General features: G+C 39.3%; 1 protein-coding gene across 1 annotated transcript; it reads right to left on the bottom strand.

Moving 5' to 3' along the window:
• Window positions 1–24560: 24560 nt before the first annotated feature.
• On the bottom strand, window positions 24561–54379 carry kcnj5 (potassium inwardly rectifying channel subfamily J member 5). The gene is made up of 4 exons (XM_084717216.1): window positions 53970–54379; window positions 41652–41734; window positions 37700–38573; window positions 24561–26117 (listed from the first exon to the last, which is right to left on the bottom strand). The coding sequence occupies exons 2-4, from the start codon at window positions 41712–41714 to the stop codon at window positions 25732–25734; spliced, it is 1323 nt and encodes a 440-aa protein (XP_084573342.1). The 5' UTR covers window positions 41715–41734; window positions 53970–54379; the 3' UTR covers window positions 24561–25731.
• Window positions 54380–68532: the final 14153 nt, after the last annotated feature.

Below are 68532 nucleotides of genomic sequence, written 5' to 3'. Positions count from 1 at the left end.
AGCAGGACACAATACAAAAGATTTGTTTGATCATTTGCCAGCACTACACAGCAGCAGATACTGTCTCAGAACTCCAAATTAAACCAAAGCGTGTCCACAGAACCCAAAGGGTTAGTTGGAAAAGGGTATTTTAATAGAAACTGGCTCCCCTGCAGTCTTTGCATGTAAGGAACAACCAAGCTCTATGCAAGAACCCATTTGTGTGGTGTATACTGTATGTTTATTATGTAAAATCTCTATATTATCCGCTGTGGAACTGACAGAGTGATGCTAAAATTACTTGAAGAAAATTTAATATAAGCCTGTAACCTCTTCCAAAATAACAATGCTGTAATGTGGTTGTATTGCACAGATTCTCCTTTAAAAAGTACTGCAAAACCTTCTCCTCACCAGCTCTGTATTTTATATGGGTATCATGGGTAGTCATTAGTACTGTAATAGTAATCCAGTACCAGTTACAGATATTGGCTCATTAAGGGAACACTGCCTACAGTAATGACCATATTGGCAAATGTTATCCACATCAAGTAAGTCTTCCTTCCTTTTTCTCTGCCATTGATTTCATACTATAGTCCTTCGCTTGTTCCCCTGGCAGCTGCAGACAGTCTGTGTTACAGCACGGTCCTTTTTCACAGCATTCTAGCAACCTTGCCAGACTCAATGCTGTAAACAAATAGGCTATGTAGAGTCAAGAGGATCAGTGATGTATTTTCCTAGACTGTTCTCCGGCAGGTAGACCTGACCAAGCTTTACTTGAGCGTGAGAAATGGTTACTGCAGAAGGTGAACACGAATTTCAATTTTACACTTGGGTACAACTAAATATTGCAGATGAGGAACCAAACAAGTTCATTTGAAGTTTTTTGATGAAAAGCATTTTCAGAGTCCATTATCTTAAGACAGCATGTTTGAATCTTATGCTTTTGCAGTAAATAACAACAGAGGACATTATTTATTTAGTGTGGTGCATAATATTCAGACTAAATTCTCAGTGCTGAATACATTTACAGTTATGTTAGACAGCCAAAACATTTCAAAATAAAGTTTTGTAGTTCATTCTGGGGACATCAAATGCATTTTCTCTTTACTGGCCTGTTCATTCATCTGTTACCTGCAGATACCTTTCATTTTTATATAGGCACAGTATTAGGGTCGGGTACCAAACTTTACTTTTATAGTACTGGTACTTTTATCAGTAACAAGCAAATTAAGAAGAATGAAAGTCACAGTCAGGACAAAAATGATCCAAAAGCTGGCACAAGTGTCATTAAACTTTTCAATACCCAACACAATGAGAAATGCAAAGTGTGCCATGTCTAACTAAACAGAAAATACAGTATATCTAAACACTGAAGAGCGGAGTGTGCTTGATAGTCTGGAAGTAAAGTCCACTGCAGCAGCTGCAGCTAACGTTAGCATGTCTGCAGCCAGCGTCTTCGCACTCCATGGACAAAACTTTAAGTGAGACACTGACAACTTCATCAACATCTTCAGGTGTTTAATTAGCTAGTTGAATAAACTGTTGTTGAAGATAACGCTTTTTTTTTTACTGTCTTGGTTAGCTTAGCATTTTCACTAGCGTTAGCTGACACTACAGCCACAATTCCTCACCGACATGCTATTTAGTACACTACAACAGTGCGTGAGATTTCCGAAACTAATATTGTTAATTTTATACTATAAAGGGGGAAATATTAGAGCATGAGCAACAGCAATAATGAGAAGGATGTCACAGGTGCTTAGTCCAAGACAAAACAACAGTGCTGATTGCCTAAAGGGCAGATTGAGGGGACTGAAGGTGTAAGGACAGATTTGTGAAGGGTGAGGGAGGTTGGGAGCGACTTTATTTTCAGGTGAAGTTTAAAATGCCCTAAAAATAGGGATGTATATACAATTTATAGAATATCACAAAATAAAAAAAAAGTCTCAGTACCATGCCAAACTGTGACTGTTTATACCGTGATAGTCTATTTCATATTTTTTATTTCATTGTACACTACTGCAAAGCTTTTGTTTTATAACTAAACATACATCATTCAATCATTCATTGTTTGTTTTGCACATGGTTGGGTCATGGCTAGCTACTTTTATTTCCTTTTATTAAAGAAGGAAGGCAGAAGCACTTTAAATTTAAAGGAGGAACTATTTTTATACAAAAAAAAAAAATGCTGTAGACATCAGATTCATTATTGACTATATTTCAAGCTGTCCTTTTTCGTTGTTTTTTTTTAAATTTTGTGATAATTTTGTGAGGTTTTTTTTGTGGTATTATGGTACCATGAGCTTTTGGTATTGTTACATCCCTACAAAATAACTAACCAAATGTGCAAAATAAATAACCATGTTGAAATTGATTGGATTGTTTACAGCAGAAATAGCATATTTGTTATTACAGAGGAAGTAAAATACTGAATAAAGGTTCCAGTTGAATTCCAGGTACCTGATCTGTTCAGATGTAAATGGTCCCCAACCCTGCACAGTATACATTCAGACCAAGCCAGCTGCAACTGGTGGGAAGAATTGGCACTGGCGCACATTTTCAGTTGTTCCCTATTTGGGCTGAATATAGGCTACCATCTGTCTGCATGTGATTGACTGCTGTCAGGGACAGAAAGAACTACAGAGGGAGGCTGACTGTGGACGTAATAGGAAAGACTTAAATTGAGAAGGGTATGAAAATTGAGAAAATATATGTTGACCATCAGCATATGAGGTGAATGGGATTTGGATGGAGTGGAGGGTGGAATCAGGGTTATTAGACAGGCTGCCTGCAGCGACGCAGGGCCAAAGGAGCCTCTTAACCTCAGCACAGCTCACTATATCAAAACACTGGCTAATAAAAACTCAGCCGCAGGGGCATATTACATTCTGATAGCCCGACATCAAAGGGCTGCTGTCAGCTGTAGCTGGTTTATCCAATAATTAGAGTAAGAATGGGAGGACCATTAGAAAAATAGAGATAGGCTGTCATTTTCTTTGGCCAATTGACTCTGTTAGAGCGACGCTGGTGTCAAAAGAATCACTGAATTTAAAATGTGAATGAGCTGCAGCCCTTGGGCACCGGTCCAGATAATGATAATGTCATGGAGGGTTAGCCTTTTCTGTGCTTCAGTTCAACTTCAGAAAGCAATAACAGAAGTAGGTTGGCTGGATGGGAGCTAAGTAGTCAATTAAAAAGGCAGAAGCTTCTTAATGGGGATAGATATTGCCAATTTGTTTGCTACCTTATAAAACAGTTATTCTCCATTATTAAAACATTTTGACACTTTTATTCAAATTCAGCCGTCAGGCAGAGCGGAGTAAAGAGTGAGGCAGACTGTTACTCTGAGCTAAAGACATAGAAGTGGAGTGTCAGTGTCATGCTGTGCCGAGGAGTGTACTACATAAGACTGACTGTGACTGTCAGTGCAGACTTTATATAGTACTCTCTTCAGGAACGTCTCTCCATTCTCTCCGCCCGACATTGTCTCAGAGTAGAGAATGGTATAAAGCTCACTTTACCTTGTTTACAGAAAAGTAATGTTTAGGGCTTCATGATTTATTTCTCTACCGTACATCCATTTGAGAGTAAGTAGCAAAGTCAACTGATATAGTACCTATACACCAAATGCATCCTCATCCATTGTATAAATGGTTTGTTGGAAAGGGCTTAAAACTAATATGAAACCTTTAACCCTGAGGCAGCAGAGTTCTGCTTGAGACTCTCCATGTGGTATCTAGGCTGAAGCTGAGGCAGCTAACTGCACTATACTGTACCATAATAAAGGATGAAGAAACACTGTCAGATACAGACAGTCTGTAGCAAAAAAGAACAAACCATGGAGATGTTTTCTGATGATGGCACATTTACATTGGCTATAATGACGATTTTATATCTGAAAAGCAGCTTAAAGGCAGTTTTCAGTAAAAGTAAAACATCTAAAGCGATAGTCTGAATTATTTGAAGTGGGGTTGTAAGAGCAACTTATCAATAGTCACTGTATTACTTACAGTAGATGCTGGTCGGCATGTCTGCAGTTAGGAAAAGCAGAAAGAGAGAGCAATACTTGACTTATCTAACAGTGGTTTCCCATCAAAAAAGGCTGTCTGATGTCAGAGTAAAGCTGTGAAATTATTCATAATATAACATAAATAGAAACTGATGATGACCTTTTCAGGTGCACCTTTTTTAAGTGGCTAAAATATGATTTGTTGTTGACCCTGTCCACAGCAGTACATTATTTAGCTTCTGTGCAGGCACCCCTCCCTGCCTGTCCAAACTGGGGATATAAATATATGTATATACTGACTATAGAGAAGTACTACCCCTTGAGCACAGTTTCAGGTTGATTACACCAGTTCATAATTTATCATGTTCGTGTACTGTTATGTAAATGTGGAAAATTTACAAATGTCACCTTTAAGAAAAATTGCAGCTTCAATAATATTAAATAGTGTTACCCCCAGATATAAATCTTCTTGTCCATAGAGCTGTTGCATTTTTGAAATATGGTACAATTTCTGTATTCAGCGCAACAAGCGTCTGAATAAATTGGTTGAGAAATTATATTTCCTGGGCCATGAAGCCTTCACAATGCAGATCACAGCACTGCTGTAAGTGGGAATGAATTTCAACCATTTAGAGCTGGCACACTGAGCAAAGCAGACTGCGCCGGTGGAGAGTATTACCTTTTCAACTGGAAAGAGCCGAGACAGTTACGTGATGTTTCTGACTGTGCCAGCAGGAATGTGTCTGGTCTGTTCTCTGATCAGCTCAGAACTGGATTTACTTCCTTACAGCATGAAACAGCATATAACAAAACACATACAAAAAAAAAGTTTATATCATAATATTATGTTTAAATGCAGCTAGATAGAGTTTCATGTTTATTATAAATTAAAAGCCTCATTGTGGATTATGCTTCCCCACAATCCACGATATGCCTTAATCTTGAAATCTGAATTCTTGCTGCAGACTGTGGGTGCAGTACGAACCAGTGCTGCCATAATGTATCTGCAGTCACATAGTGTCACAAGAAAGTGTCACTCAGTGTCACCAACGTCTCACTTGAGCTCCTCATGTCACATGACGTTTTTCTGATGATTCTGTCATACCACAGATGGTTGACATCCCCTTCACCCTTAACATCTACCCAGCGGGGATGTGTGCAGATTAAGAATGACATTAACAAGAGCCATCAGTCAAGAGGCATTTGTCAGATGGAGAATTCCTGTTTTGCAAATTGCAAAGTTATGTGACGCCATTGTTACTTTGTTCTGAACACCGCCTTGATGGAGCACTATAACATTTCTGCATCTCAACTTTCTCTTACTTTTTTCATATGGTATGTGGGCTCATATGAGTATGCAATGTCAGATTCAGCAAATGCTCCTCAATGAAAGATTTTCCTAGTCGAGAAGTAGTCGTTAGTTCAAGCCATTAGTCTACTAGTCGTTGCACATTTATGATATTAATTAAATTATTTAAATATATGTATATTTTTGGAGTATCAGAAAATGGTTTGAGTTCCAGGGCTGAGGAATAATGTTCAGTTAAGTAACATTATTAACACTGTGCTACATTACAGAGAACTGCAAAATAATAATGAGCCTTTAAAATATAGATTTTACAAGGAGAATGAAGTGAGCTGCCAATTAATGACAATGCTAACAGTATAACATCACTCAAGTCTAGTTGTTTGAAATGTAGGAATACTTGCAGCTACATAAAAACAAATACGTGTCGCTTTATTTACACAACAGATGATGTATATAATGAGCTTGCTCCAAACTCACTTCTCAACCTCTTTACACGTCTTTACACCTCTCCTGTCCTGAACTTGGTGTGTCTTTGTTGTCCCCAGAGTCAGAATCCTGGTTGGTGCCACTGCAAATTAGAGTCCTGACCAGGTCAGGTACCTGTGGTTAACTGCCAGGTGAGACATCGTGTAATGGGTAAAACATACCCTACACGAGGTACACGAGGGTCCCACCTTCCCCTTGTGTCAAAGTGTGTTTCAGTATTTACAACTTTGATGAGAGGATGAAGCAGAACTAAAGGGAAAATAACATATTGAGAGTGAACGGGGTGAACAGTAATCAGGTAAACTTGTGTTTCCTCCTCTCTCTCTCCTGAGCTGCAGTCTGTCTGTCTGTGTCCTGCTCACAGCCACATCAAGGGCTGCTCTGTGACTTTGTGTCTGACAGAAGTGAGAATCAAATGAAACTATTTTATCACGTTTGATAAGTGCCAATGTGCAGCAGCGTTTATAATCTGTAGCTCAGAGAAGATAACCGCATTGCGCTTGAATATGAGTTCATGTGCGCGTGCACACTTTCCCTCAGCAGCCTCTGTTGAGACCAGTCTGTCTGTCCAGACGATATGTGGACATGATGTTACTCCTCCAAGGTGGAAGTATTCAGATTCTTTACTGGTGCAAAAGTACTAATATCACACTGTAAAAATACTTCAAGTAAAAGTCCTGCAATGCATTCACTGCATTGTTTAAGGTTGAGATAATTTTAACTACTTTATAGGCCGCTGTTGGCTAGTTTAATGTACAGCAATGCATCATGGTCTATAAGACCATCAAATGTCTGTTGCATCACTGTCCTGTGGGAACCATGTATCTCTAGAAAGTCAGAAAACAGCCTTTTTCAGCTATGTGGATTAAAAAGTACAATATGCGCGTCTGGAATGTAGTGTAGAAGCATAAAGTTGGATAAAATGGAACTCGAATAAAGTATAAAATTAGCACTGTACTTGATGTAAATGTATTTAGTTACAGTCCACCACTGATTACAACTCTGAACTAATGCAAGATGGAAATTAATGGACTGACATTCACTGATAATTGATTGTTTGAAGGGCCCCTAAGCAGAATTTTGCTTAGGGCCACATGGAGGTCTGGACCAGCTCTGCATGCAGTAAAATATGTTTTTTTTTGGAGAAATCAGGATTTTATCAGGATTTTATTGTATTGTGAAAACCTACAATGCAACCTTTGACCCCACATCCTGCCAAACAATGGGATGTCACTATTTGACAGTGCAATTTGACAGTGTTGCAATCTAGCTGATAGCTAAAATAGTGTTAGTTCTGGTTCTCAGCAGGTTTTCAAAACTAGTTCCATGCAGGACTCTTAGGTAGTTAGGTAAGGTTAGGTAGGTAAGTGAGGTAAGTAATGAAATTTAGTCATTTTTTTTTCCAGTGAAAAACTTATTTTTGGATAGCAGGAGACTAATTGCACATGACTGCTATAACAGGTCTGAATTCTCTTAAATCAGTCGTACAAACCTCGTAAGAAAAAAATCGGATTGTACGAGTGGTTCATGCAGGAACCCCATTGTCTTTTCTTGGTGATTAATTTAAAAAATTCTAGTCGATCGGCCACAAGATGTTCCCAGATGCACAACAACATGATGATGGAGGAAAATATGAGGCCTTCGCTCTTTGATGAATAAATGGAATGGCTGAATAAATCTTAGTGAAAAGTAGTTCTCCATTTCTAATTTAGAAGATCTTGTCCCACAGGAGGTCTGTCTGTGTAAGAGCTGAGAATACACAGAATACGAGGAGCCATCCAATCCTAATTAAAGACCTTTTACAGCTGAGTCCTCGTATAAATACATGCACAGACACACATACACAGGCCGCCATGCACAGACTGGCACAAACACACACACACAAACACAGACAAGGCCAGGGCTGAGCGCCACGGTGGCACACATCTACAAGGGCTAAAAATGTGAAAACACCACTTTTCTGTCTCCAATTTAACATGTTTTTAAGTACTGCTGCGAATGTGGTGAACTGTTTTCTAACTCAGCAAGAAGACACCAAAAACATTTCAGCCTCATTAAATACATCACACAAATCTAATCACAGCTTTTGTGCTCCTATGCCATTTTTAAAACCTGTTTTCAGTGTGCTTTCTTAACTTAACATCCTAACTGTTCTACCTTGAGGCTACATCGACTTGTAATAGGATGATTAGTGTCTCTGCGCCTCCTCTCTCACACCGGTGGGTTGGTCGCAACAAGTGTGCAAAGCTTTATGGTAGTGAGTCACATACAAGTGTGAACAAACTGTGACGTCACCCTTTCTTGTATTACTGCTAAACAGTACACTAAAACATTTTTAACAGGAAATAGGACACAGAACAACAGAATCTTGCTTCATATTTGATAAGCACTGTCTAGTTTGACAGTTTGATCAGAGTTTTATGAGCCCTGTGTGATGCACTGCATACTCTGTTTTATATTCTTTTTTACTCTAAATAGCACAATATTTTGCTAAATTAACACCATGCTTTATTGAAGTAGCATTGAAACAAGTGACTGAGAGAGTAAACTTAGTCAGGCGTTTACTGTGGTCATAAAGAAGTGAGAAGAAGGGTTATTTGCTCATAAGGGCTTTTATTTTTTCGGATTAAGGTTGATTTTTCCGATGTCTGGTTCTGACATGTACTGTACAGATCTTACCAATCTAACTGCATATTTTTGACAGTATCACATTCAAAACATTCTACATTATGGATTTATTTTTTCATGGATTTATTTATTTATTTTTTTTTGACAACATAAAAGAGAAACGAACTGCAGAGACAACAATTTCAAAGACAATGTATGGAAGGGAATATAAAATGAGCTTTACCAGTCTATGGAGGATGTCTTTGTTTAAACTTCCAATTAAGCTACAAGCGATCCACCTCCTCTTGGAGAATGAATGAACCAAATGTACATTGCACACAGCTGGAACTGTTAACAAATCATATAATACATATCTTACCTCAAACATACGTCTAGCAGCTTTCTGGGTCAATCGACTGTCTTAAATTATTCTTCTGCATCTTCAAACTTGATGCCAGCTGTTGCTCCAGTGCTGAAATACATCCTGAAGCGGCTGCAGTACAGTCTCAGCTCCTGTACCAAGCAGTGAAACTCACCAAATTCTCCTTTTCCTCTCAACGTTGTATCCACATATGCCATTTTTGCTTCTTTTTGTTGAGTAAAAGAAGCACCAGGTCATTATCACTTAATGTTGATTCCATTATTTTTAGAAACTTAACAATTTATTGGCAAAATCATGTTGTGCTGAAATCACACGCACTGAAATTCACCTCCAAATTATTCACAATTTCATGCAATTTCTTTCTGTTGTTCTGTAAAGGCTTTTAAGAATGATACTGCTCTCTTGTCTGAATGCTAAATGTTAAGTTCCCATGAGCAGCCAGTTAGCTTAGCTAGCATAAAGATTATTAGGGTGATTCTGTCTGAATTAACATCTAACATGTAATTAACATGTTATATTTCATTAGTTTAATCCATAGTAAAGTAAATAAATGAAATATGGTAGCTGTTTCCCCGTTTCCAGTCTTAGCTAAGCTAAGCAAACTGGATGTTTACTGTAGCTTGATAATTACGTATACAAGTAGTATCAATATTCTTATCTAATTTTGAGAAAGATTCACATTCTCCAATATGTCAAAACTATTCCTTTATTGTCAGCCCTTGTATGTAATCAAAGCATTTTGCTAATATATTCCAGGTCTTTGTAGCTGATTTACTTCAGCCAGTGTTTTGCTGCATTGTGTGAGAGATTGGTTAAGATGTTCAGTGATGAGATGAGTTGAATATTAACTAAAAATCATCCACCAGCTTTAGTGTGATAACAAAAATTGTTATTCTATAGAAAAACAGTCTTTAATTCAGACTGTGCTCTGCCTCATCAGTTGTAAAAGTGTCAATCAAGAAAGTAACACATTATGGTATCCAAAGAGGCAAATGCTGATTTTACAGCCTGTCATGATTTTAGCAGCATGCTAATAAATGGCTCTTAAGTGGACTGAAGCATTCACTAAACATTATTCACCATCTCCTGAGAGCCATCATGAGATTGCTATCATGAGATTTTTGCTTGATTAGGTGGTGTAAAGAGTGGGCACAGGAGATATGAGAGATGAGGTCTCATTATGCAACAACTGTGAGAACTTGGACCCGCATTGATGGGCCCACATAGGCTGTAATCTGCTCAGCCACAAGGAAATGACCCTCGAGGATTTCTAAGGACTTTTTAACATAAATTCTATCCATCTCATTTGACGTTCTGATTACAAATTCCTCTGCACCACCTTATGATAATATTAGGAAGTAATCAAATTGTGACACCCAAGAATCAATACCAGGGATATAACTGCCTGAGGCAAAAACCCATCTCTAAAACCACAGAAATCCCCAGTCTGATGTGTCATTGTGAAGCAGTGCTTGCTGGTCAAAATGTGCATCAATATAAAGCACTGTTAAATCACAGAATAAAATAATGTGTAGCTGGGAAACAGCTTTTTCTGTCATAAAATTGAGAAACGCATTAAACTAAGATTGAGTTGTTTGGCACTCACAGCTGTCAATAAAACCCGTTGAGACCACTGTTGCACCAGTTGCTCAGTTTTCTGCATCACATGGACAAACTACATAGCTGCCATGCAGTTTGGAAACAATTAACGGCAGCCTTGAAATTTATGAAAAATGTTTCAAAAGCCTGGCTTTTTTCTCTTTTAGGTAATCCTCATTATTTCTCATGGCCTCAGTTGTCGAGAGCATTAGTTTTTCAAACAAAGCTTTCAGGCTTGCTGCATAGTGCTCGACACCTCAGCACGCAATTCGAAGGCTGTTCCTTTGACTCTCACAAGCTAAAGTTCAAAGTGTGACGTGATCAGATTTTACACATAGTCATATTTTTGAAGAATGGCTGATGGAAATGCAGATCATCTAAAGATTCTCCAGAAACAAGGAAAAGAACAAACACATAACTTGTGGTCAGCTTAGACCAGCTGGACCATAAATTTAATCAATTAATGTGATGAACCAAGATCCTACAACAGTTTCCTAGAAAACACATAACATATTCAGGCATTTATTGACATAATATGACAGAAATGGAATAAAGTATTCAAAACTATGTTTTCTTTAGTGTATAATCACCTGAAAATAATAATTGTTGTGTTTTCATTACCTTAAATGGAGCCATTTATATCTACAGAGGGCGCCAGGTTTGCACTGCCATGTTTCTACATGGGTCCAGAATGAACAAACCAAACACTTCCTACTGCCTTTCACATTTTGTATGAGTATTGCAGCCACTGTAGGTTCTCCTGCATGATTGAAAGGGGAGGGTGACTCAAGGTGTTTGCAGTCTGCAAGCTCACCACTATATGCCACTAAATCATCCACCAAAATAATACACTTTCTAGTTGTAGTGACTACAGCATTATTCAAAAGTCACAAATGACTTGAGCCATAAGATTTAACAGTTAACCAAAATCACAGTCTTTCCATAACCTTAACCAAAATGCTTTTGTTGCCTAAATCGGGAATCTGGACGTGAACCCTAGACTTTGGTGTCACAGTCTTACATGCAGGACAGCATGTTGTATAAATGTACTGTTTGATTAACTCAGAGAAATGTTGTGTATTAACATAATCCAGGCAGGAATCTGTCAACACAACATGATCGTGAAAACTTTAGTAACATCAGTGCTGCTGCTGCTATGTACAGATGAATCACCCGCACATAGTAAGCAAATCAATTTAATGAGTTGCCTTTTTTTGGAAAGAGCTGACCTCAACCTCATGAAATGTTACAAACACAAACTAGAATCCTGGGCCATTCAGAGGAAGTTTGGCTTTCTGATGTACATTGATAATAAGGGACTCTCTGGGAATTTTCCATAATAGAGGTACTCGCCATCCAGTTGCTAAAAAAAGCAATTCTCACAGAAATCTCCAAATGTCAAAGGTTTCTGATACCATAAACCTCCAGGTTGGTCTCTTTTGGAGGGATTTTTGACCATTTTTAGCAATTCTCAAGTGGTCAAAATTGTTATATTTAGTGCCAAATCTGTAATAACCCTATGAGACATAATTGAACATGGGAATGGCCATCATATATTATGTATTACGCTCTATTCACACTAAACTTTCTACACTAAAATTCGAGAAGCACTGCCCAAAACATTTTTATTTTATTACAGATTAATGATTACTGATTATCTGCTGTTTGTGGCTAAAGTATTTCTCTATGTGTCTCCAATGCTCTGTCAGTTTTAGGTAACCTACAAAATGTATAGACCCATTATTTATTCAGTTATTCAGTCTTTGCAACAGAATATTTCACAATATTGCACAACATCTTCAAGCTATTAGCCCCTGAATTGGGTGGCAGGTTTTGCGGTGTTTGCATTTAATTTTTACTCAAATTATTGAATGTTGTCCACTTGGTAGTTAAAGGTAAACTCCACCAATTTTACACATCAAATTCTGAAACAACAACGAGGAATTCTGTGCACAGTCCATCATTTGAACTCCCTTTGTTAACATACTGTTTTGTCCTCAGACCTTCACCAGACAAAACAAAAAACAAGGTTTTGACAAGAAAGAAAAGTGTCACCTCTCGTCGATATAATTAATTCTCGGTTCTTAATTCTTTTTTCTTCACAAGTTTCCTTTTTGAGACTAATCCAGATGCTTACAGAGAATTGATTTCAGAGGTTTAAAAGCTTACTACTGAAAATAACCTGTATTGATTTTAGGGATACTGTGAGCTCCTCTTAATTAGAAACAGTGAACAGCTCTTCCTTTCTTCCTTCGACTAACACCTCATCATTTCAAGTTTTCAGGGATTTTAATGATAGCTACTGGTGATTGCCCTCGCTTGTTTGCGCTCATCTCTTAGCCTAGATAGCAAGAAGCAACTCTCTGATGGAAAACTGCTCTGAAAATAAGGTTAATTATTTTTAGATGAAACATGAAAATCCTTCTGCTGTGATGCAACTTCCACAGTGAGACTTCAAATTTTCCCACCGTGAGAGGATCACATGAAAGAGCCATGACTTAGCAGTCTGATCTGGATCATGGAATTAGCATAAAATGGTACGCGAGTGTGAGTATGATTCACCGGGACAGTCAGCACTGTCCTGACAGGGGGCAAATTTCTCATGTCCATCTGACAGAGCATGGTTATGCAAGAGTTTTCCCTCTCTGGGGGCCCGCGAAGTGTCAAATTAAGATGCACTTCACTAGCTAATAAATGTGAGAACTCCCCTCACCCTTCACACCCATATCATGTGAACCCACCTTATGCAATGCAACTCCGTGAGCATTTTAACAATACAATCACAATAGAGTGAAGAAAAAAATAGAAGCTGGAAAAAAAGGGATTTGGGGTAAAGATTATGGACTTGGCAGAGCGTGCAGTGGAGGCTGTCAGATATGCCTTCCAGAAGCTAGGTGCTCATTAGCATACTTCATTCGTCTAAATATAGTCCTAATCCAATGCTGAAGGGCAAACAAACAAATCACAGCGTGTGTGGGAAGCATATTACTGATTCTTCACCCTTGAAATATTTTATCATGACAACAACATGCGTAATCTGTATAAAAATCATCAAACGCCATTCCTCTGATGCTTGACATACAGTTTATGACCCTTTTGGAAACGTTTACTATGCTGCTTGTGACAGAGCACACTGCAAATGACTGCAGGCTGCAGAGATGCCAGGGGAATCTGTTAAAAGGTCACAGGCAAAACAACTAGCTTGGCTGGAGGGAGGACATGCAGTGACAAGGAAGCACGTGTTGAAGATTCATAAAGCTTGTGGGACTTCAAGAGTCTTTGAGACTCATCGGCTTAGTTTGCATAAAGGAGCCCGAAAGACGTGGGGAGCGTCCCTCAGCGGCGCTCTCTAAGTTGCCCGTTGTGAATGCATAAGAAGCAGCAGAGATGTATGTGTAGTACTGTATATGCTTGATGTGATTATAGTATGACTCATAAAGGATGGCTGCCTTATGCATGAAGAGTTATAGTACAAAGCAGCTCACAGATGCATGTAAATGCCAGGACCCAAAGGAGACAATAGCCCTGGTTGAAAATGCTTCAATTCAGTGCAATTCAACACAGTCACATCTATAAATATTTGATATTTCTCTCAAAACCCAAACAGCCCACAGAAGCTGAAGTGAGGCAGCGTTCGTACTGTACAAGCGATGTGATTTAGCGGCATGAGTAATAACTGAGCATGTCTTTTAAGAGGCAGGGATTTTGGGTGGCGGTACACTCACTCTGTCAGCTGGTAGGGTGCTGTAACACAGACTTCAAGCAAAAGTATTAACTATGTGCTATTTTGGTGCTCGTGGAGAAAAAGAAAATTTTGTTGCATTTGTACCCATTGTCAGAGGCACAGGAGAACACTTGCACAGCAATTTCAGCTGCATGACAAGGCAAAGATTTGTAGCTTTCTGGTGACACATTACTTTCATCCTGGGTACATTCAAATTCTCTCCAAAGTGGTGTCATGATACATTTTAAATTTTCTATTGATTTAATGATGTGGGTGCAGGTTTTGCAAAACAGAGTGTGTGCTGTGTGAAACAGGTTAGTCATCCACAGGTAGGTGAGAACCGGACAGCGCTCTTTCCTGTTCTAGTATTGTTTTGGTGCGTAGGAGGGAGAGGAGTCATGAGGGTTACCTACTCAATGAGTGAGAGAGATGGATAGAAAGAGAAAGGGAGGGAGGGTGAGGAGGAGAGAAATGGAAAGATAAATATAGAGGGTACAAACTTATCTCTGCATGAGGTAATTTGGTTTCCCACAGTTGCCTTTTACAGACAATCTGCTAAGCTGCACATTGTGCTGTGAAATGAGAAATTTCATTTGGTCTACAGTGCTCACTTACATGCACATAAAACCACTTACGCTGCATTTCATGTGATTTGATCATTTCTGCAAATAAAGCCACAGTTTCTGCAACAGCAACATTATATGCTACCTTCACTGCAGGGAGTAATGAAAACACAAATAAAACTGCTATAATTTAATTTGTCTGATTTTCACGGAAAAAGGAGGCGACTTCATTGGCTCGGGTATTGATTCAGACACTGTTACTTTCTTGTGGTACTGAATCAATGATGCCTAAAGCAGTGGTTCTCAAATAGGGGTCCATGAACACCCAGGAGTTTGTGCCACTTTGCCAGGGGGTCCATGAATAGTTTTTAGATTATTCATTTAAAGTATCATGATATTAAAAAATATTTAATCTTAACAAAAGGCTCCATTCAACAAATAATACTATAATTTCTAAATTTAAATAGTTGATAGATTACGATCTAATCTAACAAATATAACTCATAACAAATAGAAAATCTTCCTCCCACCCGTCTTGAGCTGCAATGATTAATCACTGAAATGATTAGTTGTCAACTACTGAATTAATTATTTTGACTGATTAATTGGGTAATTAAGTAATTTTTCAAGAAAACAAATTCTCTGATTTTCAGCTTCTCACATGTGAATATTATCTGGTTTCTTTACTTGTTGCTGAATATCTGTGGGTTTTGGACAAAACAAGACACTTAAGGACGTCAATGTGAACTTCTTTTGGCTTCTGAAGGGGGGCATGCCAGTAAAAGTTTGGGAACCACTGGATTAATCAATAGTTTCAGCTCTGTGGCAGTCAGGCTCACATCACCCACTAATGGTGTTAACTGGCTCTCACTAATCCAAGGGATTATATTTGCTCTATTTTACTTTACGGGGAAAACAAAAAAATTGACAACCTCTGCTTTGAAACATCTAAAGGTATTTATTTGTTCTCACTGTCTGCTCTTTGTTTTGCTTTCCACTCAACATGCAGTAAAGGTTACATCTTTCCTGAATGACAGACTTTAAACTTAACTGCCCGCACGCAAAGCGGGTCATGTGGAGGCTTAAAAATCCTGTTAGAACAAAGTACTTCAGGGTAACAGAGCTTGCAGACAAAGCTAACCGATGCCTTCATTTGGAGCCATTGTGTGGAACTATTGATTTATCTCTATCATTGATGTGGGATCTCTCACATCTCACAGACTTCTCTCGCTTTCTCCTACACATTCAAAAGACTCTCAAGTGGGCTTAAATCCACCATGAGTTCAAAAGAGAGCTTCTCTTCCAGCCTCTTTTTTTTCCCTACACTTACCAGTGCAATATTTAGATAAGAGACTGAGAAAATGTTTTATGTCATAACTGGCTGTAAAATATTCCAGAAAGTGGGAAGAAGTGAAACAATGGTCTCAAGATGGTGCAGTTATATATATATATATATATATATATATATATATATATATATATATATATATATATATATATATATATATATATATATATATATATATATAAAAGAAGCGGGCTCACTTGTTCAAATACATACTTCCCTACTTTCTGCTCCTCTAAAAAAGCTCTCACAAAACATGGTCTTGAGTACAGATCCCATCAACGCTAATCGACCTAAACAAGAAAGTGGACTGCTGTTGGGATCTTGTGATTGGCATGCTTTTCTGCACCATAACAACATAAACAAATGTTAGCGATGATACATATGGTAAAGTAAGGATGCAAAACAGCAGTGAAACAACTGTGATCCCAATGTTCAGATCAATAAAATTAGGTAATTCAGTTACAATACACACATTATTTAAAATAGAGTTGTTTCATATAATATTACTTTACATTATAATACAATTACTTTTTTGTTTGGTAAGCATTTATATACATTCATCATCTCAAAGCACCTGTCCCACGCTTTTATGTCCTTATAGTGACACTGACCAAATACCATAAACCAAATCTAATCTCTTGGATAACAGAAGTTAGCAAGTGATCACATGGCTGAAATGTAAAGCTCATCTTTTCTTCTGGAGTATTTATTATGACCTTACAAAGCAGGTTAATAATTGTGTAGCTTGAACTAAAGATGAAGAGATGATAGGACAGGGGATAGCGAGAGAGGGGAAGAGAGAGGGGAAGACATGCAGCAATTGGGCCGCAGGCGGGAGTCGAACCAGCTGTTGCTGCAGAGGACTAACAGCTTCAGCACACGGGGCACATGCTCTACCAACTGAACTATGGTGGCTTAACAACAGAAATTAGAAAAAGGAAAATTTTTCATATAGGAACAAAGAAAACATTTTTAAGGATTAAAATCTTAATGACTATATGCAATTTTCTGCACCTGTTTATATGTATTATAGACACTGATGGTTAAAATTTAATTTCATAGAGGTTGATTCTTTTCAAAAATGCCTAGTTGCAGAAGCCTGACCAGCGGGGGAGTGGAGAGGGGCACAGTGCAAAGCAATCATACCTAATGTGAAAAAGCCCTATGAGACACTGAGAGGAGAATGAAAACCGGTGACTAACTACTGGCATTATGAGAAGTTATTTAACTGTTACCCTTCATTAATTTTTTTCTATGAAAATGTTAAAATTCTAAGGGAGAAGGTCCTCTAACCAATTAACTTCAGGGTGTTTTTCATCTCACTACCCCTTGCTGAAAACAAAAACAGAAAAAAAAAACCCCTAAAAAAAAGCACACAAAACCACCACCATAATCTCTTCGTTTTTTTTCCAAATCCTGAGTATGTTGTATCACAACGTCCTTTGTTTGCTGCATCGCTCTGTGCTGTGCCATGATGATGAGCCAGTTAGCTTCTAAAGTGGCTGTGGATAACAAACTCCTCTCTGCCTCTCTTGCAGAAGCTCTAAATTCAGTTCATGTTTCACTGCAGCATTAATGTAGAAGTAATGGCTAACTATGATGTTAAAAGGTCAGTGTTAATTAATCCAACCCTGTATGCTCTGTTGGCTTGTACAGTCTGAAACGAGGCCAGGGGTGACAGAATTGGCTCCCAGAGCATTAAAGAAATTAGAGCTCCAGAAGTATTTCACATGATTTGAAATTATTTAATTTCCGTTTACAGATCCTTTTCACCTGGGAGACTTATGAGCAATAATTATATGTTTTGGGAAATAAACTTATTTGGTCTCCTGCCAAGAGGTAGATGAGAGGACTGCAGTCTCATCTGGATGCTAAACATGAAGCGGAGTCAGAAAACACTCAGCCTGTTAGATAAGAGTGAGACACAAATATTTTCTTTATCCTGTTTGAATTGCACCATGAATTACACATAAGATGTAATGATGTAAAATAATATTACAAGTAAAGAAAGTCACAGTTGTTGACATTAAAGTGTTGACATTATTTTCTCTCTTCACAAGCTAATGTTAGCCAGTAACACTATGACTCCTGTTTGTACTGTGATTCAGTCACATGAGCAACGGGTCTTGCTCATTCTTTTGCTTCCCAGCTGATAAAAGGACCAGGAGTCACTTGAAAAAAGAACTTCACTGAGATAACGTTACAAGGAAGAGCAATGTTGGTGTTGGTGATGTGTACTGGGCAAGACGAGAAACAAAGTTCACAAGGCCATTTCATCTAAAAGTAAACTGAACTTGCTGGTCTTGTAAAATTATGTTTTACATTGATAAACATGTGTAATTCATAGAACACTTCAAAAATAACTTTTAAAAAGTCTCTTGCCATTGACTACCGTTCATATTTTGTCTGAAATAAGGTCCCGTGGGGCGTCCCATCAAAGGTGGGACGTCACTTCTCTATTTCTTTCACATCTTTTCATGTAATCTCTTTATTTTTTGGCAACAGTATCAATAAGAGTAACTGTAATTGTGCATGCAAAAATGAGGACTACACTACAAATTTACTTAATCTAATTGATTTTTTTTAAATATACAGTCTATAGTGGAGGTGAATTGCATCCCCCTGTCCCCTCCTCCTGAGACTCTGGGAAGCTCAGGCAGGCTGCAGGAGCTCTGCAGGTCTGTAGGACACGGACAACATTGTGAACTTACAATAACAAGTGATGATGAGTCCTCCACAGTAAGCTGATCAACTGTCAAGCCTGTTATCCTGAAAATAAAAGCCCACTGCTCTGAGAATAAGCCTCTCTGGAGTTTGAATTCAGTTACTGCCTGTCAGGCTCCGTTAACATATTGCTCAATTCAAGCATTGCAAACATCTGCTCCTTCTAAAAGATAATTCATGATTTGTTAAGACTCATAAACAGACACTAACTCATGCTGCAAATATTCACCATGAATTCAAACTCTATTTAAAATGAAACAGGCAAACAAAAACATTTTTCCAGCCCAGAAAGGATTTTTTAAATGAGAACACTGTGGCTGTAGCATTTCTGATGACATGTCATGCTCATTTTTATGATTTATTACAGAAAATATATTACAGATTTCTCCTTTAATTGTAGGCTCAGTTTAATAAATTTGTGAAACTGCTGCTAAATGAAATGACAATTTAACCTGTGATACTCATCCCTACATGTGTGATACCAGTCTTATAAAACTTGTCAAGAAAGCAAATAAGAATATTTCTCAAAATATTAAACTAATTTGTTGACTTTGGTACTGACAATGCAATTTCCATCTTTAAATATTCTTGCTCCCAGTGTTGCCTGCCTGTGCTTCTCAGCAGGTGAAGCTAAGCCAGCTCAATTTTGAGCCACAGCCACTCCACGGCCATAGAAATCCTCATCAAAGGCTGCCATCGTCCAAACACATCAAAGGGCAGACCTCTGTCTCCTGGCTGGGAAAAGGCAAAGGTTTCTCTCTCTGTCTGTGCATCTGTCTGCCTGTTCCATTCAAAACTCTGGAAAAAGATCCTTTATCAAGCTCCTTTTGTACAGAACCAGACAGAAATGCCTGGCAGTGCTAGTGCTCTTTTCATACCTTTTTTTTTTTCATATTTCTAGCCATTATGTGTGAAAATTTATGAGTTCACACAAGAAATGTGTGGTGAAGCTCAATGTTAACATAAGGTTACATGTAATGCCTCTCTGCTGTAGGAAAAATGTGGATGGATGAGTAGCTCCTATGTGGCTTATTATTTCGGAATTTCAGACATTTCTGAAGACAATTTTCCTTAAATTAACTGCTTCAAACTGTTTAACAGACCTACTGCAAGCAAATTTTCACCATGAACAAACAGCAGACTGAAATACGTCATCTCACAGCTTCTTGTGATTGGTTCGCTTGCTCTGTGTGAAGCTGTATTACATAAGGTTTTGTAACATATTCGCTGCCGGATTCTGGAGGCTTACAGCTTTGCTTCAGACTAACAGTGGCAGGGGAAGATTCCCAGGAAACCCACCAGGTCTTTTGACATAGAGACATTCAGAGCTGCACATGAAGATGCATGTGCAAAAAGGGGGGATCCAGCCTCTGCAGCAGTACCTTAGACAAGTGCATGGGGAGAGTGTAAATTACAAGCTTCAAAAAAAGAAGAAAAACAAATGACATACATAAAGCTTTGTTTTACCGGTGGGAGCTGTAAGGGAGAGAAGACAGGGGAACCATTACAGTACCATGTAAGAGGATATTTGAATGCTTGATAAGATAGAACTGCAGCAGGGAGTCACGGTTTCTAAAGAGGGGACAATGGGGTTTGGGAGCGTGCTGTTTTGTCTTTTGGGTGTTGCTCTGGATTGGTAAAAAAAAGCAGACAATGCATGGAAAAATATGAAAAGTACTGTAAAACTTCTTGATTGTGTCTCTGCGTGTGTGGGAGTTGTTTGACGGGGTCAGCTTGTTTGCAGAGAGCAAAATAAGGGGAGTCCAGGGAAGGAGCAAGAATATGGAAAGAGCTTACACTGGTGTGTTGTAGCACAGTAAAATTCCTCCCACTTGCTTTTAGTTCTGTGACTATAATTCTCTTTCTTGTGCAGGATGTTTTATTCTGACTACGCAGTTGTTAATGGCCTATGTGCTTCCTTCTTCGTCATGAGCATGCATTATTTAAAGCAGAAGGGAAGAGTATTAGCTAGCCGTGGAAAGAGGAAGAACAATAGCTAGTTACTCTGTTGGTGTGGTGCCATTCATCAGCTTTAGCAGTTTTATCTCTTTGTTCTTTTCCTTTCATAATTTCCTCGTCGTACAACGGGCACATCTAAGTTGGCCAAAGCTCAAATGGATAATTTTCTGTTTTGTGGGTGTCATTGTGTGTTCATGTGCGCTGTTGGCTGGAGGTTGTGCTGACTGATTGTGTCTCTACACCGCTCTCTTTCGCTCTCACTCACACACCCATGCTCACCCACATGCACCTGCCTTGGGTACCTATTTCAATGCACCATTCAATGGATGCATTATATTCATCATCGTACATTATTCAGATTTGAATCAGGGACTGTCATCTTGCTGACGATCCAGCTTCCAAATTTAATAGCTCGGACAAGAATAGCCTTGACAGCACATTGCTGTGATTCAGTGAATTTCTATGACATGCTGGCCACCAAATGTAACATCATGTTTCATTTTCTGGCTGCTTGTACTCTGTAGACGCTGGATAAATGTGATTACCCCTGTGACTTCTGCAGTGTTTTCTCTGTGGCTAGTTAATAGCTGTGTTGGCCTTAATCAGTCTGCCAGCTGTTTTCTGTGATTGTGTCTTCCTGTGTGTGTGCATGTATCTGTGTAATTGCAGTCTCCTACAACGGAGATGACTCAGGGATGCTGTTTAGGTGTCTGAGGACTCCAGCAGCCACAATCATGTTAATCCACAAGAAGCAATTGGTTATTTGCCTTTATAGGCTCAGACAACTACTGTTAAGAGTTCAGGGTTTAGCGCAGGGAGGGTTTGGGTTACTACTGTATCCAGACTCTGCTGCTCTGCAATTTTAATTAATGAATTCAAATTTAGACTAAGGCTGTGACATTAACCGAGAGCCACTTCAGGAGGGTACGAAAGACCAGGGGAGAAATAAACAGTGAAACAAAGTTGAATGAGTATGATCTATGTGGGGGAAATAAACAAGAGTTTGCTGATTCTATCCAGCTGATCTTTATTTGCTAAAATTCAAGTTTCAAATTCTCTCAAAATTCTTTTTGAATTTTTATCAGCTCCGTCCCCAATTATTGTCAATGAATGACTAAAAATTTTGGGGTTGGGGGCTGGAACTTCTGTTAGCTGTTCCGTTTGGGAACCACTGCTTTAAAGGAAGATAGTTTTCAAAGATCTGGTGTTAAAACAACAAAAGAATGACTTCTGTCCTTGTGTGTCACATAGCGTTTTTCTCCATGCCCTTACAACATGTAATGCTACTTGCCAATCACCACCATTATTAGATCTTCATACAAGCATGCTGCATACTTAATGTCTCATTGACGCTGATGAGATGTACTCATATATTGAAATTTGGTATTGAATGACAAGCCATTTTTCGCTACTCGATAGTATTGAAGCAATTCAATTGATGCCATAAAACTATCAAAGATCGATACCCAGTCCTACATGTATCATCATCACTGCACCATCACTGCAAATTTAAGGGTCAGTCTTATGTTATTTTATCGCACAATGCAGTTAAGACCAGTAAATAGATTTATTAACCCATCTATAGATCAGCGCCATCACACAAGTCAGGAACACAGCCTCTGATTGTTGGACAGAATCAACTGAAGGCATCATGGATTTTCCAGTGGACGGTTAATGACATGCTGACATCAACAACTGTTTTAAAGACTTAAGTTACCACAGAATCCATTCAGTGTTTATTATCACCTTTGGAAAGTTTTGGAAAGAAAAACACTGCAGTTCAAGGCTGGATTACAAAGTTTCTGAGAGAGATATGATTGCACCAGAGCCGACATCGTAGGCATAAAGGTACTGCTATTATTAGCCTTTCCTACTCAGCTTACTTCAGGGCTAACTCACTTTTCCAACAACTGGGGAACAAAATTTATCTTGAGAAGCTGCAGCTTGAATTAACTCTAACCTACTCACTCTAACCTGGACTGTACATTTACTGCCACATTGACAACATATAGCCTGTCCTTTGCTCTGCTATCAGCTCTGTCACTCTCAGTCTTCAGCTTGCTCTCCCTCATTTGCATGCTGCGCACACATCATTCATTGCCCTGTTTGTCAAAGGAGCCACACTTATACTGGTATCCCTCAAAAAAGTCCAGTAAAATGTAATTATTTAGACACTTTGAGTAAACCGCTACTCTGCAGGAATATGTTGCTTTTTGACCACAGTTGGAACAATATCATACAGTCACAGGCCTAATTTAGACGTGGAAAAGGGTCGACAAAGTTCTTGATGTTTTATCCCTAATATTTTTTCCCGAAGCATGCATGAAACAGTTTTTGCCCCGAGCTTCAGTACAACACAAGATTGTTCTGTGCTGATAATTTAAGTCTCCTTTTCATGATCTGATGCAGAACTAATCCAGTTTTCAGGTAGCATGTGTGTGTAAGACACAGTCGTTTTACCGAGAGCCATAGGTTAAAAGTGTCAATTTGCCACACTACAGCTGATACGGTGCAGTATCGCACATGCTAAATTAAGGTACTTTCCAATCCTCACTTGCCAAGTGTTGTGCAAAATAACCACACACTCGCACACTCATACACTCGCTCATGCATGCACACATTATCTAACAGGAACATGTTGTTCTTTCGGCCATATTATGTTTATTCCCATGAGAACACACAGAAAACAGATGACATTCCAGCAATGAAAGATGATCTCTCTCTCTCTCTAATGACAAACGTATTGTTTAGCAAATGGAATACATAGTAAGATGCTAAAATGTCACAGTGAAAATAAATACATAGATTGGATAAGCATCTGTAAAAAAAACAAACAAAACAAAAAACAAACATTAAACTGGGGAGTGGGAGATTTTGAGATCAGTAATCTCATATTTCTCTCAAGAAACGATAATTGAATATTAATACATTATCTGATAATATATTGTAGAAATCTCATCATTTGCATGCCTAGAAAATACCCTGTATTTCTTACTGTATTAAACTTACTCAGCAATTGGACGCATAGGGGTTGATTCATGCATGCAAGCTCTGACGTGTCTTTTCAAAGAAAAGTTTAAAACAAAATAAATACTTTAGGCTATAGCCCTCACAGGACAAGTGTTGGCTTTCTAAAACAGTAGTCACAAGGGCCATGAACTATATTAAGCAAAAGACCCAAGGGCGGTTTGTGGAACAGGGCCACAGTGCAGAGTGAATCAAGTGTGGGAGGACTCAGAAGACTTCAAATCATAAGGTGAAAGCTAAAGGTGAAGTTCAGGGGATATAATCACACAGAAGGCAAGTATTGCAGGCGATGGGCTGGCCAGACGCTAAACTCATGAGATTAGACAGAAAACCTGCTCCTATCATCACTAGACTTTTATGTAGCTGAAAAATAACAAGGTTGAATAACGTTTAAATATTTAAAAACTAAACAAAACAAACATAAAAGGATACATGGAGTATTTCATTTTGCTTGTGGAGCATTTGAAATATTCATGTGTGTGGTGTATACAAAATCAAGAACATTTCAAATAGCGGTTGAGCATAAATATTTGAATCTACATTTGAATGTCACTTTTAACTAGGACTGACATGCATCGGCCAGTAGCGGTGGCAAGCTGGTTGGTTAGGTCAGGGAGAGGTCCCTCGTGGGAAATTGTGCTTTACATACCAAGAAAAGGGCTTGGAATTTTTAGTTGCTGCAGTGGCGAGGGAAGTAAATCTTTAACCAGTTAAGACATTTTTCAAAATAGTCGGTCAGTAGCACTCTTCAGCCGTTACCAGCATTTCCCCCTTAGTTTTCATTGTTAATTTCAAACCCTGAAAAATTAGGGATGCCCCAATCATGTTTTTCTTTTTTTTTGCCGCCGATCCTGATTGGTGATCATCTATATGATAAATGTTTTTTTTTTGTTTTGTTATAGCAGCTGGTACAGCAGTGTTGTAGGTCAGTTTGATAAACTGGAATGGTAATACTGAATTTTACCACTGGGTGTCACAGGTGACTCAGCTGCTCCCATAATAAGAAATGAATGAGAGCGGAGTTGCAAGTCTTCCACAACACATCCCTGCAAATGTTTCACAATAAAAGCCTTGTTCACATTGGGTGAAGTGCTCCTCCGGTTTGGATTTGTGGTGACTAGAAAGCACTGATCCCGAGCTCCTCATATTTTTGACATATGGGCTGATAATGATCGGCGGCTGGTCGATCTGGGCATCCCTGCTGAAAATGAGTATAAAATGAGGTACTAACTGGTTTCTTTTGGGTCAAGGCTCCTAGTATTTGGGGAGACAGACACACACAATGAGAGTATTTATGACAGTACAACCATAAGGAAGGCATGAATAAAAACAAACAAACAACAAAAAAAAATTGGACAGTGGTTGCCAGAACACATCGCCTTTTATAGAACAATTTCCTACAACTTCTCTTGTCTATGCAATCTAGAAGCCTTATACAGTTCCTCCTAAGTGAATTGGGTCTCTGACACAGAATAATAACAACACTGACAGAGAAAGTAAATAATAAGCCCCCACATTTTAAAAAATAATTAGTAACAAGGTTCCATCACCACGCAGAAGCTGCTGTCAGACACATTAGCTGAGTAATGAGACTGATACTCTGATCAAATGAAGCTGAATCAACACACTCTAAAATGAGAATATTGGAGTATCCATAATAAGCCCATGGTACTCTTGTCATGGCTACCGGTTTTAGCTCAAGTTTATATTATACAACTTGAGCTGTTATAGCAGTAAGTGGTCATTACGATTATAAAAAGACAATCTGAACCACCAACCTTTATGTGTAGATATAGATACTGTAGGTGTGTGTCTGTGTATGTGTACTTACGTGTCTACAAAACCAATCTATACTATAGATTGACACTCTAGTATTGCATGGGTCGGGGGCTGGAGATGGATGTCTTGTATCTCCAAGCATTGCAATGGAACAAGCTGGCCATTGACTAAATGAAGCATTATATTGTCCTGTCCTCTCGACCAGTCTCTCCTGGCTTTTTAGCTGATCAGCCCCATCAGTCAGGCAGTCCATCAGCAAGGGGCGGGTCCTCCAAAGCAGCAGCTGAGCCATTGGTCTCTCCTCTGTCACCCCCTGAATCTCTCTCCTCCTTGTCCTCATCCCGGCTGAGTGGGTCCGGTTTGGGTGTGCGGTCCAGGGTGTCAAAAGTATGAATTTTGGGCTCAGGGCTGAGCAGCGAAAGCTGGGGCAATAGCGGCCCCTCCCGAAGCTTCGCAGCTAGCTCCTTGGCGCTGCACGTGGGGGTGTTGGTCTCATAGACATCATGGAAGTTGTTGTAATCTACCTCGTAGAAGCCCTTCTCCAGGGACAGAACCGGCGTGAAGCGGTAGCCCCAAAGCACCTCGGTGTCCAGGTAGGAACTCCGTGCCTGACATGTCATCCCTGTCACAGGTACGGATAAGCGCAGGTGTCCACATGCACACAAAATCAACACACATGCACAAGGTATGAAATGGAACAAGCACACACACAATCAAAGCAGTAAAACAAAGACACACACACAGATGGAAAGAGGTGTAAAGGAGAAAGAGAGACAGCATCAGTGAATTATTCATGGTTATATAGACACACAGAAAGGGCTAAGACCCACACCTGTGTTTGTGAAAGCAATAGTGAGGGAAACAACACTTATCTAAATAGAAAGTTTTAGTACTTTTATGAAGTATGATCTGTTTTACTGATAAAATACATGCTGTATCAGAGGTGTCTTTTTGCCAACAAGCAAGTCACGAAAAACAAAAAAAAAAACCAAAAAAACAAAAAAACAAAAACTGAACATTTGGCAGCTCAGTCTTGCAACTGCTGTGTCAGATATGGATTTTCTATCCTGTCTGTTTGTTTGTTGGTGCCACACAGGTGTGAGTCTGAAATATAGCAGCAAAATCACAGGTGCAACTAATAACATGATGGCTGTTCCATTAAGAGTCCCTGTGAGCCTTTTTTAGTGAGACAGCAGGCACAACACACAGACCCTGAAACTGATTCATCTACACAGAACAGAGTCCTTATTACTGTTATTACATCTGTTTTTCCTGCAATAAAAAAAGGGGCAGCAGAGAAAGCAGAGCTGCAGACACAAAACAATATTTTCACCTGCTGTGAAACAAAGACGATATGAAATAAATAAACAAGATTTACAAAAACATAATTAATCACAACTGAGATATCCCATTGTTACTGTAAAGTATGAATCTTAGGTTTAGTGGTAACAAGAGATGCTCATTGGCTCTTAGCAAGCCACTATCTTCTCTCTTGTGAATTCAACATTAGCATAAATATCATGCAAAATAAGTGTGCTTTCCATTAAAGCTGGGGTAGGCAGGTTATTTAAGGCCCATTGGCAAAATTTCCATAATAATTTTTAGGCATTATATAATTAAAGTGTTCTGAGAGAAAACTAGACTTCTGGCTCTGTTTTTAGGCTTTAGAAAATCTAGCGTGTGATGTGAGACTTGGCCTTTGGTAAGCTAGTTGATTGTTGAGTCACTTAGCCAGTTCTTAAGAATTTCACAACCTGGGAGTGAGACAATCAACCATGTTCAAGCCGCTATTTTAAAGTGCTTGTAATTTGACAACCTGACTCAACAATCCACTCTCTCTCCAGTTACCCCACTTCAGTCATGCTTGGTTGGGTTGTGAAGAAAGAAGAAAAGTGTTGAAGAACACAGATGCTATACTACATGTGAGACACGAAACTAGCATTTAAGTAGTCCTAGAAACTTGTCAACCATCCCTTCTTAAGGAGACAGATGCCTATTAATTTACATTTCTCACTACTTTCTGCTTTCATATGACTGTCACCAGTTCACTCAGGAGTATCGTGTTTGGTTAATTAGACTTTTAGTTCTCAAATTAGCCACAAGCTAACTACAGCTACAACTTTTCGCAGCCACATTCAAGCCTATGGTTGGTTGAAATACTCTTGTCCAACCAAATTCTCACTGGCTGGACAGTTGCTGGTGTTTAATAATGAGAGAAATGCTTCTTAATCCATTATTGTTGCAGGGTCGGACATAAGCAGACCTGATGTGTTGTATTTTTGAGTGACTGTGTAGGCTATTTACTGAACATTTACCTCTCCAAACTAAATGACACCATGTCAGTGTACTAGCACAAATTACTACATGGGCCCCCAGCCTCAGAGGACAGAAGAGCTGAGAAGATAAAAGTTTATTTTTGATGAAAATGTAAGTGTGTGGAGTTTACTTTGCTGGACTGCTTCTTCAGTGAGGGCTGGTTATAGTTCAAGCTCACTAAATGATGGATACTGGCTGACTGTGACCTGACTTAAAAGTCAAAAGCTCTAAGTTTTGTCATGTTTTATGGTGTTTTATTGTTTATTTTGTGGGCTATCCTGTTGAATTCAGCATGTTAGCATTTTGCTCCTAATGTGGCTATTCCCACAGGCTGGGGCACTGGCTGCATTAATGCTTAGCAGCTTTGTTTGTATGCGTAAGCGGGTGTGTGTGTGTTGGTTTGTGTGTTAATGCTGTATGCAACACTAAATTTACTTGGTAGACATGTCCTGAAGGTAATGATATACCTAATGTGTGTAAAATAAATGGCTGAACTGCAGGAAATTCATTTGCTTGCCAATGCTGTTTAACTTTGATTAGCACCCACTTCCACTACCGGGTACAGTGCAGGAGGGTACAGTGCATTCTAAAGATAACATGCAGGTTTTTCCCTGTCCAATCCAATCGTCCAAACGATTGTTTGAAGAGCAGGAAGAACTTCAGTCGATCCAGTCGAACTTCAGTCAGTTTATTTGGTTTACTACAGGCCTAAAGCTTACAGGACCTGAGTGTATGATACTCAGAGACAGATTTCGGGTGGCACATCGCTCTAAACTGGAAACATCCGACCCACTATATATGCCTTGCTCACCCAGCTGTTGAGTTACATAATGTTCTGTCGCGCTGTAAATGCATAACATCACTAATGACATCAAGCATGTGCTCTAAAATAGATGTAGATGCCAAATTGATACGGTGTCTAATGTCACGGTGAGAGGAGGGGCTTTTGCACCTTTTCTTCAGCTTTCCCTGCGGATACGAGTGGCCTAGTTTCCACATTTAACTTGTGAAATGTTTGTTATTTCTGTGACAAGATCATCAAAGACAATATAGCGTCTTTCAGTCCCAATGAGAAGGATTTTCTATAGTGCCTGTTAAGGGTGTTGGCATATTGTTTGATGTGTTGGTTTTAAATTCTTAGTTTAGCGAATACTTTGGAGTCAAAATCCATTTAGTTGTGTTGTGAGGAGCTATTAGTATCTTGTCCTATTAGCATTTTAAAGCACCCAGTTTTGTCATTTTCCTTCTGTTTTTTTTTAGAATTCAAGAGTCCAGTTGCCTTTGGCTTAATACTTCTAGATGTCGTATGAGCAGGGAGACTCTTTACTGACACTGCTACATTATTTTGCTGATGCATTTGTTTAGTGTTGATTGTTGTCAGTATGAAAATACATTTTGATGGCAGTTATTTCTCCCAGGGATTAGATCAAAATGAACAGCCTGTTCAAGCGACTGAATCAGTTCACAAATATGAACAAATAAGTACCACCCCCCATCTGCCACACACACACACACACACACACACACACACACACACACACACACACACACACACACACACACACACACACACCCACACACAGGCACTTTTCAGAATACAGCAGACTCTGTAGTTGAAAACACACTTTCCATTTTGCACTATCAACAGTAGCAAATATTGTATGATCATTTGTCCTGTATTTTTCTGCTGTCTTCTGATATAACCTTGGCTCCAGAACACTGAATTGGCTTTTTTCTTGCATCTTAAGTACATGTAAAAAATACCTTTTGTTTTTTTTTAATTTGGTTTAAATAGTCTGCTGCGGGGGGTTGTGTGTAGGACAGACTTGTGCTGTGATGTGTTCATATGTCAAGTTGAAAGTTTAACAGCAGCCATTGATATAAAACAGGTTCCAGAGTTCATGCTATAAAACTGTATAGTGCTCAGGTTTAATTTTCTGAACATTAAACCTGGGTTTTCAATGTACATGTCTTCACACCAGCAGAAAAACACAACACACTGCCATGCAAACAAAGAGCACCTCCCACATTTTGTCCCGTCTCAGTTAGCTCTCACCACTGATACTCGGTCTGAACGTATTACAACCTCTTTTTGCTCTATTTTTAACCAATGTGGTTACAAGATCCATGTGTTACAAACACAAATTTGTTTAATTATTCTAATTATTTGTTCAGTTGGAGGCTCAAAGAGAGAGACAGTATTGATTACTTTGAAGGCATTTCTCAGTCACTATTGTTGGAAAAAAATTTTGTCAGACTATTTGTATAACACATATAATTTACACAACATTGACAAAAGGCTACACTTGAATACTGCAATCATGTGAGTTAGCTAACCCACTAAATCACTGAGGGGCAGGTATCCATAACTGTGAACTAGTTAGCCACATATTAATGAAACATAATGGCCAGTTAGCAGTATTATTATCCAAATTGTACAGAAACTCTTGTGAGTCACAGTGAATATTTTTTTAGACTGACACGTCCTCCACATCAGAAACCACAGGTGAAAGTGCAGGGAGTGAAGCTAAGACAGCTAACATTAGCCATGCCACAACTGCTGCTAAATTAGCAGCTACAAGTAAGTGCAAATGAGAGACAGAAATTACTCAATGCAGTGTATGTAGTAAGGGGTCCCTGCTTCGTCTCTCTATCAGTTGAGGGGTCTACGGCCTGAAAAACGTTCAAGTTCACAACGTTCACAACGCCTGGTCTAAATGAAGACGGAACTACAACGCTTGTGTTGTTTCAAAGAAAATGTCAGAGTTAGACAGGCTGTATGCTCCCAACAAAAAGCGTAACACACATGCGCAAGTATTTAATTGGTTACAGCTTTAACGACCACAAAGTTTTAGTATAAAGAAAGACAAAGAAGTCCATTTGGGCAGGTAGACACAATAGATCAAAGGGATAAACACTCGGTTTTTAATCCATGAGGCTGGAGTTTGAGTCCTGCATGAGGCTTTTTTTTTCTGGACTTTTTTGAACTGAGAAATTTGGATGTGGTTTCTTAGTCAGGCTCCAGATTTATAATATGCTATTATAGAGGATGAAAAAAGTCCCGATGATTTCAAGTGCTGGAGAAATACGGTCTGAACGTGAACATTCAATCAATGTCTTCAAATACTCCGTGAAAAAAACTTTTATTTATAAACCTACAGTACTCTTTTTTTTTCTTTTCATTATTTAAACTTTGGAAATACGACTCAATCACAGCTCCACCTAAGTGCAAGTTGCATTATAATGGCTGACTTCTACTATCATGTTCAACTGTGGTTCTCCACCAAACCAGCAGTGACAAAGCAATGAACAATAAGCAAACAAAGGTGTCTTGAAAGGGATGATGTGAATTTGGAAGCCTCTCGCACTACAAAAGCTGTGGCTGGGGATTTTCCACAGCATGTAAACGCACACACAGCTTAACATCACCGAAGCAAACGGAGCGGCCACAACACTTTTCAATTCAAATATTGTAAACAGGATAAAAGCACCAGCATGGTCTTTGGATATAAATGATGCATGAATGAAGAGGAAACAATGAAGTTGCTGTGACAGACAGACCTTTCTTATAACAGACAGTTTGACTCGTCAAACACATGTATTTAATAACTTGAATAATGGCTGCCTTCCATTTAGGTGTGCATGCTGGCTTACTGGAACTCCTAAATGGAAAAGGGCCATCACTGATGTTATTAGTTACACCTTTGTTTTACTCATGCTGATGCATCACAACGTCACTGCAGGTGTAGCTGCTGCAAGCACATGCTGCTGCTTCTCATGTAGCACTTCATAAAGGCATATGTCGTATGACAAGGTCTTGTTCATGTGTTTTCAGTTTTTTTCCAAGTTGTAGTTTGCCCTTATCTTTTGTGTTGATGCTGAGGTTTCCCATCAGGGCTTTCTGCTGACTAAGCTAAAAACTGACATGTACAGTGGCAACTCAAAACGTCATTCATTCAGGTACCTGAAACTAAGATGCTGAGAGCTTCTCTGATGACAAGGTTTTTATTTGTCTGTGGGCAAATTGAATCTGGTTGTGAACAACCCTCCTAAACCAACAACAAGGATGATCTGGGAGGACAGAAGCACACAGTGACACTAAAATCTAGACTGAACAAAACTTGCACACTTTTTAATTTGTAAATTACAAACCCTTACACAAACAGCAGCTACCAAATAGAAAAAAAACTACAGCTGCAACACTCATTGCTTTAAAGTATTAAAATTTCAGGAGTTATTGTTGCCTCTAGATGGCACACATGAACATGAACAAAAAATGGTAATACAGTATCAGAAGTTATAGTTTATCATTTGATTGAAATCATATTCCTAGCCATTGATGTATATAGAGATGGACAACATGACAGTGGTCATAAAGAACCAAAGAATCTGGATCATGTCCTGGTGGCTAGCTGCAGAATAGCTCAGACATCCTGCCACCTTTTTTTTTTTTTTTAGCAGATAGCACAAGTCAGATATTTTGTCATTTTAGGTACTGTTTTTTTTTTTTTTTTTTTATCACCCAGACGTATGCTCAAGTGCTCATTTTCTGTGTTAATTAGTTATCTGATGCTAAAAATAGAGGGTTTCACATCATAATTTACAGCTGTACCTTGCTCGCATTTGAAAATTAAAAGCGCGGATCCAACCCTGATCGCTACTGCACAGACTCTGGCTCCAAAAGACATCATCAGTGCAAGATGGCAGTGTATAGGGGATTTCGCTTCATTTCTGTACACTGTGAAGAAGAAGAGACTTATAGTCTATCTTTACTTAGGCTGACATTCCCAACACTACTGGTGTATATATTTCCATATGAATCTTTCTATTTGAAAAGACTGTTTGCTCTATACGCACACAATTAACTAAACTCTCTGTTTGGCCCAGATAGACTATAGCAATACTTTTTTAACAAGGACAAACCAGTACTAATAATTATTTAAAAATCTTCTCTTCCTTGCTACATGTGTCCGGCTTTTCCTGGTAAGTGTAAAACAAAACAAGTGAGTGCAGACCCTGTTGTTTTTCAAAGCAGCTATACTGATGGCATAAAGCAGTCCTTATTTTATACATAAATTATTTACTGTAAAGGAAACAAAGCAGCTGTCATCCTGCTATCTTCAGAGACACATCGATAATTAAAACGGACATGACTGGGCCTTCGGCACAGCAGGAAGAGCACCAGAAACTTTACAACAAATTGCAATAATTACATTTTGTTTAAAGCAATAAATAAATAAATAAATAAATAAAATTTTGTTAATTAATTTAACAGGACAAAATATACAGGCGGAGTACTTAAACATCTCAAGTCTAGGGACCCCTCGGCTATTTTAGACAGCAATGAGAGAATGATCAACAAATATGCCATTCTATAATGTCTATAAATGTCTTATTACACACACACAAACACACACACACACACACACACACATATATATATATACTCACACATATGTATGAGCCTGAATTGAATACTTTGTGTACTTGAATGTATTACGTGCTCTTATTTTACATTTTTTCTTTAATGCAATTAAGCTTTGTTATCAAGTGGGAGTGCAGAATGTTGTTTAGTAAGTCATGGTTTTGTTTAACTCCATATCCTGACTGCTGTGGGAGTGCCTGAGAAACAAATGTTAGTGATTTTGAGAGGCTGACTCACAATCATGCTTAAAACCACAGGCTGGATGTCAGTGGAGAAAAGAAGTGACGGCTAACCATTAAAGAGAAAATGAAGCCATTTCACCACCCACTTATCTGTCACTTACACACTCTGACAGCAATTTGTGATGTGCTTTATATTTTGTTTAATAGTGTGTTTTTACTCAATGGTATATAAAGCATGCACAATTCATGGACATCATCACATGCTGATTTTAATCTTTCTCAATGTGATTGGGTTTATGAGATCATTACTTGCTAGATATAGGCCATAAATGTTTCCTCTACAGTAACAGCTGTTTGTACTGTATCGCTCCCCTGGCATAACTCTGGGATTTGTTTTAGAATATTAATATCCTGTTAGATCAGAAAAAAGTAGTATTTTGCATACCACAGCACTGGCCATCCATTCATTGATCATAAGTACACCGACAGCAGATTCATCACTTTTAAAATAGCAAGTTAGGGTGCTTATTCAGCTATAATAATATATTTGGAGTTGGTGACCTTATATCTCAATTAAAAGACATGATGTACTTTTTAAAGAGGTGGCAAAACTTCACATATTCTTTACTCAGGTAGAAGTACAGAATCTTGTGTAAAAGACAACAGGTAAAAGTAGAAGTACTGATTCAACTTCTTTACGTTTAAGCAAAAGAGAAAAAGTACAGGCTCTGAAATGTACTTCTTATTATTACTATTGTCATTGTCTCATCCATTTAGGTTGAAATTGGCCTCGATGTTGGGATGGCGGTGCGCAATGATATAAAATTAAAATAAAATCAGGAATTCCTCTCAAAATAAAACTTAAGTAACAACCCTTTTTTTCAATTGTAAGGAAGAAGAAAATGCATTTGTTAAAAACAGCGTTATCTAGCAATTACAAAAGCAGAAATTACTCCTGCAATCCAAATAGCAAGTTGGAGAAATGGACTGTATATTAAATGGGCTGAAATCCTTTTTAATATACAGTTTATGGTTGAAGTGAGTTATTTGGCCCCCTGCCTCCTCCTCCCCCACTCAGGGAAGCTCAGGGCAGAAGATGAGCACACTGTAAATTGACAATAATGTAATCCAAGTATTACAATATTAAAGAAATGTAACTTGATTACTTTCTATTTCTTTTGGATTACCTCAATATAAAATATTGTGAAATTGTTTGGCCTAATGCTGTACTGTTAGGGCTGTATCTGATGGTTATTTTGATTATCGATTCATCAGTATATTATTTTCTCAATTAATCGATTAGTTGTTTTGGTTCATGAAATGTCAGAAAATGGTGAAAAATGTTGATGAAAGCTCAACATGACATCTTCTTTTGTCCTCAAATCGAAGATATTCAGTTTACTGTCAGAGAGGAGGACAGAAACCAGAAAATATTCACATTTAAGAGGCTGAAATCAGCAAATTCTTATTTATTTTTTTTAATCAAAAAAGAACTCAAAATGATTAATTGATCAGTAATGCTGTCACAGTCAGATCCAAACAAACTTTGAATACAGGTAAGTGGCTGCCTGATTCACTGCCTGCCAGACTATTAACTTCATGCTCAATAGAGCCATTATAAACATCTACATCTTCTAATAGATTATTAATTATTTCTTACGACTCAAAAAGGCACACACTCATTCAGCAAACATTCAGCATTAATTCAAACTCTAACATGAAACTGGCAAAGAAAAACAGATATTCAGGCCCAGAATATAAATTTTAAAGGGGGACACTGCAGCTGTGGTGTTCTTGTCAGAGAAGCGACTATTTAAATTTTTTATATTTCCTTGATCTCTGATGATATTTCAAGGTCATTTACAGATTTCTCCTTTAAAATGTGGAAAGTAAAAGTAAAAAGTTGTCAGAAAAATAAGTCCTCAAATAAAGTAAACTATACTTAAGTGCGGTGCCAAAATATTTGTACTTCATTACTCTGAACTATATTTAGTTTTAGAATAGTTTGGGGTCCTGTCTCTTTTGTTAGTAACATCCTGACTTCACCATGTGTGTTAAATGTGGGACTGTTATGTAATATTTAGTTAAAGCTGATGATAAAATTTGAACCCAAATGTTATGATGGCAAAAAGTATGAAAAAAGGTAATAATTTATTGTAACTTGAGCTATGCTTTAATTCCTGTGTTGATCAAGTCTAATTATGATTAAGATGATAAGGAAGGTGTTGTAGGGGGAGGGGCTGCTGGACGGTCAGATTCGTCCGTTGCCTGGCGGTCAAGGACGGTGACGACATAACCTCGGCATGATGCCACAGTCTCTTCCGGTGAAGCGAGAGGTGATTTAATGCCTGAGTCAAATATCCAGCAGCAACAGCAGGAAGCATGATGACTACTGGTGCTTTGGAGGGGAAAAACATTTAAATAAATAAATAAAAAAAATCAAAAATGAAATAGAGCAGAAATGTTCAGATGCATGCAAAGCCATGCCTGATTGCATTAGGGAGCTCGGTGAGTTTTTTTTTAAAAAACACAATTGTGTGCATGAGACTGAACGCTCCAAATCAACCACTGTCTGTCATTTACTGATGCAAAGGACGATGATAACCAATAAAGTAAATTTGTAACATGTATAATGCATTGTATTAAAAATGAGTGGATTATAATTAGTCTGTCAACAAAGGCCAGTAAACAATGCAGCTTAGGCATACAAACAATGCTTGATTTAGCCAATACCCCACAGAAAACAGCAAATTAACAGCAAGCTGTTGGCCATCATGCTGTGAAGGTTTGTCTTCATCATATCATAATTATAAATGACAAGAGGACTGATGTTCCAAAAACAGTTTCTCTCAAAAATGACAAAACACTATCAGTGAATATCATAAACTGAGTGCTTTTTGAAAACTCCTTGAAGACACGTGGACATCACAATGTGTTGTTATCTCATTTCCATTGTTGAGTCGAAGATGCGTCATTTGAAAACAGTCTCACGCTGGGAAATAGCCCTGAAGCTTTGTGGAACCTTACAGAGACACCTGGTCGGGTCTGCCTCATATATGTAACCAGCCCGGAGCACTTTGCAGGACTGTTTGGCCTTTACCCAAAATACAGACCAGCAGTGTGGGTAGCTACACTTCATTCATTTTGAAGAAAACAATATCAAAGACATAACCTTGAAGAAGCAACAGTGGAAATGCAGGCTGCACAAAGTACAGACAACATCTGCAAGACGGCTGAAGCGCCATCAGCGTTCGGTCGAATATGTGTGCACCTGCCACATGTTTTGGAAATTTGACGTTATAGCAATGTTGAAGCAATGTCTTCTTTCTTACAAATTACAGGAAACATCATACAACCGATGTTGCAGAAACACCATGAATGTTTCAACAACGTAGCAGCAACATAACTAATATTATGACTGTAATGTTGCAATGTTACATCACAAATGATTTGTCACAGTCGCAACGTTGCAGTGTCCGTTTATTCAACATGTTTCACATTACATTCTTTGGAGACATGTGGCGTGCTCAATCTTTTGCAGCTGATGGCAGCAACGCCTTTATTTATTATTGTTAATGTTTTATGTGACCTAATGAGCAATTTCTCCAGTGAGGTCATTCCCAAAAACAAGTGTTAACTGAATACAGAGTGACTCACAATTTGAAGATTTTGAAACTTTCCAAAAGTAATCCAAAGTATTTAGATGTTTCTTAACCTATATACAATATTTAACAGTTGCATTTCAGGGCATGTATTCAGTCATCTGTAGTGGAATATGTTTTAAAAGTAACCCTCCCAACACTGTAAACACTTGGAAATGTGTCAAAATGATTTGTTGATTGCAGTTGATAAATGCACCTTTCCTCAAAAAAGCATTTGTCAACTGATGTGCCATCATTCAAATAATAAAACTTCCATTAAAACTAGTAATAACTTTGAACTCAAATGCATCAATATTATTTATGTCTCACTCAGCGAGTTGATTATCTGTTAATGTTAGTGTCTGTCTTTCCATCCATTAAAATATTTTCTTTTGCAATCTGCAGCACTTACAAGTACTCACTCCTGCCCCTCCTCTTTTCTAAGTAATATGTCTCTCCATCTGTCTTTCCATCCATTTATCTCTCTTCGCATCTCTCCTAATCAGCACACTTCCCACATCCTACATTTCATCAATCTCTGTCTCTCTCTGTCCATCTAGCCATCATCCATATGTCCTCTCATTCCACCTGTCTCCCTCTCTTTAGCCTTTCCCTTGATCATGTCCCCCCTCCTTCGTACCTGTGGCCTCCACCATGCCCTCGAGGATAACCACGATCTCGAACTCCTCCTTCTCCATTTGAGCCAGTGTCATCTCCCAGAAGGGGCTCTTCTCATTGATCTCATGAGAGATGATGAGTGGCGACACCAAGAACAGCCGGTCGTCTCCCGTGTCAAAGCCGATGTTGATGTCAGTCTGGTTGAGCGGGATGAACTCCCCCTCCTTGGTCTGCTGCGAGCGGATCAGCTTCGCTCTGATCGATGCTTCCACGATGTGAGAGTTCCTCAGGTCCCCCACCCGAAACATCAGGCACATCTTGTTGTCTCGCACCGATATGACAGCATTGTGTGAGAACATGAGGGTCTCGGCGCGGTTCTTTGGCTGTGAGATCTTGACAAACATGCAGCCCACCATCATGGCGTTAACAATGGAGCCCAGGATGGCCTGCACCAAAAGCAAGATTATGCCTTCGGGGCATTTTTCTGTGATTACACGATAACCGTACCCGATGGTGGTCTCCGTTTCAATGGAGAAGAGGAATGCTGAGACAAAACTGTTGAGGTTCTCCACGCAGGGGGTCCAGCCCTCCTCGTCAGCATGCACCAGATCCCCACGCATGAGCGCTATCAGCCACCACAGAAAGCCAAAGAAAAGCCAGTTGACTACATAGACCAAGGTGAAAATAAAGAGACTAAGACGCCAGCGTAGGTCCACCAGCGTAGTGAACAAGTCACTGAGGTAACGGTAGGTCTCTTGCACATTTCCATGATGAACGTTGCACTTGCCATCCTTCTGCACATATCGCTGACGTGGCTTTTTTGCCGGGTCAGAAATCAAGTGGGTTCGCTCTGTCGAGATCTGAGCCTCCCGCAAGTGTTTAGGAAGCTTCTTCACCTGTACAGAAGAGGAGAGAGAAAAAGAAAGAAAGAGAAAAAGGAAGGGGAGGCAGGAGAGTGAAAGAAAGCAAAGCAGCAAAGACAGAAAGGAAGAAGGAGAGAGAAGAGTGGCAATTTAGGTTTTTCTTCACATGGATGTACTTAACGGTAGCCAAACTGATTTTGTTTCATTGATATTTTCTCTAAAGTTATATTGGGTTTGTACTGCAGGCTGTAGGTCTTAACCTTTTTAATGAGATTTTCTTTCAGCCTTTTCAAACCACACTCCTCTGTGCTGCTGTCGGGGAGGCAAATAAAATTAAGAGCCGTTATAAAGTCACTGTTCTGTGCTACTCCACAGTGACATTGTGGGTGTCAGTGTACGCACACAAAGCTATACAGGGGAGAAAGAGAAACAGAGAGTAAGGACACAACATGCACACAAGGACGCCCAGGTCTTTGTCTATGCTGGCCCGGCTCCAACGAGGCGATCTGGCCCCACAGCTGTGCCCTGCCTCCCTCCTTGTCCCCTGTGTTCCCTCCTCTCGCACCCTCTGGGACATTGGCAGGCCTGGATAGGAACAGATCCTCCATCTTTCCCCAATAGAGCCTTATGGCATCCTTAAACAGAATGGCATATGCCTGGGCACACACATTGCACTTATCTAGAAACCAGTTTTTATGCATACAGTACATGCAAGATTTTAATATTGCATGTTTTAGATAATTTAAACTGGTTGCGCCAACAAATACTAATTTAATCTAATTAATTCTAATTAGAGTTTAGCAAAACTCGATTTAAAATGAGTACGAATTAAAATTCAACAGAGCTCTGTAGCACAATTACATTCTAATCTCTGTTATTATATCCAGGTTTACTGATGTAAACCGACAATAAATATCTGTATGGAGATGCTTGCTTATCCGAATAAAAATAAAAAAATAAAAAAAATAAAAAAAATAAATAATACAATTTAATGCTGTTAGAACGTAGAAAGTTTAAAAGGGGGGGGGGGACTTTTGGCTGCACTGTATTCCTTAATAAAATGTCACCTTGTTTGCTAGCAAGCTAAAAAGTTTTCAAAACATCACATTATTCTCTAGCTAGCTAAAAAGTAAACAAAATGTTAGAGTTTTTGCTAGATAGCTAAAAAAGTAAAGAAAACATTTTTGCCAGCTAGCAAAAATGCCCTGATAGTTGGAGTTAAAAGTTTGGATACAACTAATTTAAGTTTTAAACGACTACAAGGAGTTTTTACTGGTTATAAAATGTCTTAATTTATGACTGAGGCCTCTATATCATCTACATCAACAAACGAGATAATCAGTATGAAGATTGGCTGGAGGACACAAGCCTGTTTTTTCTCAGGTCAAGGTACAGTTGGTAGTATGTAAAATAATTAAAAGGAAGCAGGAGGAGATTTTTATTTATTTTTATTTCCTAAGTTATACCACTTTTGTCCACAGGGGGCTCAGAAATCAACAAAATATGAGTAACCTGGAGTAACTAAAGAGATTTATATAATTTTAATCTGGTTTTAAGGTTCAGTGCAACATAATGTAAAGTTAAACCCAGCCTTAGGGTCATGAAAAACAATGACTAACACACTATCCAGAGAGGTGTTGCTGCAGAGTATCCAGTTGCTTGGCTGACACATACATACAGAACATACACAAAGGACACAAGAGAACATGGTTGCACCTTTTGAACAGACCAAAGACATGCTGGCAGCACACTGACACTTTCCAATCCGACCTGATAATTGAAATGCATTGTGTTGAGGCAAGAAAACAGCCCCTGTGCCCTCTGAATCACTCACTGCTAATCGTACACCTGTGATCCATCTCTCTCTGGAGTCGTGCGCACATCACCGGCAAAGTTATGTCCTATTGTGGTTACACAGACTGCTCCTGTGCACTATCACAAAGACGATCACTCTCGCCGTTCAGCCAGGGAAGGACATAATCTAAGGCACTACAATATCCTTGCAGTGCCTTCGATTGCGGGGCCAGGATAATAAAATCTGTCACACAGGTTTATTCAGGATAGTTTCCTTGAGGTGTCAGGCGCTGTTTCACTGCTGCCCGGTGTGAATGCACGTTCGGTCAGGCCTGCATGAACAGTATTGAGTTTTCAGGTATTGATCTGAAGTGATCTCCGTTTAAGGAACGTTTTGACAAAGAAGAATTGAAAGACAATGCTTATTGACCTGCATTGCAATTAGTGGCTTGATGACAATGCATTCACTAAATGTCAATGGGCTCCCTTATTACCAACTGTGCTCAGGGATATTGGAGCGGTTATAGATTCAGGACAGTCTGTCCACCATCTCTTAGAATGAAACTTTACATTGACAACATCGGTTAACATACACTGTCGCTTTTTCAATTGGTCTTAATCCCCACTACACAGCTTTTGAATGAAAGACAGCCAAAATAGGCCATTTCATTTCCACACTTCGGGCCAGGGCTAATTGAGTGATAGATGAAGCTGTCAAAGGAGTGCAGCCCAATCTTTGGCCTTCGTAGTCAATACAGTCTATGGGGCTGATGGTCGATAAACAAATTCATTAGTTCTCTTTGCATGGCAGTAGTAAGTGGTAGGTATTTTTGTTCATTGAGCCTTTCTGGCTACGCTTGGGTAGACAGTGTAAGCTCCAATCAGCTGGGGAATCAGGACAGATAACCAGTGCAACTCCACTATCCATTATTGGGAGAGAGCAGGGTGTCTTTTTCCTTGTCTCCCTATCTCCACACTGCTTAGTGAATTGCAGCATATATTTATCTGAGCTAGAGAAACAGGCTTGGTTGCACTTTGTGGGGCTTGATCTATAATCTGTACTGCTTATTTATTCTATAAAGTATGTATACTGCGTATTTACTGTATATCTAGCAGTCTTTTTATCCTCCTCATTCCCACCATTCTTGAAAAGCCGCCTGGTATTTCGTTCTCTCACACACAGCTCACTCCCTACTTCCCATCTCTCTATATTTTCTCCATCTCTTTTCCCTCACATCTTCTCTTTCGTGTCTCCCAGTGGTAGAAAGGCCGCAGTGATCAGTGCAGTGTTTGACCCGTAGTGCCTGTGCAGTTTACCTGTGCAGGTGTGACTCCTATCTCCATGTTGTGGTCCATGAGGACTCGAGAATCTCCTGCCATCCTCAGCTGAAGCTCAACACCTGTAAGAGGTAATGAAGTACAATATTCCATTAAATTCATGCTTTAAAACATACATGTTTTTAAAATATGCCGTTTGTTGGCATTTGCAGGGGCACAATGTGCTTCAGTTCATTGATCACCAGCATTAAAATAAACCAAGAGAGAATAAAGGTCAAAGCTGCGGTGCCCTCTGAGCATGGACAAGCTTTTTCCATTAGGCCTCTCAACCTTTCACCCTTAAACTTTGTAAATTACGCATCCTATTTGAAAAGTACATACATTATGTCTTCACTAACAATGTTGTGTTGACGTATATTGCAACACCCCGGGCACATTATTTTCTCTCTGTCATTTCAATTGCTTCAATTTGTCAATATGTCAATATTTGCCAACTGCTGTAATTAGAACCCACAGAAACCCATTGAGAGCAGTTTGAACTATACGCTATGAAAGGTCAAATCTTTAACAGAGTAAGATGTTTGCATCACTTTTGGTTTTAATATTTTGTCCAAATAGTGCAAAGAATTTTGTTATATGAGTATGCACTGCACATGGAAGTTGATGTTCTGGCCTTTCTCTTAGCAATAAAGCATATGTGAGAATTTAATTTTTTAACATTCACATGGAATTTGCTTTTCACCTGAACCAGGTAGAGTCTGTGCTTTTGTAAAGATGATCCTGGGCAATAGAGGCTAAGTGTAACTTTGGAAAGTGAAAGAAATACAAAGTTAACAAGTTCAGTAAAAAAAAAAAAGTGTACTGTTTGGAACTATACCCTCTTAGGCTAGAGATATACCTGCTGTTTAACTACACATCTGTGTTCAAGTTTTCAATTTCTGAGGACATGCGTATGCAACCGCTAAAAGTACTCAAGTTAAAACTAAGTATACCTCCGGCCTTAATGGGAAAATTCTGCACTTTGAATGCGGATGTCTAGTCAGTGTTGACGGTAAATGTGGTCAGTGGAAACAATAAATGCCTCAGCGCTTGCTGTATTGACCAAGAAAACTAATTATCCTCACAGAGATGTGCTAGCAGTGCGTACATGTGCCAGGTTGCAGTGCACACAAGTTTCTGATGCTCACACCCGTGTTTTCATTCAGGGGTGCCACAATTTCAATATTAAATTGAAGATTTATTGACATGAGCGAAACTGAATTTAAATTCCTTTCTCCCAGTAATTTTTTTTCCTCTCTATCCAGCCTACTTGTGGCATCCCGTGCATGTCTGGTATCACACCAGAACCATTAATTATCATAACCTTGGTGTTTCACCAGGTGTGAAACAGCCTGTAGTTCTTCCTGCATCCAGTGACATCACTTAATGCAGGAAGAACAACAGATTTTGCTGTAGGAGATCTCATCTTTCTCAGTCACTTTAATTGACTATATTTACCATCAACACTGACTGGACACCCACATAAAAATAACCATAATACAAAAAATCATCAGCTTATAGAGGACAATAATATACAAGACAATTAAATCTGAAGATAAATGGTAGCTGGGGCAACAGCACAGCTCTGGCCCATCTATAATGTGGAGGTCAGTCAAAAGGAACCATTGCCAAATGTCATCAATCCAACTTTTACTGTCAGTGAGATTGTGGTCAGTTCAACTCTCCGACCACACTGACAGTGGTGTCAGTGGTGGTGTGAATGTACCACATAAAACAGCCTGCCGTTATTTTTTTTTGTTTTTAATCAGCATATTAAGATTTTTAGCCACATTAGCAGTATGGCTAGGGACGACATTGTCATGATATGTTGCACAGGCACTCACAGTCCCCAGAGGATGACTTGTTGTGGTTCAAAGGGAAATATCTTGACAAGTGGATGGATTGTTATTTACTACTGCTATTCAGTGTCCCCTGAGACTAATTTCTAATGACTTTGATTATTCTCTAGCTTTTCCTTTAGTGACACCACCAGGTCAAAGTTTTCCCTTCCACAGTTTTAACTTATCCATAAATGTAAATAAACATAAACTTCTACTTCATGGATTGCTAGCAAAGTTTGTACCAGCAAATTCTGGGACCCAGACGATATATATATATTTTGGTGATCCCCTAACTTTTCCTCTAGCACCACCATGAGACCTTTTTTATTACTTAAATTGTATAGATTGGCATGAAATTTGGTCCAGACATTCATGGTCCACAGATATAATTAGCAGATGTTTCCAACTAATATGGTGAACAGGGTAAACATAAACATCGACTTGGTTGCGTTGTTAGGGTGAGCATGTTAGCATGCTAATATTAGCATTTAGCTCAAAGCACCACTTTGCTTAAAGGTAGAATCAGTATGATTTGTCTGCATTGTTCCAGAAAGATAGTTTATTGTTGAGTCTCATTCTGAGGATATCAAATACTGACGTTTTTGGGGTTGGTAAAACGCCTTGAGCAGAACAATGAGAATATAAGGAAATACAGGCTGACGGCAGGATACTGCACCAAACGGACGTATTGTGGGTCATAAGTGATGACTGAAATGGATTATGTTCATATGTGTCTATACATTGTTTTGTAAGAAAATGCTATGCCTTGCACATTGTGCCTTTTAGTACAGCCTTGCAGAGCCGTTAGCATGGCTGTGAATTCTTAATCTTGTTAATGAGCTTATTTACCAGATACTGAACCTGTTGATGAACAGCTTGATACTGAAAGTCACTGACAATGTATTTTCCCAACGATATACGCTCTTGCAATACAGTATCTGCTTGTGAAGAATAATTTGTGTTTTTTATGGTTATGTTTAGGCATTGATAGCAGCGGTTAAGGTTAAAGAAGGCTGTGGTCAGCACTGGTTTGAATCACGAGACACAAGACATGCTTTATTGACTATACCTAATCACACATGGGTTGTAGCATAGGAAAGTAGCTCTCCCAGGAAATATGTTTCCCTCAAAATATGTTTGGCAAAACAAATCACTTGTACATTATGTTCTGGTTGGCAAACTCATGAATACAGCACCTGAACAATCATTAATGAGCCGTATATGCATTCGCAGCTTACTCTGTAAAATACATCCATGCTGAATTAAATATTAACACACAACTGTTAAAATATTAACACATATTTGAGGTCCAGTATGACCACAGTGTAACAACTCACAGCAGTCTGTATATGGAGGGAAAAATACATACAATTCCATTTTAAAAGCCAGGAAATCTAGTTTCATCTCACAGCCCTGTCACTCAAGTGTACACTACAACTATGATTTAAAAAATGCTATGGTTGTGTCTGTTTCTTATGTTCTACCTTATACAAATATAATTATTATAATTATGATGATCAGCATGCAGCATTTTCACTGCTGGGAGGCCTAAGTAAAGGATTAGCTGTTAACATCACACGGGAGATGACCCAGTGTCCACTGTTGCCTAATTTGCCTGTACAATTAAGTGGGCTCAGCTGCAGTGTTTTTAGTGGCATCATTTTCTCAAAGAGCAGGCTCATCATTGCCAGCATTGCCAGTTGCCTCGACTACATGTGCCCACATGCAGACAGACACACAGTTACAGACACACAACTCTCCTATATAGCCTATGACAGCTGGACCATCTCTCAGATCAGAGGCAGTGATTGTTTATCTTAATCAGTGGGAGACAGAGAAAAAATTACTCACTATCAAAGGAAATCCATTCGCCTATTTTACTTTACATTTAATCTAATATAAAACAAGTGTACATGTGATCTTTGTGGTTGTTTTTAGCTGACTAGGTGATACGCTGACAGTCTACACTATCTGTGATGTGGTTTTAAAGAGTGCTTCTCTGCTCCGGAGTTGTTGCCGAAACAGGTATTTTTAAACATCTGTTATGTGAGCTATAAAGTGACAGGAGAAGTAGAAAAGGAACACTTTCAATGTCTCCTGAATGATGTGGGATTTAATAACAGCCACTGCTATAGTTATAGAGAAGAGTGGGTGTGTGAGTGTGTGTCGGGGGTGGGTGGGGGCTCAGATAAAACCCTAATTTTAGTAAGCAGTAATCTTACAACACCTTTGGAGCTCCATAAGAGGCAATTAACTTATAGAGCCCCTGGGTGTTGTTTGAAAATCAACTACTTTAATTTTACTAAAAGAACAAGGGATACACAGGGCCTTGTGACCAACCAAGCAGGAGAACATGGGTAAATTACTTTTGCTGCTAGTTCCTGACCTTAATGACATCTGACATTTCTTTGTCATCTGTCTTTGATGTTACTCTGTTTGATCGCTGACAAGCGAGGAGAGCGAATGCAAAGGCGAGCGTGGAGAAGTGAGAGGACCACGTCACAAATCAGATCCACACAGGAATGTAGTGTTGACATTGATGGTGCAAAGCAAAGGGCAGAGTGACGTGACAGGCATCTGAGCAGGGAGAAGACAGACAGACGGACGGACAGCAGAGGCGCGGGACACACACAAAGCTTCTGAAAAAAACCTTGCTGAATACATTAAAGGGGTTGCAAGGTCTCGCTTTCTGACTCATTTTAGGTTCTCTCATGAATTAAACATGGCTCCCCGGAGATTGGTGAACTCCAGACCTGTGTGTATTTTCAGCGAGGCTGTGATTGCGGTGTCTGTTCGCAGCGGCAGACTCAACAAGCCCAAATGAGAGGTGTTCGAACATGGATACCAGCTGGGGTGTTTTATCTTGGCGCTTTAAGAGGGTAACAAGCATTTATCTTGTTACCGGGAGAGTGACAGGATGCTTTGGCTGAATTGTGTTTGTGTCCTGATAACAAGAGCACTCATCTGTTGTGCTTAAAGCCAAGGGGTACTAGTAAACCAGGGAACTTGCTTCCTAAGGGATATCTATAGGACATATATTTTCCTTATTTGCTGACGCTGCATGCTGTAAATAATAATCGGCACAGAGCACAGCAAAATGTGCCTTTTTTCCTTTCTAACCTGTGGCAAGCTCTATAATTTTCCCCTAGGGCCAGCTGGTATTCTACTGAATAGCACTTGCTCCGTGATTTAATTTTCTCCATTTTCAGAACTTCAGAAACTTGTGTTGTCAGCTCTGTGTGCAGCTCGGAAAGGTAAGGACTGGCCTGGAGCTGAGCCAAGAGAAGGTTTTTTATCAATACTAATCACTACTCTAATAAAGCCCCTGCTACAGATTAATTACCTGAATTATAATTCTCACTTGATCAACATAATTGTAAACTGTTTCATTCCCTGAATTACTCTTTTTTACTTCTCATTATATGGAGGTAATCAATTTAGTTTTCTAGCCTGTGGAGGAAACTTTGTTTCCTGCTTAAAATTTCCACAGACATGCTTGTTTTGCAAAAGCCAAGAATGCTGATTGCTGCTGTCGGGTATAAGTATCTCCAAAATTGTTAACTTTTCAGGAATGAAAAAAAAGAAAAAAATCAGCACTATTTCATTTTTCGGTAACCCTTCTATACACCAGCAGGCTCTGACCTGACAATTGTGCTTATGCCGCTGAGCATGACAGGGTTACAAATGGCAGTAAGATGTTGCAAACTCAGCAGGATCCCTTAGTTTACAATACAAATTTGGCTATAAGTGGGCACTCATCCATACGTTTTGAGGTCATAGCTTGCAGTTTTCTGTCGGTTCATCAAATACAGTGCTGACACGGGAGAGACGGAGCAAGAGGCAAAATAGAAAGAGGAAGAAAAAGGAAAACAACAGAAAGGTTGCAGCAGGGCTTAGCTTTTAAGAGTATTGAAACAGCAACTATATTTACCGAATCACTGCATCTGATAGATATCTGCACAGCTTATCTGCTGTCTCTGCTCCTCAGCCATGGAAGCGCCAGAACTTTCTATTTCCTTGATTCCCTCCCCTCCGTCACGCCTCCCCTTGAGTGAAAGCAAAGAGTCATAGTTACCGGCCCTGTCATGATTATGTCCCAGGCTAAGATTGGCCCATAAAATAACATGGCTTCATCCCTATCTCTGCTCACTTATGACACTTTGAGGTCGGGCGGGTCAAATGACTAAAAACGTCCCTGGCTAGTTTGGCTCCAGGCCCAGCTAACACACACGCACATACACTCACACACACACACACACACACACACACACACACACACACACACACACACACACACACACACACACACACACACACACAAACTTCATACTGTCCCTCCCTCCCATTTCCCCCTTAATGCCTGATAGTGAGCTGAGTGTATCCAGTTGTGTCCTTCTCATGGATGACCTTCTCTGGAGTGACATTGCTGCAACGAGACGTTTGACTCACACTGGAGAAACAATTTCCCTAATGATATGTCCAACTCTCTCTCTCACACACACACACACACATGCACTCTCTCTCTCTCTCTCTCTCTCTCTCTCTCTCTCTCTCTCTCTCTCTCTCTATTCCTCACTCAGTCTCCATCTTACAGTACAGTTTACACACACACTTAGAAAAAAACAGTAGGTTGCATTTTATTTCACAATACATTATTAAGACATAACAAGCCATACTTTCTACCAAATTGGACAAAAAAACATAAATAACATGTTTTTATTGGACAGTCGTTAGACCTTCATTAGACACTATACACCTACAGCAGAACTGTCCTGTAAACTATGTAGTATTTCCCACTGTTAGAGACATATTATACTTTATTAGAGAGTGCTTACACATGACAACAGAGCTGTACTGTAAACCAAAGCATTATCACATTAACTGCCTATAGTATGATAGTAAGTCAACCAAGGATAAAATATTTCTCTACATCTACAATTTTGCCTTGTTGGATGTGATTTACATATTGTGTTTGAATGGGGAAGCAGTGGATATGTGGTTTCACTTTAGTTTACAGTACAGTTATGCTGTAATGTGTCCCTAATTACCCTCTAAAAAACATAGGGTCTACCAATGGCAAATAACATGCTTAAGTTTACAGTAACGTTCTGTTATAATTTGTTCCTAATTACCCTCTAATAAAATCTAATAAAGAGTCTAACAGTGAGAAATAATGAACTTCAGTTTACAGTACAGTTCTGTTGTAACGTGTCCCTAATTATCCTAGTCTAATGAGGATCTTATACTGTCTAATAAAGAACATATTTCTAGTCTTTGTCTGATACAAAGTTCAGCTTATTATGTCTTATTAGTGAAGCATTGGGTGTAAAAAATATACTTTTTCTAGTTTTCATTGAATTTGATACAAAGTACGTCTTGTAAAGTTTTATTACTGTACTGTCAAATAAAGTGTGACCAAAAAACACAGCTGTTCAAGCCATGAACAGCTGCTATAGCTGTTATATTGTAGTTGATGCACATTTCAGATCTGCCTCACTCCTACTGTAAGATGAATATGTTTAAAAAAAAGAAAAAAAAAAAAAGACAAGATTTCACATTTGCTGCTGAGTGCAGCTTCAATGGGATTAAACCCCAACACCTACTGGAGCCAAATAACACCCTCTTCAACCACGCTGGCCTGGAGCGTGAGAGATGTGATGGAAAGAGACATGAGATGTGTGAGGTTTGGTGGCTGGGCATGTTCCCCAACACCCTGTTTCTATTTCTTATCAGGCGTTTCTGTCAGCCTCTCGCTGTGATTTACAGCTTCAGATCCCAGATTCGCTGTGCCACTGCTCTGTCTTAGAAGGCAGTGACAGCTGAGGAACAAATTGCAATGAGAGGGGAGTATGTGGAGATGAGCACAATAATATATGATTTCACAGTATGTTATATAAGAAACAAATCTGTTAATTGTTTATAAATCAGATCCACTTATACATATCCCACTATACTGGTTCATTAATCTTCTGCTTCACCTCACTGTAGAGGACACGAGAGCAGGGGAGGATGGGACGAGGGAGGATGGGAGGCCATGAGCAGGCTGGGGCGGGGCTGCAGGGCTAGGCAGTGCATGGCGAATGCTGGAGGAGCCAAAGGTCAAATGGTCTTGATTGGAATTCCCGACATGCTTGACTGTGTCCCCGTGCTTGTCCCTTTGAGGAGCCTCCTTCTCTATAGTCATCACATGCCAAGTCAGAATAAAATGAGATTACGACCCCACAGCTCCATGTTAAAAATCCTCAGCCCAGCTCGTCTGGCAAAGCAGCTGAGTAAAGCATCCCTTTGCTCAGTGCATTTTCTGACAAGGTGTCCTTTAGTGATGAGCTTAAACCACCACTGCCGACAGCAGATGACATGGTGTGAATGTGAAGCAAGATGGTGTTGAAAAAAGTGCTCCGCAATCCCTTAATATTTAAGAAAAACGCAATCTTTAAAAGAAGAAGCATGTCAAATAAAAAAAAAAATCCATGCTGTCACTCTACAGCCTTATTAACCATAAAATATTTCTCTTTTCTCTCTGTGTTAATGAGCTGCAAATTTACGGGGATGTGCTTCCCCTGGGGTGATGGATGCTCACGCTTCATAGATGCTTACGTAAAACCTGTAAAAAAAATCCCTCCAGATGTAGCGTTCATTTCCTCCATCTTAATGATACTGCAGTGATAAGCAACCTTGCTTTTTATCAAATGATCAAAATGAACCATGTGCATGTATCGTATGTCCTCTATTTGCATTGCACATGAAGCTAAATTGTCCTTGCACTATATGAATCAGGGTACACTGTGAATTTATCTGAGCTGCCAGTGTGTCCGTGCGTCAATGTATTCATGGGCATTTGTTATTCTGGCCAATTAACTGTGACTGTGGTTGTGGTGTTTTTGTTTTTACATCGTATAAGAAACTAAACAATATCCAAATCAGCTTGCATGTGTGAGCTGTTACACTCAAAAGTGCTATGCACCATATGAATGCAAGAATCCTGTAACACAATAAGCATAAACCCTCATCTGATTTAGTCAAACTTGCCTGATCTGCATACTTATCAGCTGGTCAGGAGACATCAATGCATCTCCGCTATTGTCTGCCATGCTTAACAAAGGAGTCCTCAGTAAATAGTACAAAGGATCCTCCCTTATTAAAATAACTCCAGATAAAGGTGGGTTTAACCCCACTGGCTAAGCCAGGAGCAGGAGACACTGTAAAACTTCCATTCATTCCACATAACCTCCTCCTGCTGCTGACAGATAAGAACATGAGCCATTATGAAGATTCTTAAGAGCCGGTCAACCTGGACATGGGATGTATACTGCATGTTCACACCTGTCAAAATATAATCTGTGATGGATTATGATAGTCTTTCTGGCAGCAAGGTAGTTTTCATACAGAGTTACAGTGTGTATTGCACCTGGGTGAAAACACACATGCATCTCTTTGGCTAATCATACCTGACAACCTTAGTCCAGCTATAAACAGCAACAAATTCACTGATAACAAGCATTTGAAATAGTTACAGGATCTCCCTGTGGGAAAGTGGGGTTTGAGTCCTGTTCTGGGAGAGTATTTTTTTAGTCTAGTGTCTAATTATAAATGAGTGTTAACTACATTTCTAGACTAAGTTGCCTTATCACTTAGTTTTCAGTCACAGTTTGTTTAGATTTAGGCAACAACACTGTTTTGTCAGGATTATGAAACTATCTTGGTTCAATGTATGCCACAAAACTACTTGGTTAATTGTAAGCAACAAAACTACTTAGCAACAAAAGTATTTGGTTAAATTGAGGCAACAAAACTACTTGGTTAGGTTTAGTTTTGTCTCTGCCATGCAGGTGTAAATAGCCACACTGGCTATTTACATCCCAGGTGCAAATGGTATTCTTGGCTATGGATACCTGGGTGCTTGTCTCTGCCATGCTAGGTCTATTTACACCCTCATGATGCAAATAGCAATGGCTCTTCTACTTTGGGTGCAAATAGCATCTGCCTCACTGATATTATTTCCAAACCACCTGTATGGTATAAGTATTGCTAAAGATTCTGACAGATGCTGAGAGCAAAGTGGCTTGAAACAAGCAGCCATTTTTACTTATTTGTTTATGATTTTACAGACCCGAAACCCCAAGCTGTAGTTTCTGCCCTTATCTCTGACAGGAATGTGTGTATGTGTATATAGTGTGTGTATATAGTTCCATGTCCATTTGTGTTGGTGTAGGCGTGTTGGCCAAACAGAGAACAAAGAAGTGATCTCTGAAACAGTCTCAAACAGCGGGTGAAGGTTTGTTTGAGCCGCAGCTCCATGCAATGTATCAACTTTACGTGTGAGAGGAGGACTGCAAGAGAAATGCATGGATCGTGAAATCGCTGCTGAATCAATGAGTGGGTCACACCATAAATCTAGCACAGAAGCATCGTAGGTGATACTTTAAAACACAGTAAACACAGGGGCTTGAATTTGGTTACGGATTTATGAGGGCATAAACAGAGTGATTTTCCTTGGGGGATTACAAGATTGTGTAAGAAAATTTTATGCTGCTTGTCTGTCTCATGCAAACACCAAGAGACTGGATTGTATTCATAAACAGCTCACAAAGTGCAAGGCTATGACTTTTGCATTATACACAAAGTTATTTTTCAGAGAGGGAAGAAGAACTGAAGGAGAATATACATGTCAACTCATTCCGTAGCATAAATAAAGCATCTTCATGTAGGTTTATCAACAGCCCTGGAAAAATACAGTATTTTTATGCGGCACTCTGACATACACACACATTTTCCAGAGCACTAAATACAGAAAAAAAATCTTCACGCCTGGCTAAGCTCTTGACACAAATGCGCCGCTGCGGTATTAGAGAATGTGGATCTGCTTCAAAAACTGAGCTTTGCCTACATCCCCTAGAGACACACAGTCTTGACTAAATAAACAGATCCAATTAATTATTCACACTGTCGTTTCTTTTGAGAGTCTCCTGCTGAGCATTACATCTGCCCTTTGCCCTCTTTTGTCCACTTGTTAGGGAGATCAGGATGTGGATAATAACCAAACAGGAGGGGAGCGAGGTACACAGCGCTGAGTTGCAGCTACAATGATAGTGCTGATAAAAAGGTCAAAAGGCCATCCTTCAAAAACCATTACATCTTAGCTGTTAGCACTCTCTTTCACACTCTTTAAAGAGCCAATCACGGATCAACCAGCTGTGAGCAGGGTCATGGTAGACTGCAGCCCAAAAGTGCAGCAAATAGGCAGGTTTTGTTGCAAAGAAATCATTCCGTCAGACTTGGCTTTCCCTTTCCTTTCGCTCCATTGGGTTTGAGTTAAGAATATGTAAAAAATATATATGTATATATTGTTAATGACGTGAGCAGAGATGGAGAAAAGATATTAAAAAATGATGACTGAGTCCACTCGCCGTCTTGCCATTCTCTGATGAGACAATACCATGAAGGACAGGAGCTCTGGGGGAACTGTGCTCGATTAACGTGGTCACTAACCCCACTGCATTGTCATCAAAGTTTTACAGCAACAACTCTCCAGATGAGTGCACTGAACTATGGTCGAGGAGAAAATAGTGGTGTACATCAGACATTAAAGCTAGCAGCCCTAATCCTCAGCCCAGGGAGAGTGTTTCAAGGGAATCAATATAAATGATTTTCTCTCACTGCTTTTGGTGTGTAGCCTACAATATTCATGAAAACACTGCCAACAGCTATCAAAAATGCGTCCAGTGCTTTGTGTCCTGCTTTCATTGAACATATAAAGAAACGTGTAAAAGCTGAAACATGCTGATGTCCTCCTCCGCTAACACACAGGCTCACACTCACAGTAACACACAGATACATGCACATTAACGCCAGGTTTGCTCCCGCTCCTGCCACGCTTGTAAAACTCCTGCATTGCAACTGAGAGAACTACGGCGAGTGTGCACAAACAGCGGGAGTGTTGACAGGCTTTTCTCTGCTTGCGTCAGAGAAATCCATTGCCTTTTTGATTACCCTGCCCCCGCCATGAGGGCACGGAGATGCATGGTGATGATCTATGCATCTCTGCAGTGACATGAGATGAAGAAGGCAAGATGTGATGGTAAAATAACTGACGGAGGAGGGCAATCCAGCCACTTTTCCCCCATCATCACCTTGCTTTTCCTGCTCTCTTGCTCTTGAAGTGTCTTGCAATGTCTTCTCTTTTGCTATCTGTCTTTGCCTCCCTGACTCTCATAGTTTCTGATCTTCTTCCAAGTAACGCACACTTTTTATTTGGCGAGCCGCTCCAGATGGATTTGTGGCTGTGCAATGGAACACATAATGCAATCACAGTGTGCAATGCCATCCACAGACAAATTGAGAGGAGGCAGCTTGTACGTGGAGCCACGGTCGTACCATGCATCAGCGGCTTTAAAACCTCCTCCTCCTCTTTTTGCCTTCCTCCCTCCGTCTCTTTTCCTCTCTGCTTTTTCCTCCATCAGCCGTGCACAGGGCTTACCTTCAGGTCTCTGCAGGAGTAGCTGGCAGGCTCCCTTCGAGGCATTTCACAGCTGCTCTTCTCCCCAGGACTGCGCACTCCTTTCCTGGCTTTGTTCAATCAACAACAGCCCTCCTGCCTCTCTCCTGCCACCCAGCTCCTTCTGCTCTTCACCGCTCTCTATCTACTCCTGTGTGAGAGGGGGGTCTGTCTGTGCGTGCGTGTGTGTGTGTGTGTGTGTGTGTGTGAGGGAGGAGAAAGAGAGAGGTAGAGTCAGAGTGGGTGAGAGAAGAGATGGAGAGGATGCAAATATGCGTGCGCTCTCTCTTGAATGCTCCTCTCTTCTCACTTCCACACAGAGATTGGACCTCTTGTCTCTCAGGATTTGTCCTTTATGAGAGTGTGTGTTTGTGCCTATTTGCACGGAGCCTCAGCATCCGTGTGTGTGTGCATGTGTGTGTGTGTATACATCCACCACATGGCTCCCTTCTCTCTGCTGCAACGGCAAAGAGAAATACGTGTAAAAAGTCAAATATAGTGGTGTAGCGAGAAGTAGGAAATAGAGATGAGTGCATGTGTGTGTGTAGACAGGAAAGGAGTGATGGTGAGGAGGAGTGTGGTATAATCAATTGCTCCAAAACTGCAGTTGAAGAAAAATCCCTATGGGTTTGAGAGAGATATAAAGTGGAAGTGGAGACAAGAGTCTTTGGGAAAAAAAACACGGAGCAAGACAAAAATGAGCAAAAGAAAGATTAATAAAGTAACAAAGAGGTACGGGAGGAGGGCAAAAATAATGAGGTAAAAGGGGAGCAAGTACAAAGGAGCAGCAGTTAGATGGAGATAACGGGGGGGAAGGGACATCTTGACCCAGAATTTCTGGCCTGCAAATCAGGTTTGGTGTAACTTTCACTACAAGCAGTTCCTAACTTACAGTAAGTGACACTCACTGAATGAGCTGAACTGACCTCAGCTTGGGCACATTAGCTTCACATTACCCATGATAATGGGCAGTGTGCCCATAAACCATGGCTCTGATGTAAAATAAATTTGTGTATCTTAGCAGCAGAATGAAGAGCGTGGGCTCATTTATTTCACATATTTTAAACTGTGTTCAGCCACACGGACTTTTGGTCTCTATGATTGGGAAAGGTGTGTGCACTGTTGAAAAGGTTACTGTGAAAACTACAGATTACTGAATACATGCCCTGAATTGTATTTTGCAATGCATAGACCCTTTTTGCACTGATGTCACTATGTTAGCTTGAAGCAACATAAAAGAAAAACTGGAGGCAAACAGAAAAAAAAAGAAAACACCTCATTTAAACTCAACAGACAGAAACAAAATGAAACTAACCCATCTTGTTCAGTCTTTCCACTATTTCAGCAATCACCAACTCTGATTTGGTCTAAATAAATCCTTAATTTACCATGTTAGATGTGGAAACAGTCTGTTTCTACAGGCTGTTTTCCTCTCCCTCGTCGCCCTGACTCAGCACACCGTACTCCAGCCAACAGCAGCGTCCTGAGACGGCACAGCTTGGAGCGGTGCCTGTCACTGTCACAAGCCCATTAGGTTAGCAAATTAAAATGACAAATATTGCCCAAAAAACAACAGGACTCGGCCAACTGCTGATATATTTGTACAATCACCCAGCCCTTTAGCAATTGTAGAAAGATCATCCATCCGTTGAGTGAGTGTGTATGGGTTGACCAGTCTGCTCCCATTGATAAATGTTCTATTTCAAGTAACACTGGCGGCCCTGAAGAGTGTGTGACTGTACATATTCAGAAGAAACAAGCCAATAAAAGTAGCTAGTGAATGTTAGCTAACATTTAGGGAATAATTTTGGGTCCATCTAAGCTGTGCCCTCAGAAAATGGCATTTTATTTACCAACAGAAAAAGCATCTTGCTAAGCCCATTTGTATGGGTCATGCTGAATGTAGTCAACACGCGCTTTTTAGATGCCTTAGTTCTCACTGGATCACAGAGAGCAACTTATGCATGCAACACAAGTCCAAAGAATATAACACAAATCTTGTGTTAAATAAACTCATCGTTTTTGTGGCTAACAATTCAGCAATTCAGCAAACTAATTACCCAGGTAGTCAGCCAAACAAACAAGCAGGTCAAGTCAGTTTTTATAGCCTAAAATCACAAACCGACTCTGGGGACATTCACAGACTGAACACCCGCTGTCCTTAAAGTTAGACCCTCATTAGCATGACAGAGCACACTAGCATGACAAACAAGAACTTAAAGTTATTCCGAGGTTATGGTGAGCAGATTCCTAAAAATGAAAACCATTGACGTTTCCAGTTTGGCTGTCAATATAACATTAAAACATCCAATGTTATTATCGATTAAATAGAAAAGGTGGGAAATTCCAGTTTCATTTATTTTGACCATGGTAACTGTTGTGCTGTAATAAACTGTGGTGCAGACCAACTGATAAAATTAGGTTCTAACATTGTAAACCTTGTCAGAAAATCATACTTTATGGTACAATGGTGAGTGAGCAAATGGTAAACTATGTTCTTGATACAAGATTTTAGAATTTACATTTACACCTTTGCTTTTCTTACTTTGACATCAAAATGTCTCTAGTAAAAGAAATAAAAAAAAGTAATGAGGAATTAAATAAACATACAAGATCATTTAACTTTAAACATCCATTTTGTTGATTCATTTGATACTTTCTAGCTTCTGACTAAGTTTTCCACAGCAGTTTTCTCTAAAACTAGCGTGAGCATGCAGTTCCTAGAAGAGTGATATGAAGTTGACCCCCAAAAAGCACAGCACAATTTAGACGTCAACTGCTAGGTTCTGCTGCCCTTGTCTCTCTTGACACATAAAGTGTGATTTCACCTGCAGTCTGTTTTTAACTGTTTTTAACTAAATAAAAATGGGGACATTTCAGGGGACGGCTCCAGCCAGGGATGGACCACCAAAACTGTGGACTGTACCCAGAAAATGGGGAGATCTTGTCACCCTACTCAAGGTGCTTCTTCACATTTGATGTGGAAAGCAGCTCTGGTGAGGAGAGCACCATAATATTACAACCTTCTTGACCATTTATGTGGGTAAAATGTTCTTTATATTTCCACGCCAAACAATCATTCCTGACTACGTCCTGGCTGTGAGTCTCCTTTCGTCTGCTATATTGCAGATGCGCTGCACATGCACTAATTATTGCATTTTTTTAAAAATCTGTTTATGGGAAATGCATGCCTCATATGAACTAAAATAAATTAAGTAATCCCTCCTAGTAGTTTATCTTTAAAGATAGCAACTATATTCACAATTCCACCGATTTAAACTAGCTGTAATGAAAAACAAGTACTCACATTTTGTATTTGAAATACGTATTTTAAATCCTTGTATTCCAAATAACTCCCAACCCTGGGTGTGTGCATGAGAAGACATACAATACAGACAAAGACAGATGGATGGATTCTTGACATTGAGATGTTATTAGGCATAGAGAAAATTGAATGTAGTCTTGACATAACAGAGGAGGAGTAATGAGAGTGAGAGCAAAGAGACAGAGAGATAGGGACATGATGATAAGTGGGGGAGGAGCAACACAAGCAGCTATCACCAGAAAGGCTCTTCATGTACTTCCTGCATTGAGTTTGGGAGGAGATTTATGACTCTGCAGCCCCCCTTTGTTCCCACATGTGCCAACGCTCCCCTCCCCTCCTCTGTCCCTGGTGAGTCGCAGGGGTACAGCGAGATGCTTCCTCTTCTCCCAGCCTCCTCGACCAGCCGGGGAGCCAATGACAGCGGATTACAGAACATCAAGGAGTGAGGCTGCAGTAATGAGGAGCTGGGGATTTGGCTCAGAGATACAAGTTCTGGGCCACGCTCACAGCCGCTCCCGAGGTAGCATTGTGCTAATCTCAGCAGTGATCATGAAGTGTTGGTGTTCTTAATTGTATAAATTCAGGTCCTTCGGCGGCCGCGCCGCATGGATCCTGCTCGTGGATCAGCCCCTGGTGACTGCCAGTCGTTCAGATCCAGGGCATTTGTAATTATTTCCCCTCCTGAGGTTACACCATTATTGATCAAAGCCCCTCCACCTTATTGCCTCTGCTGTTCCATTCAGTTGTAATCCATTCACTTGACCGCACCACCACACATTAATCACACATCACACATTAATAAGGCTCCTTGGCACACTCATTATTGCAAGAGCTCGGAGGAAACTTTTGTACAGTGTGCCACCATTTGCATAATGTGGATAACACAACATAATAGGCTCTTCATTGGTTGTTTAATAGACGATCCATAAGAATTTATCAACCTGTGGGTTATCTTGTTCAGGTGAACAGCAGGATGAAGATGCCTCATACAAATAGTAAGAATCAGAACCACAATCAGCTTTACCACCAGGTAGGTTTTCACATATGAGGAACTGACTTTGTTGTTTTGCTGCTTAATCATAAACACAGTCAGGAGAAAAATACAGATAAGGGATAATATACAGTGGTCAGGTCATTATTGTGAAATTAACTTCAACAGGATGATGCAGGACTTGCACCATGGCTAAAAAAATCAATAAATTGACACACATTATTAATTTAAAAATGATTTTATTGAAACAAAAAGGTTTAGATCACTCCTCCAGAGTCTGTGGTCAGAACTGTGTCCATATGGTCTGTTAATCATAACGACAGTCTAAGCTCACACAAATCACATATTTAACACTACATGCCCAAAATGTGTAGACCTACACTCAACATATTTTATTTAAATAAGCAGTAGTGCAGACCCATTCAAATGGCGGCCTGCGGGCCACATGCGGACCAGAAGCAACCCCTGAGTGTCCCAGTCCATGGCCCAACCACAAAAGCAAAAAATCGGGAAAAGTGTGTTCTGTGAGCCTACAGATATTTCTACAGAAATTTCTACAGTAGTTCAGATCGTGAATGCAACATTCTGTGCAGACTAGCATCACTCAACCCAGGATGCAGCGCGCTGTTGTGAAAATGTGTGTACTAGTGGTAACATTAGAAGCAGTAGTCCTATAATATGACCTCTAAAAACATGTCTTTCTCAACCCTGAAACGCAAAACTGACAATGAAAACCATCAGCTTAACCCTGCCTGGACTGACAAATACTTTATACTTTATTTTGCTGTCACATCAAAGCGCCAAACTGATGTGTTTAATTTGCAATGAGTGCGTTGCAGTGTTTAAAGATTACAATGTTTGGAGGCACTACATTGAGAAACACCAGACTTTCCGGACAAACTTTCCTGATGGATCACAGGAGGGGGCTGCAAAAGTGCAAAGTTTGATTGCATCTTACACCTGGTGCGGTAATGCACAGCTCAAGACAGAGCGACAGCAGTTTTCCTCTATGTCTCCTGAATCCTGGCAAAGAAAAAAAGGCCATTCACAGACTTGGAATCCGTGAAAGACTGCATGTTGGCCGTCGTGGATAAGGTGATAAATTGTGATTTGTATTGAATTTGTAATTGAATAGCCCTGCACTTTGAGATGTGCCTGGGTCAGATGTGACTAAAATGTTTGTTTTTACTTTTTATTTCAAAAGTGGGGGAAAATTGTATTACTGTTACCTCAGATTCTGTTAAATTACAGCTCTTTTGTTTTTTTATGCACTTTTTGATGTGCTTGTGTCAGATGTGACCAAATTTAAAAGGGGAAGAAAATGAATTGTTTGTTTTTCATTACATTAATTTGTGTTGGTTTAAAATTTGTTATTACCTGCTGCTTACTGGCCACTGAAAATGTCTGGCCCAGCTAAAGTTTTTGGTTTTAAAATCTGGCCTGATTGAATTTGTAATTCAATAGCCCTATAGTAATAAGTACCTTTCTGGACCCTCAGCACGTATCAAGTCACTTCCTGATAACTTCTTTGAAGGTCAGAGATGTGTAACCGTGGTAACCTGTGCCAACAATTAACTAATTAAAATAATACATTACGCCTAGCAAAGTGAAGCCTTATTTAGATTTAAAATGATGCGTTACCAATGTTACGCCAGAGCTGCCTTGGTCGCTGTCTGCCTGTGTCGATGTCAGTATTTCTCCAGAAATAGTACGAACAACATGTTCTCACTCGCAGATAGAAATGACATCAATGCAAAACCATTCACAGCTCTACAAGATGCACTAGGCTTTTCATGTAATGAAAAGAGGGAGAAGTTGGCGTCTGGAGGATGTAGGGTGGATGGATGTTCAAAGAAACACTTTCACCTAAGAGACCAGGGTTTGTGTCCCATGTAAAAACAAAAAGTTTTGAAAGTGTTTTAATGTACTAAATGAATAAAAGAATCATTTTAGAAAGTTTCCAAGAAAAAATCCTTGTACAAAAATAATGGACCTTAGAATGACGTAACTGACCAATCAGAATTGAGTATTTAACAAACCTGTGTTAAAAGCAAGTACAGCAAGTTAAGACACATAATAAAAAAGAAAATCAAAAAACTTACAATTAACTATGTATGATATGAAATGTAAATGAAAGCTCTGTACAGTTTTGTGAAGAAATGTCTAAAAGTTCACAGTACCCGTATAAGAATATTTGAAATGTGCAAGATAGAGATCCAAAAAAAGATGTGCATGAATGTTACGCATTGAGTCAGATGGCAAAGACGAAGTGTTATGAACTGTATGTTCTGATTCTGATTTAATATTCATCAATGCAGAGATTTCCATATGAAATAAACCGAGCTCCATCTCCCATGTTCACTGTGGGTATGTGCTATTCCTGGTACTGTTTCTGTGGCATGTAAACTGTGACTACAAATAGTGGAGCTATGATGCAAATAACTTGATTTGCACACTGCTGAAACAGTTCAGACTGGATAACAGTATCAGTGGGTCAGTGGAGTCTGCAACACCCACTGCTGTGGACACCACGGATGCATGTCCTATCACCTTGTGCTTGGCGTTTAATATTCAAATTTCAACTGAGGGTGCAATACATGCTTTTGTACCCTCGTGGAACCAGGCCTGCCCCACACACAGGCCATCGTGTGTGTCAGGCCATGGCTGTCAGGTGAAGAAAGGATCATTTCAGAGGTCATAACTGAGGCAAGAGGAATTAGTTCTTCCTTGCATGGAGTGTGGAGGAAGTGTCATTTTTCTTAATCCCCTCTCAGCTCCCTTGGCTCTAGTATTCCTTTTCCTCCGGCAAACCCCTACACTCCACCACCCCCACCCTCCTATCCTTACTCTCCCATTCACTCCCCCTTTGGCTCCATCCCTCTTTGCTTTCTCTCACCTCCTCCCAGGCTTCATTAGCTCTGATTGATCCTCTTGTCAGAGCTTATGGCACTACGATGAACTGCATTGTTATTAGCAGCCCAGAACAAGAAGGAGAAGGGATGGAAATCAGAGGACAACCACAGTAAACATATCACTACAAGGGCATAATGGACAAAGTTGGATGTCTGAGCTTGTGTGTGAATGTGTGCATTGATATTATTTACCATAAATGCTATATGGTGCGCTGCTGTATGGTTATATCTGAAATATTTAACTCCTGAACCAAGTGCCTGTTAACATGTGATGTTACATGAAGAGCAGAAGTGGAGACCATGCAGCAGCATTTAATAGCATGGAGAGCTGGTGAATGTATGAAGAGGCAAGGTATGTCTGCGATGGAAAGTGTGTAAATTATTAAACAATCTATTTGAGTGAGCTGGTACAGCTTTATCTTAAACAAATTAATCATTGTCACCATATGGCATCTACACATCATTACACGGAAAACAAAAAAAGAGGATTTAGGGGCATAGATACAAACACTGCATATGTTGCACTTTTTACGTTTTATATTTATATAGCATCGTTTAAGGGGAAGCGTAAATTTATGGGAATGAGTACATCTATTAGTGTTTAAATTATGAATTATGTGAGTGTGAGGATCTACAGCACAGCACTGTGCTTTTTATATGTGAATACATAATTTAGAAATACTGTGGCATGTTTTCATCCTGTGCACAGAATGTTCAAGTAGCCACAGTAAAGTAGGTCTGTATAGGTATTGTATGAGATCATATCCAACAATAAACACTTTATCTTTATTTAAACAACATTCAAATTGATACAATTCAATTCCAACTTTATTACAGACTCCAGATTAAATATCACATGTGATAAATTACAAGACAATAAGCACAAGGTCATGATGAATATAAATGTAGATATAGTATATACATATATATACAGTACATATACAGAGTTTATGTCAATGTTGTTTATCACAAAGACAAATTACATTATCAACAGAAATTGTGAGTGGGCAACATTCTAATGGTATTAATTTCTCAAATCAAAATATATCAAACTTTTTGATCATACAGCTAATTAAATAATCTTGTATTTAATGCAACAAAAACTATTAAACATTTTCTGCATATTTTATATTACAATGACTCTGAGAAGTTGTTTAGCATAAGATGATATCAGACAACTCCTCAGAGTCATTTAACCAGCATATAAATTTGTATGCGAGTTTTCCTGAGTCAGTTTGAAAAGTATTTTCTCTTGCACACACTACCATCTCACCTAACATAATAGTAACGGTAATGATAATAATCTGACACGAATCAGCTACGACACTTGAGTCAGTCCTCTTCATGCTTAATTTGGTCGTCAGTGGCGAGGTACCACAATTATTTCTAAACAGATGAGAGATTTTCCACAGATGAAGACATCTTTATATCTGACAACAGTATAGCTGGAATTATGTGAGTTTTTTTTTCATCAGTTACATTGTAAAATAAATAGTTTGCTGAGCAGATGTTGTTGTGTCAGTTTTATGCTAAAAGCATCAACCATACAGGCTCTGGTTTTATATCTTTATTTTAAACTGGGTGACCAGAATGTAACTGATTGTTGCCTGCATACTGCACACAGTCCAGACACAGTGACACTGTGTGGAGGAAAGTGGAATAGCAGGCAGTGATTAAACAATGAGTAACCAATGATTTGTGTTTGGAAGAAATTCACTTGAAGGCATCCTTAAATCTTTCCTACTCTGGAGTGAACTCTTGTCCAGTAACATATTCCATATCTGAGATATTTTGGAAATTGTGTACAAGCTGTAATAATGAAACAGCAGACTGCTGCTTTTTATTGGTCACAATCCATCAATTCCTGACAGCGTGAAGCAGCATCTCTCTGCTGGTCATTTCCTGTAAAAGCTGCATGTAGTAAGTGGCTAATATAAAGACAAAACTAAATCGATTTTCAGTTTGATCCTTTTAGCTGAAATCAAGAGCTCAAACTTTAAAATTCAAAATTGAATTTCTCTCGCTTTGTTGTTTATCTTGAGTCATCACTTGCAAATTGTCGGGCTTGTTCAAAGTCTTGTGGGAAATCTTGTGCATTGCAGGGAGTTGATGTGCCCTTCTCAGTGGAGAGCAGACTGACATCAGGGATACTACTTTGATAAATCCCATATTTTTTTTGCTGTGACAAGAACAAAAAGAAAATATTTCATTAAAGAGACAGTTCACTCCAAAATCAGAAATAAATATTTTTACTCTTACCTGTAGTCCTATTTATCCATCTAGATTGTTTTGGTGTGAGTCTGCTGAGTCTTAGAGATGTCGACAGTACAGATGTCTGCCTTCTGTCTAATACAAAGGAACTAAATGGCCAAAAAAAATAAATAAAATAAATACATTTAAAAAACTTTGTGTGAACACTTTCATGTACGAACTGGCCCTGCTTTAGATTCAAATCAATATTTGCTTACAATAAACATTCTTTAAAGGGATAGTTCAACCCAAATCAAAAATACATAATTTTACAATTTTACAATAATTTTTTTGTAGTGCTGTTTATCAATCTAGACTGTTTAGATTTGTGCTGCAGAGTTTTGGAGATATTGGCCGTACAGTAACAAGGTGGTATTCTCTCCAGGTTTGGCTGCTGGCAACCTAGGGCTGATTCATGGCTAACAGAACCAATGCATGGTGCTGTCTTCCCCAACTGTCTCTGAGCCTGTGTTGGTCCTGGTGACCGGCTGTATTTTCTGGGAGGCTGCTGAACCCAGTTCTGTTGCCTGCCAACAGTTACAATTACCTTCTTTAGCAACAATGCTAAAGCTATCTGTCCACCAGGAAACTCTGAGCTGAGGAGCCGGAGGACATCAAAGGGGAAAACAGGAAATATTTTCTCCAAAAACTCTGATCCAGTCTGACCCTAATTCATGAATAAAGTTATGAAGTTGTGATTTTGTACAGTTATGCTCAGCCTCGTGAAACACTCCAGTCAGCCCCTGTGAATGGATGTACTCTCCTTTCTTGCCCAGGCAGCAATATAAGTGAGTAAACCTTTCAATGGATGCAAATTTAGAGAATTTAGAGTATGGCCTGAATGCTGGAGTTATCAGCTGTTTTCAACTGTTTTCCATGAAAAGAAAACTCTGAAATAGACATGCCTGAAGATATCTACAAAACAACTTTTTTGTCATGGTTGGCCCAGATATTCAACATGTAGTGCAAGTAATATGTCACTAACACACTTGAAGATCAATCTTGACTTCAAATAGATTTTTTTTGGAGCCGAGTGCCATCTACTTCCATTATATTCAAGAGAATAAGACGAACATCCCTACGGCCGATATCTTCAAAACTTGACGTCTCACCTCAAAACAATCTAGATGGATAAACAGCAGTAAAGACAATAATGAAAATACATATTCTTGATTTGGGGGTGAACTGTCCCTTTTAGGAATATTTATTGTGGGTGAATGTTTATTTAAATGGAAAGCAGGTCCAGTTGCTGCTTGTGTAACTTTCCAAATAGCTCCAGGGAGATATAAATATTTTATCAAACTAAATTATTTTTAAGAAATAATTCGGGGAAACATTCCAATACCATGAAGATATAAAGCCTAGGAGGCCCATTTATGAAATGAAATAGTCCACTTGACTGTTTCACTCCATTGCCCACTGGCCCATTCTTCTCTAGAGTCTATCTATGCTATGCTTCAGTCCAAGACCATCAATGTCAAGCAGCTTTGGCATACATGCTTTACAGCTTCCTCCCCCTCTAATGGTTGTGTGTTAAAAATATAGTCTGAGGGGAGCTGCTGTCAGGCAGAGTTCTTACTGAGAGACAAAGTCTTGTACATTCTGAGCATCCCTGCAGGCAGAACCATTTTTGAGATCTCTGCTACCTTCCAGCTCAAAGACGTTCATGTGGAGGCTTCAATATGTAAGTTTAGAGACACTTCTCTTCCAACAGTGCTCTATTTCAACACGCAGGGAGGCACTGTCAGACCGTCATTAGAGCCGCTGCAAAGCAGAGATTAGCCTTTGTAACATGAGAATCCTTCTTTTTCTTCTGGAGACACAAAAAAATAATAAGTTGCCATAGAAGAAGGATACAGAACTGTGAAAAAAAACATGAAAAGCGATATAGTGGCCGTATCCACAACTGAGAAAAGAAATAATCTCTCAAGCAGAACAATAGGTCAGTGTTCTCTTGTGGATTTTGTCACCAGGTGTCACTTTACAGTACCTTTCAAAATTGAATTCGCTCTCATTCCACACATGCCACTGACCGTGCTGCAGAAGAGTGGCTGGGTGAAAAAAAAAAAGCGAGTGAGAGAAGTGATTTGAAGCTTTAAAGAGGGATTTAGTATTTTCTTTCCCTTTCATTTAGTTACTTATTCACTGGCTGCTTAATCAGGCTGAAGTCCTTTGAGTGGCGGGTGTACAAGTGGAAGACAGGATCATAATATGACCTGGGAATATTAAGTTGAGGACAAAGATATATGTGTGAGTCCCCTTGTGACCTTGAAAATTTCCAAATTGCTGTATGTTTTATCAGTAAAAGGGTAACTCCCCGAAGACCCTCTATATGGAGTTTACACAGTTTTACACTCAAGGTCCCTTCACACCGCCGTGCACTAATAACCCTGACTTTTCAGTTTGTCACACCACAGAAAAATGTTTTTTTAACCACCCAGCCGAATGTGAATGATCATTATTATTATTATTTTTTTTTTAAATCTTGAAGCTAATGGCTATTGCGAGGCAAGTTGATTGGTTGAGCAGCAGAACAAAACTGTGTGTGTTAATGTGGATGGCAACTGTTTCTTAACTTTACCGCCATGATCAAAATAAGTTACATAACGTTAAATTAAACTTATGTCTTTGGACCTCTTATACCTTTATTTGATAGGACAGGAAAAGTTGAGATGGGAAAGGACTCATCCAGATTCATCCAGGTAACTGTGGTGTTGAGACCTTCATCTGGTGGATCATTTTTTCTGGCTTCCAAGTGAGTCATTTCAATGTAGTTTCTTAGAGAGGGCCTAAAGTGATGGTATGTTATTATTTGCACACTGTAAAGGATGAAAAAGGCCACTGTTGGAATTCCTAGTGAAATATGGTTGAAATGTGAACGTTTAATCAGTGTCTTCAAATAGTACTACTGACAACCGTATTTAAAATGTCTTTTCAACCAAAAAATGCACACTGGTTACCAGTGGTGTAACGAGTCAGCACCGGACCGCAGTATAAGATTATCAAACAGGGCCCTGTCCATCGCAATCAGACGTTAGAGCCCCTGAGGACGCGATCAAAACTGCTTGTGTTTATCGTGGCCCATTGACTAGCTGCTGTGGTCCGCCATACTTCCATTGCCACAATGCGCAAAACAGTTTTCTCATTGTTTACAAACTGTATCAGGGTCTATATAACATAATGTTAGTAATTAGTGAAAGAAATGAAAGCACGCTGCTTCGAAATGACCATCAACAGTGAAATGCACCGCCGTGATATAGAGGAGGAATCATAATAGCAAGGCCAAGATAGTGATAACCTTGTTTATCTGGTGTTGGAGCACCATAACAGATTAAAACATAATCACTGTCACTGCACCTTCTCACATATAAAAACTAACTGGTGACAACACACCTTTACAAGGATAAAAATTATATAAGTTAACAGGTGATATTGCACTTCACACAGAGGATAATACAGCAGGTTTTAAGAGGTGAAGATGCACCTTAACACTGATGAAAATACCATACACAAATTCACATCACATCGACATCGACAATATTATTCATGTCTACGTTCAGACATTAGAAAATAAACAAAACCTATAAGTGTATAGGTGGATTATAAATCAAATAAAACAATAATTAAGTTCTACTTACATCATAGGTACACTCCTTAATACATCCATGAGATCAGCTTCTGCTTGCTCGTCTCTCTGAAACTTAATTAAAGAATTTTTGGAAGCTTCTTACTCTTTCTCTGCTGTTTCTTTCAAATTTGGCATCTGAAACTTTTGTGTTTGAATATTGCTTGTTTTTCATTTACTTGCTGCCTTGACGTTTCTACCTTTTTTGATTATTTTCCCTCGTTGTAGTATTGCGTATGTTCATAACTACAGGGGCACTTGAAATCGTCAATTAATCCTTATTTAAATTTAATTCTTAAACTTATAGATGTAAACTTTTTTTTTGTGTGTGTGTGTGTTATTGTAGTGTTTTTTATTTGGTGAGTACCATCAAGTAAGTGACACCATGAACTAAGTGCCTTGACTGAATTAGCACTGTAAGTGTCTTGCACGTCCATAGAAAAAAGTAGTTAATAACATGTAGAAACGACAACATAAAGTCATTGTTAGGGTTAGGGTTAGACTTTTTAAATGATAACAGAAAGTCAATTGAAGGGCTCACCATTGTGTAGTACATTCATGGAGAGTAATGCTGTACATTTATATGAAATCAAATTGCGGTGTTTATTTGTTCAATAAAATTGGATAGAAATAAAATTATTTTAGATTGTATTCCTGGTTGTGAGCCAAGCTTCTTACTTGTCATTCTGTCTCTTCATGTGTCCACAGGGCAAACAGAATCACACCCTGGTGTTCACCAAACAAAAGAGACAAATAACTCAAATGCATCACCCTGCAGCCCTGCATAACACATCTAACTCAGCTGTACTTTAAATGTTTATGGCATGCTTTATATCTTACACATCACTGCCTTCTGTACTGTACATGCTGCACTCACATCCTAACCATCTGTTTATGATGCTGAAATAGGTTATATGTCATATAGAGCAACTGCGGTTATGAAGGGATGAAGTAAAAACATGTATGATTAGATCTGACGAAGTCAAATAGTTGGTGAATGAGCAATCAGAGTGACAGTCCTATAGTGGAAAATCCCCACAAACCCTGTCTCATCTGTGTCCTCATTCAGGCCCGACAGCTGAAGTCCTTGGCTATGGGTCTCTATTGATATGCACATCGCACCCAAAGGCACCAATACTGACTGCACAAACCCTGAGATCATTATAATCACAACAGCTTGCTTTTTTCTGCACGTCTACATCTCTGAATTTTACAGACAAGATGGTCTTGCACTAATGCATGCTGACAATACGGCAGCAAAGTGCACAGACATCTTCTGAGAAATGCTTCACAGCTTATGTTTGTATTATCACAAGAGGCAAATGCTTTACAAGCACATTGCACAGCTTGGGATTTCAATGCTTGGCATTTAGCACTTTGCCATTTTTACTCTCAGAATGATGGATATGGAATATGAATGCTCAGTGACATGATGACCCAGC

This window comes from Lutjanus erythropterus, chromosome 4 (genome assembly GCF_056507025.1).
Source record: "Lutjanus erythropterus isolate fLutEry1 chromosome 4, fLutEry1.hap2, whole genome shotgun sequence".
NCBI classification, from domain to species: domain Eukaryota; kingdom Metazoa; phylum Chordata; class Actinopteri; order Lutjaniformes; family Lutjanidae; genus Lutjanus; species Lutjanus erythropterus.
This window is presented reverse-complemented; position numbering and strand designations above follow the sequence as displayed.

Excerpts from the sequence above, each read along its gene's own strand:
- kcnj5 (XM_084717216.1), bottom strand. The coding sequence starts at position 41,714 with ATGGCAGGAGATTCTCGAGTCCTCATGGACCACAACATGGAGATAGGA. Across the intron at positions 38,574-41,651 it reads TAGGAGTCACACCTGCACAG|GTGAAGAAGCTTCCTAAACA; the intron begins GTAAACTGCACA and ends TCTTCTGTACAG. Across the intron at positions 26,118-37,699 it reads GGGCATGGTGGAGGCCACAG|GGATGACATGTCAGGCACGG; the intron begins GTACGAAGGAGG and ends TACCTGTGACAG.